This window comes from Hemiscyllium ocellatum, chromosome 1, assembly GCF_020745735.1.
Source record: "Hemiscyllium ocellatum isolate sHemOce1 chromosome 1, sHemOce1.pat.X.cur, whole genome shotgun sequence".
NCBI classification, from domain to species: Eukaryota; Metazoa; Chordata; class Chondrichthyes; order Orectolobiformes; family Hemiscylliidae; genus Hemiscyllium; species Hemiscyllium ocellatum.
In genome coordinates, this window is record NC_083401.1 from 103,410,109 (window position 1) to 103,482,197 (window position 72,089).

Sequence of the window (72,089 nt, forward strand, 5' to 3'; positions counted from 1 at the left end):
TCAAGGGATCCCAGCATAGGAATTAGGGCATATCCCAATACCAGTCCAGATTGTGCTTGGGGCAGTCAATCAGGAAGGACCCTCAACTCATAAGGGGTGAGGACTGGAATAACAGGCAGCACACCATCTTGACTTTGCCCCCATTTTGCTCCTTGGATGAGGCAAACATACAGATTAATATGAGTAGCACAGAAACTGCTTTTGATGCAGATGTGTAGGTTTCCAAAGTTATGAAGAGTCAGCACAGAGGGTGTGTGGGGTTAGTGGTGTTGGAGAATGAGGTTAGAGTGAGTAAGAAGTGTGTTGCATCCATTAGAAGGTGGTATAGCATGAACTTTGGTGGGAGGTGTGCCCAGCAGCCAAGTTAAGAATAAGTGACAGGTTTTCGAGAGAAGAGGGGGCACTGACACTTTTGGAGTGCAGAAAGAGATTAATCTGCTTCCTACATTGCTGGGCATTCCTTCAGATTGGCTGAGACTACTCTAAACAGGGTGACAATCTCAGATCAAGGTGGCATGTTTTGATGTCTGTTGATTCTAAAGGAAGAGAAAAAAAACTGCCTCTGCACCAATCTTTCCAGCAAAACATCCAGGACAATATTACAAAGTAGGAGGTTGGTTTCCACATCTGCCGCGTCTAAGAAAATGTGTCAGAAACATCACAGGATCCTCACCGACATTGCTGATCTCGGTGCACAATGGTCTCAAACAGGTACTGCACCAGAGATGCTTGGCATTTTCACGATCTCCATTTAGTAACAAGTTACTTTGGAAACAGTGCGTGGCAAGATGGGGTGGAGTTCAGAGATGATGCTCACTATAAGAGCTGAAATGCCAATTAATGTGATGAATCTGGTAAGATACTGTGCAAAACCTTACTCTGCCTCATGGCTAGAATCACTTAACCAAATTCAGTACAACTTGTACTTAGTCAAAAAAAAGGCTTAAGATTCAGCCCGAAGTCTTGTAAATAACTGAATTCAGCTGATGAAGGCCTATAGCTGTAGGAAACTGAAGGTACCTAAACAAAGCAATACAAAAAGACATTTAAACAATAGCAGCTTTCAAAGCTGATTTATGCTCAAAATTTGCAAAGTAGCCAAACTATCACGAATGTTTAAAAAATCCTATTATATTGGGTACATTATAATTTGCGATCTAATATCTAATAACTGGTAATGTTGCATCAAATTTAGTCAGTACAATTTCAGTCAGGAAGTTTTCGATAATTAAACTACTCTGATAAAAGATGAGAAAATTGACATGACTATAAGGGTAATTGCAAAAGTAATATTTGTATTGCAGAAAATAATACAGCTACTTTACTGTCAAACTTTATTAGGTGCAGTAACTTCCAGTCAATAAAATCTCCTACAGTTCCAGAGCATGAACAAAAAGTACAGTATCAATTGTTCTTGCATTTGTAAGGGTGAAAATTGTTCCATAAGTATTTGGTTTGCGAAGTAGGAAACTTTGAACATTATATTTTATAAAAAGTTTATTTTTTAAATTTACTAGCTAATTTAGCTCGACTTTCATTATTGTGAACATTCTGTACCAATACAGATTTTGAGAAGAAAGATGAAAATTTTTACAACCATAAAGGAATTATTTCAGTGCAATTAATAGGACAAAGTTACATGCATTAAAGATAATATTCATTCATTCCAATATTGAAACTCTGATATATTAATGTCAGACCATTTTAGAAAGATAATGTGAAATGTTTTGCCTAACAGTTCAGAATACATTTTGAGAGCCTGGAAGTGTACAATACACAATTTATATTACATATTTTATTCTGCAAAGACCCCAGCACAAATTATAGTTCATACCCTAGTCATATTTACTTCAGAGTATTATCATAATCAGACTCCAAACTCGTGTCACCCCAAAAACATTTTGATAAGCCTAACTAATGGGTATACTGCTTGACTGGCAAACAGACATCCACGTACAGTGCATCCATTGTTAGTGCACTAGCGCTTGTTTTTACATATAGCACTTCAAGATGTGGAGAGCCTCTCATCTATAACTCAGACACTGTCAAATAGATAGCTCCTACTCTAGCCAGGTACCAGTACCTGAGGACATGCTCATACAAAATAAAGGTAGGGTACAAATAACAAAATCAATGACAATGAACATTTAACAGGTTCGCAAAAAGACCTTTATACCACTTTTCCTCTTCCATTATGTTGCTAAAAGTAAATATTGATTTGACCTTCATTAGCTAATCAAGTCTTTTTTGATTTAAAAAAAAACAATACTAACATTTTAGCTATTCAATATCTCAGCTGAAAATTTTAGCCAAGAAATTTAACTGAAACCATTTAGAACTGAACTTCAGTCTATAAGTTAAAATTTCATATGAAAAGGGTCTTATAAAAATACACAGACTTTTGGAATATATTTGGGATTGACAGCAACTAACATGGATACTGCTTGCTCAGCATGTTTATTCATCATTCAGAGGATTTGTTGTTCCAGCTCACTTTAATTTGCAGTCGGAGCCAATCGGCTTACAAAAGAAATACAGTTAAGACACATGTTTCGCAAAAATCCAGGGCAAGCAGGTTTCATGATTAAATGCTGTAATAGCATTTTCAGCTCCGAAAAGAGAGTCCTGCATATCAAACACAATTAAGAAAGTTAGTAATATCTTTAGAAGGAATATTTCTTATTATTCAGTATTATTTCTTAAATTTACAAAAATCAACAAAATTCACTTGCGAGCAAAGGTCCAGAAATGATTAGAGCGAGCTTCCTCAAATGTTCATATTTATTGCTCTGCTTGAACCTTTGACACTTAACAGGAAACAAAAAAACCACAGTACAATTGATGAACTCGCAGACTTGAGAGATACACTTTATCATTCGACAATAAAAACAAATGGGTAGGCAGATAGTTACACACAAAATCATGTAGGAAATGATACAATAGGCACAAGGAAAATAAGACAAATCCTCATTTTTTTCAAATTTCTTTTATAAGTTTTTATTCTTTTACAAAATTATAAAAATACAAGAAAAACAATTATAAAAATGTTAATAGGAAACTACCAACTACTCTACAGAACACACAAAGTACCACAAAACAAATCTTAAATTAGCTAACTTAAACTTACACTAAACTAAATTCAATTCAGTTCAATTCAATCCCACCACTCACCATGTCCCCACCAAGCCACCCATCCACAAGAGCATCAGTTGTAAAACCCGTATTTATCAAGCTTCCTCCCCCCCAGAGCTCCTGGACCGCCATGTCTTATAGAATGGCTCTGTGATCCGGCACACCACATTTGTGCGATAATCTTGGGCAATGTACTCCTTCACCAGTCTATGCCACCGCATGAGACACAGGCAAGCCGGGGTGGGGTGGGGGTGTGCTATGCTGAAATCCAATTCATTAGAACGTCCTTCCTTGCACAGTGTGTGAAAATGTTAAATTGTCTCTGCCGGTGCTCTCCAACAAGGGCAAATTCGGCAATTCCAAAAGATGGGATACTGGATTCACCTTAACCCGATTCCCAGAATCCCTTCCAACTCACTAACTATGGCATCAGAGTACTCACAGATCCTACCAGTGGAGTGCCACAAGGATAAGTGCTAGTTCCACTACTTTTTGTCATTTATATAAATGATTTGGATGTGAGTATAAGAGGTATAGTTACTAAGTTTGCTGATGACACCAAAATTGGAGAGTAGTGGACAGCAAAGAAGGTTACCTCAGATTACAATGGGATCTTGATCAGATGGGCCAATGGGCTGAGAAGTGGCAGATGGAGTTTAATTCAGATAAATGTGAGGTGCTGCATTTTGGGAAAACAAATCTCAACAGGACTTATACACTTAACAGTATGGTCCTAGGGAGTGTTGCTGAACAAAGAGACCTTGGAATGCAGGTTCATAGCTTCTTGAAAGTGGAGTCGCAGGTAAATAGGATAGTGTAGGCGGCATTTGGTATGCTTTCTTTTATGGGTCAGAGTATTGAGTATAGGCATTGGGAAGTCATGTTGTGGCTGTACAGGACATTGGTTAGGCCACTGTTGGAATATTGCGTGCAATTCTGGTCTCCTCCCTATCAGAAAGATGTTGTGAAACTTGAAAGGGTTCAGAAAAGACTTACAGGATGTTGCCAGGATTAGAGGATTTGAACTATAGGGAGATGTTGAACTGACTGGGGCTGTTTTCCCTGGAGTGTCGGAGGCTGAGGGGTGACCTTGCAGAGGTTTATAAAATCATGAGGGGCATGGATAGGATAAAGTCAGTACAAGATTTTCCAGTTTTTTCCCTGGGTGGTGGAGTCCAGAACCAGAGGGCATAGGTTAAGGGTGAGAGGGGGAAGATATAAGAGAGACCTATGGGACAACTTTTTCAAGCAGAGGGTGGTACGTGTGTGGAATGAACTGCCAGAGGAAGTGGTGGAGGCTAGTACAATTGCAACATTTAAGAGGCATCTGGATGGGTAAATGAACAGAAAGGGTTTGGAGGGATATGGGCCAGGTGCTGGCAGGTGGGACGAGATTGGGTTGGGATATCTGGTCGGCATCAACAAGTTAGACCAAACTGTCTGTTTCCATGCTGTACATCTCTATGACTATAACATGATCATAAACAAATGTGTAAGGGTGCCTGTGCCAATTTTACATTTAGAACATCCTGGAGACACTCCTTTCTTGATCTTTGCCACCCGTTCTGGAGTGAGATGGGCCCTGTGAAGAATCTTCAACTGCGCTTTTCCGCACATCGAAATTTTCCTCACATTCTCCCATATGTCCTCCCATGTCTCAGACAAAATATCTTCGCCTAGTTCCTGACTCCAGAGATTTTTTCCAAATCCTCCAGATCACCTCCTCTCTAGATGGTACAGGGTACTCATCGAGAGAGTGCCCACACACCGGAGCACTCTTCTCTTTATAGCAGAGCATGGTCTCTTTCTGTATGTAGTCCCTAATCTGGAGATAGTGGAAGATATAGCTCACACTTGTGACTTAATTGGTTGAAAGCATCAGGACCTCTCCCTCAAATAAAGCTTCACACATTAAAGCTGGAGTCCATTGACCCCAGCTGAAACACTGGGGCTCCAAGTGAAGGGGTGAACAGCGAGGTCATTGCAAACTTCCCTCGCCCTGCCAAATTATTCTCCACACTTTGACTGTGTTTAAGATAATCGGGCTTTTACAATACACAGCCATGGATTTTACCCTATCCGTAAACAATAAATTTACGAGGGGACACCTTACCCGAGAAGCCTCGATGTCAAGCCATATCGACCCTGGAACCTTATGCACCCAGTCATCCACATATGACAGCAGGGCACCTATTTGATATCACTTCAGATCCATCCCCTCTATACCCTGTGGGAGCTACAACTTAATAAATTGAATGAGAGGGTGTCTATGACACCAGATAAAGGACCCAAGCCAGCCATTTAGTCACTGCAACACCTGTCGAGCCAGCAACAGCTGGAGCATTCTCATAGGATATAGTTGCCGAAGAACACAGCCCTCCAACCAGTATAACTCCACATCAAATTTCCAAAATATGACATTGATATTTTTTGACTCATGAGTGACAGCACCAGTTCTCTCCCTAATGAACACAGTGGACTACAGAGCATTTTTCTTCCTCGCCAAATATCTACCTGGCCTATCCCTGCATTCAAATAACCTTTGCTTCGCAAAGGTGACCTCTCTCTTTGCCACCTGCCTGAGCACTGAATTCCGAGCAGCCCATGAGCTGTGACCCTCTGCAGTTTGACCAGAGACAATCGGTCATAATATGCCGACTCGGCCGCTTTTAGCTGGGCCTTGAGCATCTATTGCTGCTCCTCTCTCTGTCTTTTCCTGATTGCTGAATATGAGATAATCAAACCCCTTAAGTACGCCTTGGCAGTCTCCCAAGGCACTGACGGATTACTAGTCACACCCGAGTTGACATCCCAGAAGACGCCGAACCCCCTCTTGAAGTACACAATAAATTTACTGTTCTTTAAAAGAAATGGATCTATGCGCCAGTGTTGCATGTCTACTCCATTATCCTTAATCTTGACATCCAAGCACACTGCCACATGGTCCACAGGTTCTCAATCCTGCAAGACAACACCTAATCTAAACAGACCAGTGGAGGAAAGAACATATCAATTCTCATGTGGCATTTGTGCGGGATGGAGTAAAAGGTAAAATCCCTACCGTTAGGGTGGAGACATTTCCACACATCAACCAGCCCCAACTCCCCACACAAGTCCACTAGCTGTTTAGATTGCAGGGAAATATCTAAGAGACCCCTGGGCATCCTGTCTACCTCGGGGTCCATGAGACGGTTAAGGTCTCCTCCTATGATTATATGGCGCACCCCAAAAGCCATTTGTTTAGAAATTGCACCCTTGGACAATAGACATTCAGGATGCCATACTCTTCCCCATATGTTAAGGGCTTGAGAATGATGAACTGCCCATATTCATCCTTGATTTGTTTTACTATCTGGAATGGGAGGTCCCTTTGTATTAGTATGGCCACACCTCTACTTTTGGAGTTGAAAGAGGAGAAGATACCCTGCCAAATCCTCCCTGATGCAACTTCACATGTTCCCTGTCAGTTAAGTGTGTTTTCTGCAGCAGAGCGATGTCAACCATTTCCCTTCTAAGGTTTGAGAACATTTTCTTTCTTTTAGTCAGAGAGTGCTCCCTTTTATATTCCAGGTGCACTATCTAAATAAACCACTAGCTATGACCAGGGAGAAAGTGAGGACTGCAAATACTGGAGATCAGAGCTGAAAATGTGTTGCTGGAAAAGCGCAGCAGGTCAGGCAGCATTCAAGGAGCAGGAGAATCGACGGTTCGGGTATGAGCCCTTCTTCAGCCCTCCTGTCTCTCAATTTCTTCTTGATCTGAAAGGATTTCCTCTTCTTGATTATGTCTCCAGACAAGTGCTGAAAAAACATAATTTTGGACCCTTTGTACACCAGGGCCTGTGAATCTCTTCCCAGTCTTCTGCAGGCTACCATTATGAGCTGCTTATATTTACAGCCCTGGAGTTGCACAAGGACCAGGCAGGGGCGCTGATCCAATCAAGACCTACACATTGCGATCCAGTGGGCCCGCTCCGCTTCCCCCCCACCCCACCCACACCACACACACACACACACACACACACACACACACAGAGCGACTTGACCTCCAGTCCCAGGAGCGGCGGGAGCCACTGCTCCAGGAAGGTAACTAGGCTCTCACCTTCCTTGCGCTCGGGGAGCCAGACAGTCCACAAGTTTTTCCTCCGACTTTGATTTTTTTGAGGTCATCGACCTGATCCAACAGGGCCCGAACCTGGTCTTCCAGTGTTCGTTCCGCCCCTCCACATTCTCTGCCTCGGTCTCCGAAACCTTGGTCCTTTGTTTGACTGCCTCAACACGTTGATCCAACGCTTGGATCTCCTGCTCATGCGTTTTTTGTTAAAGCATGGCAGAGATCGGTTCCAGTGCTGAGTCAATTCTCTCTCTGAGTTTAACAAACTCAGATTAGATTCTGTTGGTCCAATAGGTTCAAAGGAGGCACCGTGGGAGTCTGGGCTGTGGGCCCCTCCCATGCTGTAGGGGAGTGCCCTGCTGGCTGCAATCCTTTGGCTCCCTTTCCTTTATTAGACTTCATCATCCAACTTTAAAAGGTTCTTGGCACTTATGTTATTTTAATAGACTTTTCTTGTGAATGACTAGCAGGGAGGGGTGTGAGATGAAAACCCAACTCACTTGGGTTTTGATGTGAAGCCCCACCACATTAGACCTAATAGATCACTGCCATCTTGGATTCCCCCCGCCAAATCCTCCTCTTAGTCATATTCAAAAGTATAAACCAAGTTGGTCATTTCAAAGTAATTGATGTCAGTACAAAATTTTCAAGATACGAATGTTCTAAAATACATCAAATAAAATTAAAATAATTCAACCTTCAATTATAAAATGGATATATTATTCAAACTTCAGACACTAGCCAAATAATCATTACTCACTGAAACAATATAAATTTACGGAAAAAAGGAGGCCATTCTGCACTTTACACAGAGGCTAAAACAAGGACTGCAGAGGCTGGAGATCAGAGTCGAGAAGGTGGTGCTGGAAAAAGCACAGCAGGTCAGGCAGCATCTGAGGAGTAGGAGAATCGACATTTCGGGCATAAGCCCTTCATCAAAATGAAGGGCTTATGCCCAAAACATCAATTCTCCTGCTCCTCAGATGCTGCCTGACCTGCTGTGCTTTTCCAGCACCAGTCTCCAGTCTGCATATGATGTCTACATTGGCTAATGAACAGTATCCTACTCACTTCTACTTTCTAGTTCTTGGTTCATTGCCTTTTCAGACATACCATTTCATATACATATATATACACATTTTAATACATAAAAGGGTTTCTGCCTTTACCACTCTTGCACTCTTGAATTCCAATAACAACCTCTGGTCGAAAAAAAATTTCTCAAACCTGTTCTCGCTATTCTACCATTAATTTAAATCTGCGCCTTCAGTTCTTCACCTTTCTTAGTGGAGTTTTATTCTTCCTATCAACCTCACCTATGATTGGCAAATTTTACACACCGCAATTAAAATACTCTTAACCACCTCAATATGGGCTGAACATATCCTCTTTACCTAAAATTCTCCCATCCTGGCAATATTCAGCGAAAAACACCTCGGCTTGCACTAGTACAATCTTATCCTTCATGTTAATGCAGTCATCAGAACTGTGCACAGTACTCCAGTTGTCAATTGTTAAATTGTTGTAGACAACTCTAACATAACCTGCTCTTGTACTCCGCTGCAGCTAATAAACTAGAAAATAGTTAATATAGCACCCTTGTTTAAGGGAGGAAGGGAAGCAGAAGACAGGAAACTTTAAGAACTATATAAGCTGAAAGAACAACTCATTTTCTGCTTGATGACTCTGAAGTCTTCGGGACTCAATATCGAGTTAAATAACTTTAGGGCTTGAACTTCCCCATGTCCTTGCCCCTACCCTACTCATCAGGCCTTGTTATCATGTAATCTGCTATTACACACAATCCATTGTGAGCCACAAACAATTCCCATTCACCCTCCCAGCCAGATTGTTATCCATTCCTTTGTCTGCTCAACTGTTCTTCTCTTTCTTTGGGCTCTATCCACACCTATCGTTTACTCTATACCCCCTCCCCCTGCCCCATTTTCTGAATATAAACTGATATTTTCCTAACTACCATCAGTTCTGATGTGGAGGTGCCAATGATGGACTGGGGTGGACTAGGTCAGAAGTCACAGGGTACCAGGTTACAGTCCAACAGGTTCATTTGAAATCACAAGCTTTCAGAGCACTGCCCTTTCATCACTTCACCTGACAGAGGAACAGCACTCCGAAAGCTTGTGATTTCAAATGAACTTGATGAACTGTAACCTGCTGTCGTGTGACTTCTGACGCTGACCATCAATTCTGAGGAAGGGTCACGGGACCCAAAACATTAACTCTGATTTCCCTCCACAGATGCTGTCAGACCTGCTGAGCTTTGCCTGCTATTTCTGCTTTTGTTCAAGAAGGGGAGTAGAGACATCCCTGGTAACTATAGAGCAGTGAGCCTTACTTCGGTTGTGGGTGAAGTGTTGAAAAAGGTTATAAGAGGTAGGATATACAATCATCTAGAAAGGAATAGATTGATGAGGGATAGTCAACACGGTTTTGTGAAGGGTAGGTCATGTCTCACAAACCTTACTGAGTTCTCTGAGGCAGTGACCAAACAGATGGATGAGAGTAAAGCGGTTGACATGGTGTGTATGGATTTCAGTTGAGGCGTTTGATAAGGTATCCCAAAGTAGGCGAATGCACAAAATACAGAGGTATGATTGAGGGTGATCTAGCAGTTGGGATCAGAAATTGGCTGAAAGAAGACAAAGAGTGGTGTTTGATCGGAAATACTCTTTCTGGAGTTCAGTTGCTTATGGTGTTTGGCAAAGATCTGTTTTGGAGCCACTGCTGTTTGTCATTTTTATAAATGGTATGAATGAGGGCACAGAAGGATGGGTTAATAAATTTGCAGGTCGGTGAAGTTGTAGATAGTGCTGAAGGATGTTGCAGGTTACCTAGGGGCATAGATAAACTGCACAGCTGGGCTGAGAGGTGGCAAATAAGTTTCATGAGGAATAGTGTGAGGTGATTCATTTCGGAAGGAGCAACAGGAATAAAGTGTACTGAGCTAATGGTAAGGTACTTGGCAGTGTAGTGAGCAGAGAGATCTCAGTGTCCATGTACATGGACTTTTGAAAGTTGTTATCCAGGTTGATAGGGTTGTTAAGGAGGCACGTGGTGTGTTAGCTTGATTGAGTGATTGAGTTTCAGAGCCATGAGGTCATGTTGCAGCTGTACAAAACTCTGGTGTGGCCTCCTTTGGAATATTGCGTACAGTTCTGGTCACCGCACTGTAGGAAGGATTTGGAAGCATTGGAAAGGGTTCAGAGGAGATTTACCAGGATGTTGCCTGATATGGAGGGAAGGTCTTATGACTAAAGGTTGAGCATCTGGAGGCTGTTTTCATTAGAGAGAAGAAGGTTGAGAGGTGACTTAATTGAGACATATATGATAATCAGAGGGTTAGATAGGGAGGACAGTGAGACCCTTTTTCCTTGGATGGTGATGGCTAGCAAATGGGAACATAGATTTAAATTGAGGAGCGATAGATATAAGACCGATGTCAGAGGTTGTTTCTTTATTCAGAGAGAAGTAGGGACACTGAACACCCCGTCTGCAACAGTAGTAGACTCGACGACGTTAAGGGCATTTAAATGGCCATTGAATAAACATATGGATGAAAATGGAATAGGCAAGTTCAATAGGCTTCAGACTGGTTTCACAGGTCAGCACAACATCAAAGGCCAAAAGGGCCTGTACTGTGCTGTAATATTCTATGTTCTAAAACTATAAACTGGTTAGGCTCACCTCAGTTGTGGGTGAGATTTTAAGAGTCCATTACGAAAGATGACATTGTGGAATACTTGATTATGAATGGCAAAACAGGGCTGATTCAGCAACAGCTTTGTCAAGGGGAGGTCATGCTTGACTAATAAATTTCACAGATTCACTACCCTCTGGCTGAAGAAATCATTCCTCATCTCAGTTCTAAAGGATTGCCTCTTCACTATAAGGCTCTGACCCATGGACCTACTCTCTTCTACTAGTGGAAAAATCTTCTCTACATCCATTCTACCTCAGTACAGGCCCCTCAGTATTCTGTAAGTTTTAATCAGATCTTCCTCATCTTTCTAAATTCCATCAAGTACAGACCCTGAGTGCTCAACTGCTCCTCATATGACAAACCTTTCAATTGTTGGATCATTCTTGTGAGGCCCTTCCTCCAAGGGCAGCATATCCATCCTTAGACACACGGCTCAAAAACGTGTCACAATACTCTGAAGGTGGTCTAACCAGAGCCTTGTACAGCCTCAGCAGTACATCTCTGCTCTTAGCATTCATTTTAAGAGAACTAGAATGTATCATTGCAATTACCTTCCTAACTGCCAACTGAATTCTCAAGTCCCTTTGCTTCAGATTTCTCAAGTCTTTCTCTGTTTAGAAAGTAGAGACTTAGTCTATTCTTCCTGTTAAAGTACATTTTTCCTGTTAAACCTCACACTTTCCCACATTGTCTTCATCTATGATTTTTTTGCCCTTTCCTCATAATCCTTGAATCCTTTGCTGATTAGAAATCTGTCCATGACAGCAGCCTCGAATATACTGAACAAACCAACCTCTACAGGCTGTCTGCAGTAAAGAATTCCACAGATTCCACTATCATTAGAAGGAAGAAATTCCTCATCTGCGTCCTAACTGGGCAACCACTTGTTCTGAGATAATGTCTTTTGTCTTGACTCTTCCACAAAGGGAAAGCAATCTTTCCACATTTACCCAAACAAGTCCCCTGAGAATCCTTCAACTTCAAGGAGAACACCTCTCATTCTTCTAAACTGTAATGAGTACAGGACCAACCTACTCAACTCTTTCTTTTAAGAAAATCCCTCCATATGCAGGATCATCCTACTAAACCTTCCCTAGATTGCCTCAAAGTATTTCTTTGCTTAGACATTAGATTATATTCTCTACAAGTTAGATTCCCTACAGTAAAAAATGAGGTCTGCAGATGCTGGAGATCACAGCTGCAAATGTGCTGCTGGTCAAAGCACAGCAGGCCAGGCAGCATCTCAGGAATAGATATGCTGCCTGGCCTGCTGTGCTTTGACCAGATTCCCTACAGTGCAGATCAAAGCCATTTGGCCGAACAAGAAGAGGCACAAAGCTGTTTGCAGTATTCTAAGTCTAACTAATGCCTCGTATTGCTTTAGCAAAACTATTTTTATACTCCATTCCATTAAATAAAGACATCACTCAATTTGCTCTTCCTGTCACTTGCTGAAATTGATCCAATCTCTAAAATAACAAATACACTTACCGACAGTAGGGATTTCTGTGAGAGGAATATCGCAGTACAAGAAATCGGTAGTAAATGAAAGGCTGCAGCAAGCTTCCAGTCCCACTATTGAAGTAGAAGGATACAAAATGATTACTTGATACTTATTTCACTATTGGTAAGCATCTATGCAAATAACTAGATTGATCAAATAGGAAATGTACTTTTAAATTACACTTGTGGAGCTCGGAGTATTTAAATAGATCTACTAAGATTACCTTAAAAGCATGAAGACGGTGGCTGGCATCAGAAAAATTTCATTGCAGGCAATGAACTTCAAAATGTTCTGCTGATTAGCTGAAATTTTATCCAAGATTGACCTCAGAAAGGCCAAACTGGTTGGACCCAGAATCTAAAAGTAAAGAAACAGAATAATGAAAGAATACAAATTGCCTGTTCAATTACTGGTGACTGCAGACAGATATTACGTCAGCTATTACAAGGGGAGTCAGCTATTACGAGGGGGCATAGCTTTAAATTAAGGGGTGGTAGGTATAGGACAGATGTTAGGGGTAGGTTCTTTACTCAGCGAGTCGCGAGTTCATGGAATGCCCTGCCAGTAGCAGTGGTGGACTCTCCCTCTTTATGGGCATTTAAATGGGCATTGGATAGACAAATGGAGGATAGTGGGCTAGTGTAGGTTAGGTGGGCTTGGATCGGCGCAACATCGAGGGCCAAAGGGCCTGTACTGCGCTGTATTTTTCTATGTTCTATATATTCTATATGTGAAAACAGATTCATGTAACATGAAATAGCTGTATCCATAGGACTCAAAAACAGAGCAAAGATTGCTCACAATCTGAAATAATGCCCATAAGCAGCCTTTATAAATTTGCAACATCAGCTAAATACTATGGAAGCTGGAGATCTGAAGTAAACAGAAAATGGGAATACCCAATAGATCTGACATGATTTGAGGAGATATGAACAGTCTCAATGTTTCAGGTGAAGAATGGATGGAGTCTTTTAAAAAGTAACCACAATTCTGTAAGCCTGGAGTCAAATGTAGGCTTAACACCAGGATAGTAAATTTCTCCTCTCACAGGCCCCTAAAAAAACAAACCCTCAAGAAATACACACCTTTCAATTTAAACTTTTAAAAAGGAATCTCTGATAAATGTCAATCTACTGCTGCTTCCCTATCTCAAAGGAATGCAGCCCCAGAAATCCAGGGAACCACACCTCTCACTCTACAATTAGTTTTTCCAAATCACAAAACAGTTACTGTCAAGTTTTAGATGAATTCAAAGGGATGAAATAGAATCATACAGTCCTACAGCATGGAGACAGGCCATTTGGCCCAAACTAGTCCATGCCAGCCAAAATGTCCATTCACACAAAGCCCATTTCCCTGCACTTAACCCATATCCCTCTAATCCTTTTCTATTCATGTATTTGCCCAAATGCCTTTTAAATGTTGTTAATGTACTTGCCTCAACCACTTCCACTGATAGCTCATTCCATGTGTGTTGAACCCTCTGTGTAAAAACGTTGCTCCTCAGGTTCCCTTTATTCTTTCCTCTCTAGTCCTCAATTCCCCAACCCTGGGAAAAAAGACTAAATGGATTCACCCTATCCATCCTCTCATGATCGTATACACCTCTATAAGGTCCACCCTCACTTTCTTACGCTCTAATGAAAAAGTCCTAGTGTGTCCAACTCTCCCTGTAACTCAGACTATTGAGGCCAGACAATATCCTTGTAAAATTTCTTCTGCACTCTTTCCATCTTAAGATCATCTTTCCTATGGCAAGGTGACCAAAATTGAACACAATATTCAAAGTGCAGCCTCACCAATGTCCTGTATAACTACAACAGAACTTCCCAACTTTGATACTCAATGCCCTGAGTGATGAGGCCACTATGTCAAAAGCCTTCTTCACTGCCCTGTCTACCTGTGACCCCACTTTGAGGGAACTGTGAACGTGAACTCCAAGATCCATCTGTTCCACTACACTCCTTAAGGCCATACCATTCACTATAAAACTCTTACCTTGATTTGACTTTCCAAAATGCAAGACCGCACACTTATTTATATTAAACTCCATTTATTATTTCTCAGCCCACTTCCCCAATTGATTATGGTTGTGCTACAATTTCTGATAACCTTCCTCACTGTCCGCGATACCGTCTATTTTAGTGTTGTCAGCAAAATTACTAAACAAGCCTTGTACAATCTCATCCAAATGAGATACATAGGTAACAAATGGCAATGGGTTCAGCACTGACCGAAGGCACTCCTCTCGTCAGAGGCCTGTAGTCTGACAAGCATCCTTCCATATTAAAGGTATGAAGGTGGATAAACCCTCCGCTTCCTACGATCAAGCCAATTGTGTAACCAATTTGTCAGCTCACCCTGGATTCCATGTTGTCTAACCTTCCAGAGGAGCCTACTGTGTGGAACCTTATCAAAAATCTTATTGAAATCCATATAGACTACTACAGCCCTGCCCTCGCCAATCTTCCGGGGCACTTTATCAAAGAACTCTAACAAATTTGGAAGGCATGATCTCCCACTCATAAAGCCATGTTGACAACTTCTAATTAAACACTATCTTTCCAAATGCATGTATATCTTACCCCTCACAATCTTCAAGCAACGTACCCACCAAAGATGATGGGCTTACTGGTTTATAGTTCTCAGGCTTTTCTTTGCAGCCCTTCCTTGAATAAAGGCACATTTGCTACTCTTCAGTCTTCTGGGACCTCACCTGTAGCTCATGATGATGCAAAAATATCAGCCAGGGCCCCTGCAATTTCTTCTCTAATCTCTTGCAGTGTTCCTGGATATACAGAGGAACCATGATTATCCATCATTCTATTGTCCAAATATCGGATTATCCAGCAAGATTGCAAGGTCCCAATGCTTGGCTAAACGATGTTATCCGGTATTCTATTACCCAAAATTTGATTAACCAAACAAAACACTATCTGCCTGTGTCCTCCGGATAATTGAGCTCCTCTGTACCTGGTCAGGGCCAGGAGATTTATCCACATTCACACATCCAACACCTTCTCTATTGTGATATGTGGACTGTCCCCAAGATATCACCAATAACTTCCCCAAGTTCCCAAGTCTTCATGTTTTCCCCAGGGTAAACACAGAGGAGAACTATTCATTGAGAATCTCGCTCATCTCCTGCAGTTCTAAACATTCATGTCCACTTTGGTGCTTGAGGGACCCTATTCTCTCTTTAGTTAATTATTTTTCCTTTAACATACTTAAAGTACCTCTTTGGATTCACCCTTATCTTCTCAGCCAAAGCCATCTCATGCCCCCTTTTTGCCCTCCCGATTTCCTTCTTCTCTAAACTCCTGTATTCCCTGTATACCGCCAGAGATTCCCTTGATCCCAGCTGCCCGGGCCTCGCCTCCATTTTTTCTGGTCAAAGCCTCGCTATCCTGTCATCCAGGGTTCCCTATTCATGTCAATGTTGGCCTTCATCCTCTCAGGAACATATAGACCTTGAACACTAGCTATCTCATTTTAAAGGCCTCCCACTTGCCAGAGGTCCCTTTGCCTGCAAACCAATTACTCCAATCCTCCCGATGCAAGCTCCTGTCTAATTCTAAAATTCACCTTGCCCCAATTTAGAACTTGAACCTGTAAACTAGTTTTATCCTTCTCCAAAACTATTTTAAAATTAATAGAACTGTGGTCACTGGTCCCACTGTCACTTCCATCACTTGTCCTGCCTTATTTCCCAAGAGTAGGTCAAGTTTTGCCCCTTCCCACGTAGGAACCTCTATATACTGCTTGAGGAAACTTTCCTGAATGCATTTGACAAATTCCACCCCATCAAAGCCCTTAACACTCTGGCAGTCACAGTCTACGTTAGGAAAATTAAAATCCCCTACTATAACAACTGTGGGTCTGCAACTTTTCCTAGGTCCCACCACATTGAACAGAAGGAACAGCAACAGCAGAAGGTCAAGGCCCATGCTGCATAGGGAGATCAATGGCAAGCAAAGGTCAGTGTTGCACAGAGAGAGTGGTGGCAAGCCCAGGCTACAAACAGACAGCGGCGGCAGGCCCAGATTTTACAGAGGTTCAACCCACACCAGCCATTCCTAGGAAAGGGAGTAGTTTTCAATATATGCAGATCGGGCAGCATGTAAGTTCAGTGGTTGGCACTGCTCCCTCAGAGTGCTAGGGACCCAGATTTGATTCTAGCCTTGGGTAACTGGCTATTTTCACATTCTTCCTGTGTTTGCTAGCTTTTCCTCCCACAGTCCAAAGATGTACAGGTTAGGTGGATGGGACGTGCTAAATTACTCAGTGTCCAGGAATATGCAGGCTCGGTGGATTAGCCATGGGAAATGCAGGGTAGGGGAGTGGGTCTGGGTGGAATGCTCTTCAGAGGATCGATGGGGACTGGATGGCCCAAATGACCTGCTTCTCCACTGTAGGGATTCTATTATTCGATTAAAAGGATCGGGAGCAGAAAACTGCATGCAATGGAAATTTAACAGGGCAAGGCAATTGAAGGTGTGTTGAAATAGGGAAACATGTTGAGAACTCCAAGACATGTCACAACTAACAAATGATATTTGCCAAATATATGCCACATGGGACTAACAGCAAAAACTGGAACAAAATGACCCAGCATAAAAATCAACAAAAAAAAAGTGAAATGTTTTATATTTTGAAGTGAATTGCTGGGGTGTCCAGCAATTGAATGAAGTGACCTCAAGAACATTTTCACTCACTGTACCTCACCAACAATATGTTCTCCTTGGCCAATACTGAAGTATGTCTGGTGAGTATGGAATAAAGGTTCAAACAAATCCTGACCATTAGTGCATGTGCCAGTCTTATTCTGCATGTAAGCTGCATTCACTTTGCAGAAAATGGTATAACGCTGTAACTGACGCAAGCGATAAATATTCTGTGAAATTAGATCCCTATTATCATTGCTGGGTGAGAACAAAAACATCACCTTAGTCAGTAATGCCACCTTAAATCACAAACATGCCATCATTCGTGTAGAAAGCAAGGTATGGAAATTGGGTGCTTTAGAAGACAACAACATTATAATAAGTCATGCATATATCTCAGAGATATAAGTGCTGCAGATCAAACTTTTTTGAGAAGAAAGTATGCTCCCAACATAAATCATATACCAAGTGCAAACACTGGTATAATAGTTGGGAAAAGCATTTCTCAAGCAGCCTGATCTATGTAGCATCCCTCTTCCTCCAAACAGCTCAGATAGGAGATTGTAATCTATAAATCCACTGATGTCAGTATTGGCATTGGAAGAAAAAGTTACATTAATTAGGACCTAAACAAGAAGAAGAAAGCAATTAATAGCTGAAAACAGACCAAGTGTCTTTCCATAATCCTAATAATAAAATCTAGTCACAGTCAAATTTTTGCATGCAACAAGTGGGTTCCAAGTATAATGAGGTACTGCAGTGGATCAGTATTTCAGGTAAGAAGCTACCTAGATCTATGTTTACAATTTCTTAGACTTTTTCCTTTTCCTTGTCTGCTCGGTGTCCCACAATAGCCAATAGACATAAATTATGTTCCACGTTGCAATATAGCTTTGTGAAAGGAAAACTGTATGAAGCAACATTCATAGTACACAGAAATAGACCAGTTAGATGTTGTGTACTTGGATTTACAAAAGACACTTGATAAGATGCCAAAAGATTGTTGCACAAGATAAAAAGACATGGCGTGGTGTAAGACATTATGACAGATAAAGGTTTGGTTAGCTAACAGGAAGCAGAGAATTGGCATAAGTGTCTTTTTTCAGGTTGGCAAGCTATAACTGGTTGACTGGCATAGGGATCAGTGTTAGATCCTCACCTATTTACAATCAATGAGTAAAAAATGAGGTCTGCAGATGCTGGAGATCACAGCTGCAAATGTGTTGCTGGTCAAAGCACAGCAGGCCAGGCAGCATCTCAGGAATAGAGAATTTGACGTTTCGAGCATAAGCCCTTCATCAGGAATGAGAGAGAGTAGCCAAGCAGGCTAAGATAAAAGGTAGGGAGGAGGGACTTGGGGGAGGGGCGATGGAGGTGGGATAGGTGGAAGGAGGTCAAGGTGAGGGTGATAGGCCGGAGTGGGGTGGGGGCGGAGAGGTCAGGAAGAGGATTGCAGGTTAGGAGGGCGGTGCTGAGTTGAGGGAACCGACTGAGACAAGGTGGGCGGAGGGGAAATGAGGAAACTGGAGAAATCTGAATTCATACCTTGTGGTTGGAGGGTTCCCAGGCGGAAGATGAGGCGCTCCTCCTCCAGCCGTCGTGTTGTTATGTTCTGCCGGTGGAGGAGTCCAAGGACCTGCATGTCCTCGGTGGAGTGGGAGGGAGAGTTAAAGTGTTGAGCCACGGGGTGATTGGGTTGGTTGGTCCGGGCGGCCCGGAGGTGTTCTCTGAAGCGTTCCGCAAGTAAGCGGCCTGTCTCCCCAATATAGAGGAGGCCACATCGGGTGCAGCGGATGCAATAGATGATGCGTGTGGAGGTACAGGTGAACTTGTGGCGGATATGGAAGGATCCCTTGGGGCCTTGGAGGGAAGTGAGTGTGGAGGTGTGGGCGCAAGTTTTACATTTCCTGCGGTTGCAGGGGAAGGTGCCGGGGGTGGAGGTTGGGTTGGTGGGGGGTGTGGATCTGACGAGGGAGTCACGAAGGGAGTGGTCCTTGCGGAATGCTGATAGGGGAGGGGAGGGAAATATATGCTGATAGGGGAGGGGAGGGAAATATATGCTGATAGGGGAGGGGTCTCAGTCGGTTCCCTCAACTCAGCACCGCCCTCCTAACCTGCAATCCTCTTCCTGACCTCTCCGCCCCCACCCCACTCCGGCCTATCACCCTCACCTTGACCTCCTTCCACCTATCCCACCTCCATCGCCCCTCCCCCAAGTCCCTCCTCCCTACCTTTTATCTTAGCCTGCTTGGCTACTCTCTCTCATTCCTGATGAAGGGCTTATGCTCGAAACGTCAAATTCTCTATTCCTGAGATGCTGCCTGGCCTGCTGTGCTTTGACCAGCAACACATTTGCAGCTATTTACAATCAATGTCAGTCAAATCATTGAGGGATGCGAATGGTACCCAAACAACAAAGACGGGTAGAAAACGAAACCAAAAGAGAAAATGCTGCAAAATCTCAGCAGGTCTGGCAGCATCTGTATGGAGAGACTCAAAATGTCAGCTCTTTTCTAACTGACTCAAAGCTAAAAAAGGGAGAAATAGGGAGGTATTTATACTAGGCTGAGAGAAGGGGAGTCATGGCTCCAGAAGCAAAAAGTAGCAATAAAGAGGTGATAATGACAGTGCATAGAGAGATTATAAGGAGATTAGGAGCTATGAATTACCAAGGCTGAAGCCAGAACTATGTGACAAAATATATGGGGTATGGGTGAAGCAGAGGCAAAATGGAAAACAGGGAAGAAGGGTAGCGGGGGAAGAGGAGAGGAAAAAGGTGATGAAAGAGTGGGGAGCAAGAGAAAGAGAGACAATCAAGAAATAAGAGGTACAGAACAGTGAAAACAATGATAAATAAAATAAATGAAATAAAATTACAAAGCAGAATGATCATGGGAGCACAACACACAATCCTGTTCCCATGCCCACATGTCTGTCCTTGGCCTGCTGCAATGTTCCAGTGAAGCTCAATGCAAACTAGAGGAACAGCATCTCACCTTCCAACTAGGCATGTTAGAGCCTGCCGGTTTCAACAATGAATTCAACAACTGCAGACCCCTGTTTCCGTAGTTCCCATCTTGACCCCTCTGTTTCCATTCTGCTTCGCAATTTTATTTCATTTATTTTATTTATTTTTTAATATATTTTTTTCACTGTTCTGTACCTCTTATTTCTTGATTGTCTCTCTTTCTCTCGCTCCCCACTCTCTCATTACCTTTTTCCTCTCCTCTTCCCCCTTTGCTACCCTTCTCCCGTTTTGCATTTTGCCTCTGCTTCACCCATCCCCCCCATATTTTGTCACATAGCACTGGCTTCAGCCTTGGTCATTCACAGCTCCTAATCTCCCTATAATCTCTCTACACATTGTCATTATCACCTCTTTATGGTTACCTTTGCTTCTGGAGCCATGACTCCCCTTCTCAGCCCAATATAAATACCTCCTTATTTCTCCCTTTTGTTTTAGCTTTGACAAAGGGTCAGTTAGACTCAAGACATCAGCTCTTTTCTCTCCTCACAGATGCTGCCAGACCTGCTGAGATTTTCCAGCATTTTCTCTTTTGGTTTCAAGTTCCAGCATCCGCAGTAATTTGCTTTTATCCAGGTAGAAAATGAGTTGTCAATTGGAGCTAAGAATCAGGCAAGAGAAAAAAGAGAGATAAAGTAAATGGGCGGGGGTGTGAGCAAAATGAGGTAGATGGATTATTACATTGGTAAATGTGAGCTCACTTTGGTAGAAGCTTTGTGACACTTGTACAGGGTGTTGGTGATACCACATGGTCCTTCTAGAAAAGGGGCAAAACTTGACTACCTCTTGAGAAATAAGGCAGGGCAAGTAATGGAACTGTTAGTGGGGGAGCACTTTGGGACCAGTGACCATATCTCATTAGTTTTAAAATAACTACGGAAAAGGTTAGGTCTGGTTCACAAGTTAAAAGTTCTAAATTTGGGCAAGGCCAAAATTGATGGCCTTACTCAGGAACTTTCAAAAGTTGATTGGGGGTAGCTGTTTGCAGGCAAAGGGACGTCTGGTAAGTGGAAGACTTTCAAAAGTGAGTTAATAAGGGTTCACGGCTAGCATGTTCCTATTAGAGTGAAGAGTAAGGCTAGCAGGAGTAGGGAACCCTAGTTATTGAGGCCCTGGTCAAGAAAAAGGAGGCAAATAACATTTATAGGCAGCTAGGCTCAAGTGAACTTTTTGAGGGTTATAGAGGATATCATATATTATCTCCAATCGCATTAATCCTAATTAATTTGCCAGAAAGCCTATAACAATTATAATTGGAATATAGCTTGGAGAAAGACTGCATCCTTGCCTTATTTGCAGGAGGATGCGTTCTTGTGTGCGCGTGTATGAGACGGGGCTCGCTCTCTCCATCAATGGCACTCTCAAAATGTAAAATGATGCAATTCTTCACCAGTTGTACTAATATTCAAGGCTAATTGCCAGTTATGGGGAGCTAATAGCATTGCTAATTAAAAGCAGTATATTCTACATGCAAACAAAGCCTCAAAAGCAAATTAAAATTGAAATTTGTTTAGTTCAATACAGTATCTACTGGAGAACAAATACTGCACAACACAAGTTTCACAATGTGATTTTCTAAATATAAATATCAATCTTTAATCTGTGGAGGTGGTTTTATGCAAATTTATCTCTTCTTCGGAAAAACTGGAATGGTATTTTAATGATGCACTTTGCCAATAATGCGTATGTATGTGTTACTTCTCTTTTAAAGGCTGGCAACTAAAATTTTCACATTAGTAATTTTAAAATTCTATCACCTTTGACTGCTACATCCTGTAATGTGGGTCACTCCTTAACAAAAGTAAGGAAACTAAGCCTGCCAGATTTTTTGACTGGGGCGGTATGTAATGATGCCATAGAATATCTCTACATTTATTTTCATCTGAAGAAAACTGCCAAAATAACTCTTTAAATTGAGCTGTTGAAACTTGTAATTTGAAAAGCAGTACACCAATAAAATGACAAATTTTAGGCTATCACAACGTGCAAGCCAGAATATCTTTCAAAAATACCAATACTCACGTCAATAATTTTCTTTGTGTAGGCTGTAGCATGCAGCAGAGAAAATAAGAAAACTGGAAAAATACTCACTGAAGTAGATAGTTAAGAAAGATACTATTCACTGTAGCATCAAAACAGTGAAGTGAAATTAATATTATGAACTTAAGTTAGAAATTATCGTGAAACTGTAAGTATTCTGTATTCCAAATCTTCACTATGATGAAGGCGAATTTGCACCTTTTTAGAACTTTCTGATACTTTTATGGAATCCTGAAGCATTTCAGAATTGGAGAACTACTTCTCTAAAACACTTTTATTAATCGGTGTAACAACAATCAGTTTCCATGTAAGATCCTATGTATAGCAAATTAAGTGAATAAATGAAAAAAATGTTAGAAGCTACTATTAAGAAAACCATAGCAGGGCAATTGAATAAATTAAAGGCAATCAGACATGATTGAGAAATGGAAATGTTTGGCTAATCAACAGGAGTTTAAGGAGGTATATGTGAGAATAATGAGGTAAACAGTGGACACACTGTCCTTAGATTTCTAGAAGGCATTTGACAATTGTCAGATCAAAAGTTTTTTGAGAAAATAAAAGCTTATGGATAAGGGGTAGCATTGACTGGCTAACAGTAAACAGAAAGTAAACATTAATGGGTAATTTTTCAAGTTGACAAGAGGTATGCCTCAAGGATCAGTTCTGGCACCTCAACTGGTTACAACATATAGAAATGACTGATGAAAGGACAGAAGGTATGGTTGCCAAATTTTCTGATGATACGATGTCAGATTGGGAAGTAATTTATGAAGAAATCATAGGAAGTTGCAGAGAGATCTAGCTAGGTTAAGGGAGGGGGAAACGATCTGGTAAATGGAGTACATAAAGTCAAAAAGTATGAGTATTCAATTTTAGCAGGAATTTAAAAAAAAACCTAATGATGAAAGATTACATTCTCTGGGCTGCAGAAGGATCTGGATATCCTAGTGCACAAATCAAAGATTACCATATAGGTATGCAAGTATTTAGGAAAGCTAATAGAATAATAAACAAACCTAATCATTAACACAGGTAGGGAAATTATGCTTCACGTATGGATGGCGCTAGTAAAACCATATTTGAAATACTGTGCAGAGCGTTGGTCACCATATTTAAGAATATGTCAGACAGGCTCTTGTGGTGCAGACAGACGAGAGTTCAAGTTCTAAGTGCTCCAGAGATTTGTAATAACAGCTCTGGACAGGTTGATTAGCAAAATACCCAAAATGTGTCAGAAGTGTTTACCAGACTAATACCTGGTTATGATGGGCTGCACATGAAAAAAGGTTGCTTAGATTAGGCTGGGGTTAACAAAATTAAGAGACTTGATTGAAACAAACAAGCTACTGAGGGGTCTTTATATGGTAGACGTGGAAGGGTCTTCTGAGAGAATCTGGAACATGGAGTCGCTCATTAAAACAAATGAGACAAATTTTGTTTCTCTCAGGATGTTTTCAGCTTTTTTAAAAGTGTTTTTAAGGTGGTGGAACTCAAGTCCTTGAATACTTTTAAGCCAGAGATAGATAGATTCTGGTGAAGCAAGGAGTACAAGGTTAATCAAGATATGTATGTATAGGGTCTTGATATTACAATGAGCTTTGTCATTATAGAATGGCCGAATAGCTTAAGGGACTGAATGGCCTTTCCTCTGCTCCTTGATCAAAATTTTGGATCATCATACAGTATTTCCTATAGATTAACATATAAAGTAGCCGTACTTTAGGATTACCTTATAAACAAGCACAAATGCATAAGTATACACAAAAAAGTACTCTAAAAGAAGCTTGTTAAATTATTCAATGTGTGCAAGCATAATCAGAAACAATCTTGAACTTTTTTTATGCATTTAGAAAAATATTTTTATACGACTGTTAATTCCACTACAAAGCAGTCAACATTTAAAGGATACTGGTAACTGGATAAGAATTGACAAAGATCAATGAAAAAAGAAGATAATGACAGCTATCTTCAAGCAGGGCTTGGCTCAGAAATGCACGACTCAACTGGAAGTGAGGTAAACGTTGGTGTAATCGAAGTGCACTGGTAAGGGCATTTGCCAACAGGGCACGTTGGTAAAAGTTGGCAGCTTCATATAACCTGTGGAAACAAAGGAGCAGATTTAGGTAATTAACATTTACATTATTTTTTAAAAGAAAGCACCCAAGACTTGTTAACTTCATATTTCATTTCTTAAACGCAGTGATTTATCATATGCATAATTCTACAGGCAAACAGACGGATAGAAATTGTGCACAGGCAATAAGTAGCAGGTCTAAATAAAGATTAGGAATCAGTGCAGACTTGGCAGACAACAGGGTTTGTTCTGGTGTTGTACTGTATTGTATTATAAAAGTGATCAGTTTTTAAATATAGGTTCATAGATTCATAGGTTCATAGGCAACCTTCATTCTTGTACCTCCTTACAGAAGCCGAGCTTGATGTAGAGACCACATTAGCTGGGAATAATTCCACTCTCATCAAAATTCCACAAAAGATAACTTTATTTCAAGAATAATTGAATAATACTCAAGTATAGTAACATCTACAGATTCTTTACTGCCCTTAACTCAAGGATGCTGATGCCAATTTGAGGGCCTGTATCACCAAACCAACAAAGATGAGCAAACTCATTAGAAACCAATAATTTAATCATAAATGCTCAAGTCTTTGTGGCTCCAAACCATATTATGCAAGACAGCTCAGGGCTTTCTTTCCTAAAATTTAGATTTTACTAAAAAATAAATATCCAATCCACATGTATGCTGCTTTATATTACAAATTATATGTTCTGAACTAGTAAAATTAACACCCAAAGCAAAAGATTGATATTTTGTGGTCCACACTCCAATGGTCTGAGGTAGAGGCATTCAGAGGTAGACAAACAGCAACAGAAATTACTTATCACACAAATTACAAATCGCCATTGTATACAGGTCATTCTGCTATAATGTCTGTTTGTCAATGCAAATTCGCTGTAATGTGATTGATGAAGTGAGGATGTTGTTTCTAAAGCGCAAAGTTTTCTACAATGTGGAGTTGCACAACGCAACCATTGTGTTATAGAAGAACTGACCGTGCAAGAGAACCCCCAAAATTACACCTGCCAACAACTTTAACTAGGAAAGTGTTTGGGGTGGCATCTTAGTCTCCAAAATGTGATGAGTCCCTTGGAGGATTACAGAACCACAAGTGGTAGCCATATCCAAACATTACCATTGCATTCATTATTATTGTATGTACCTTGAAACTGAATGCTGACACGTGATCCAACTGTAGTATGTAGATTCTTTTCCCATCCCACACTACTGGATTTTATCTATTATTTGTGACTATGAATAACAGCTGGACTACTAATTGAACTTAAGTCTGCATATGGAATTAAGGGGGTAAAATATTAATTCTGAATGATAGCTTAGATGTTAACCAGAGTTTGTCACTTGCTTAAAGTATAAGTTTTATTCATAATAAACAAATGATTTTGAGTTCATCAAAGAAGCCTGACGATATTTATCTTATTTTGATAATAGAACAAAAACAAGCTAGTTGACTATTTTGGTAGCTGAATCAACATTTTATGATGCAAGGTGTGACACATATCAATATTTTAATATTTATTTCACTTTGGATTTAAGCTGGTGCCATGTGGACACTGTTCTGTGTGTCTGAAGGGATTTAATGATTAACTAGTAACAATTTCTGCGGAGGCTTTTTTTAAAAACAAAACTATGATAGAATATTCTTGGAAGTGAATGTGAATTTGATTTCAATGCCAAAGATTTTATTTGTGAACTAAAAACAGTTGTGCATTTGACCTTCTGTTTAAAAGGTCAGAGATTGGCTCTTATTTCTTTTTGACTGGGGAGAAAACACCTTTGAAAACAGCTTTGAGTTTCAGATTGGCTTTTGGCTGAAATGCAGAAAATTATGAGGGCCATAGATAGTGTAGACGAGAAGAATTTTTTTCCTTTGGTAGCTCAATGACTGAGGCATAGATTTAATGTAAGGAACAGGAAATTTACAGGAGAAGTGAAGTAATTTTTTTCCACTAAAATCTGGAACTCCAGGGGGACAGATACAGAAATCTTCAACATTTAAGTACTATTTTGACGTGCATTTGCGATGCCAAGATATACAGGATTATGAGGAAGAGCTGGAAAATGGGATTATAATAGATGCCTGCTTTTTGACTGGCGTAGACTTGATGTGAAGAGCTTTTTCTCTGCTGTAGACCTCTATGAGTCTATGAAATGTATGCCTATGAAAAGCATCTGTAGTTGCTGAAATACCCATATAAAGCATTTTTGCTGGAATCTGGATAAAACAACATTAAGTCAGTATGACAGCAGTAGTACAGCGCTAGCAGTTGAACTACGAAGGTCAAGATTCTAATCTGTCATTGTAATACATGTAATGTTTTTAGTGTGGTAAAACATCCAAAAAAGGTGCTTCACAGGAGCATTAACAATACTCATAGGTTACAATCAGACTTTGGTCAAGATTCTTCAATTTGTTATGGCTCTGGATAGGATACTCCAAATTGTTAAGCTCTCACGTTCGGTATCGATGTGTGTCTATCAAATTAACTGACTCCACTCCCTGAATTAGTTCCAAGACGGTCAATTTAAAAAGGATCCACTTCCTTTTGGATAACTTTCTCCCAGATCCAAATGAAATTTTTTTCAAAACAACAAGTAGCCAAACTTCTTCAATCCACAAAAAAAGACCCAGTTTAATAATTATAAAACACAGGAAAAAATACAGGAACACAAAACACAAACACAGGAAAATCCAAAAGGACAATGTTTAAAGGACACCATATGGATCAGATTCTACATTTTACACACAGAGCTGAAAAAGGTGATGTTGTGCCTGTTTTTGGATGACGGCAGTAGTGCAGCGCTAGCAGTTGAACTACCAAGGTCAAGAATCTAGTCTGTGATTGTAATACATGTAATGCTTGTAGTGTGGTAAAAACATCCAAAGGTGCTGCACAGGAGCGTTAACAATACTTCATAGCATGCCAGATAAAGCGATATTAGGGTAGATAATCAAAACCCTGCTCTAGGAGACATCTTTTAAGGCATGTTTTAAATTAGAAGAGAGTCTTGGATAAGGGATTTCAAAGCTGAGTGTCTTTGGCATCTATTGATGGGACAATAAAGGTTAGTGGTGCACTAAAGGCTAGAGTGTGAATGGTGAAGAGACCTTGAAAATCTAAAGGGACGAGGGAAAGGCCACAGAGGGATTTGTCAAGAAACATGAGTGTTTCAAAAATTCAAGGTGCTGCTAAACTAGAAAACAAGTCAGAGTTTTGCTTATGTTCAGGTTTATGTCTTAAAAGGTAGAACACTGGCAGTTAGAGCACTGAAATGGTTGGTTCTGGAGATAACAGCCCAAATGAGGTTTTCAGAAGCAGAAGCAAAGGTGGAAATGGGCAATCTTGCTCATGGGCCAGATATGCAAAATCATTTTAAGCTCAAGCTAGACTGTAGTCTGATCAAATCTCTATCAATTGCCAGGGATTAGTGGTTAGGAAACAGTGGCGGCACAGAAAACAACAGTTTTGTTTTTCAACTATTTAATGCTGTGAAATTTCTCAACCTATCTTAAATGTCCTGGGCAATTTTATAGAGATGGGCAGAGTATGATCTTGGAATTCAGTTCAGGGTCAAAGACAAATAGGAATCTAAAAAGATAAAAGTTCAAAAATATATGGAACAGACTCTGAATTATTCACAAAGAGCAGATAAGATGTTCTTGGATGATATCAGTAATGTAGTATTGTCAGTTGAATGATGAACTGAGATTCTTAGTTTTGAAAAGACCATCAACAGCAATATTTCACCAGATATGAATTTTTTTAAATCTGACATAATCACTGTCTAAGTGCTCAATTGGCAACAGTGAGAGGTTTGTTTCAAGGCAATAGCACAACCAGAAGTTGAGATGAATCACCTCAATCCCAAAAATGTACTCCTGCTTAATATAAAATGCATTGAAAACATACAAATCTAGAGATGCATAACAGGGTTTTTAAATTTTCTTTAGGGAAACCTTGTTTTTGCCTTCAGTGTTAATAGTAACTCAACATGTAATAAAATATACATACCCCATGAAAGGAAATATAAAGAGGATGGAACAGTACACTGTGAAGAGTCGAGAAAGCCACATTGCAGCCTCTAATTTGTTAGCCATCATGAATTGCTGAAACACACAACACAGATACATAAATGAATTATGGACCATCAATAGTATCTTCACAATGCCAAAATTTTGGTGATATTTATTTACCCAAATGAACAACAAAAACTTATTAATACAAGACAGCATACAGGTGGTCAAGACTCATAAACCAATCGCTATCACCTGAAAACAGCTCTGAATTAGTATCTAAGCAGCTCAATGATGACTACTCTCAGAATTAAGAAAATATTCACAGCTGTCAAAATCAAACTTCAACTTGTTTCAACTACCGCCTACAAATTTGGATCAAATCATATTCCTACTCAGAACTGCAGAAAAAGTTGTAACTTCAGACGAAACAGTTTCTACAGACGAGCAACATACACAAACCCTGGAGAAATTTAGCAGGTTCAGCATGTGTGGAGAGACAAACAGAGTTAATCTTTCGAGTCTTCTATGAGTCTTCTTTGGAGGTTCTGTATTGGCTTAAGATTTCCAGCATCTGTAATATTTTGCCTAACCGTACAAATTAGCCATATTATTCATTACAATATGAAGTGTTGCAAATCCCAAATAGTAAAAATAAGCGAAAAAGGTTCAATGTCACCTGTAAAGGCAACAAATATTTAATATTTCAGGCTTCTATTTAATCAGGACTGATCCATATAATAATCTCCTTATAAATAAAAAGATAGGTTAAGATTTACTCAGATACCAGCCTTTTCTGCAAGGAACAACTTAAATTTACGTAACAGCTTTAGTGAAATTACAAAAATCTGACATGTATCGCCTTGAATTCAGAAGCTGAAGGGCTGATTTGATCCAAGTTTTTAAACACATTATATATATGCCACCATAGTCCAAACAGACTGGAGGCTGCTCCCTCATTAGATAGAAGACTGACTGGCGGTTGTTTGATATAAGGGACACCTGGGGTGAAGCAAAATCTTGAGAAGGAGAGTCTGTTATGGTAACCCATGCCAATGCACAAATCAAACAAGTGCTGTTGGCATCACTTTGCATTAAAAAAAACACAACCATCCAGTCCAACTGAGCTAACTGGCCCCAATTATTTATCTTATCTATACCTCTGTAGACAGACTTTTTTTTAAAAAGGAATCCAGGTGCACAGGACAAAGTCCAAATATTGGAGCCAGAACTTCAGGAGTGAAGTTAGGGAATAATTCTTTGCTTAAAAACTACTCAAATCTTGAATTTGTTCAGCATTTGATAGATTTTTACTAGTCAAAGAAATGAGAAGTACATGGAACAAAAACAGATATATGGAGCTATGTCACAGATCTGTCATAATTTATGAGCTTGTTGTTTCTTGTTTTAGAAATCAAACATGAACATGAATGGAATCTAGTTCTACTCCATCCTGACATAAGAAATTATCTGAGTAACTCTATCAACAGTACATAGGAACAGTTACAAATCATACACACAAAAAAATCAGCTTTGAAAGCACACAACTATCCCTTGACAAATTAGTTCAGCCAAACAAACAGCTACATAAGACAACTTTCGCAAGATCTAATGGAAATTAAAACTTTCTACATTATTCAGTTGAAATTAGTTTCAGGTTACAAATGCAAAGCATCCATAAGCTACAATTTTTTTTTAACCTTAAAAGTGAAATTCCATGATGGGGAGTGGGATTAACTGGACTGCTCTTCAGAAAACTGGCAATGGACTCAAATGGATCAAATGGCCACCTCCTATGCCATAATGACTCCAGTACTGATTTGTCTAGTGCTATATTTTAGGATTGCCAACAGACTTTGACCATATTATTTTCAGTACAACTCTTTGACTGGAATTCTTGCTAAAATAGCACAATGTTAAATCATACTCAAATAGCTAGAAAGGCAAATAGCAAAAATAGCCGACAGGCAGCAGATACATGGTAATACGACAATCTGCATGTGCCCTCCAAGCTACTCATCATCTTCAGTTGAAAATATATCACTGTTCATCAGTCAAAATCCATGAAGACATTGGCGTTCAACCTTCAGCACAGAACTGCAGTGGTTCAAGGAGGCAGCTTATCATTACCTTCTCAAACCTAACTCCGTATGGACAATAAATGCTGGTCAGCCAGCGATGCCCAAGTGCCACAAGTGAAATTTTAAAAACTGCTGTCCTTGTCCTTATAGATGACAGCGGTCATGGGTTCAGAGTGTGCTGTCTAAAGATCTTTGGTGAATTTCTGCAATGCACATTGTAGATAGTACACACTACTGCAATTGAGTGTTGGTATGAAGGGAGCGAATGTTTGCTGGTATAGTATCAATCACGCCAGCTACTTCAACATGAATTATGTTGAACGTCTATGAATTTTATTGGAGCTGAATTCACTCAGACAAGTGACAGTCTCCATCATACTCCTGATTTTGCAAAGTTTGTCCACCATCTACATGCACAGTCAGGTGGTGAGTTACTCACCACAATATTCCTAGCCTCTAATCTGCTCTTGTAGCTACTGTTTTTAAAGAGTTGCGTCAGTTCATTTTCTGGTCAACGATATGTGGAAAGTGGGGGATTCAATGATGGCAACACCACTGACTGTCAAAAAGCAGTGCTTAACTTGTCTCTTATTGGAAGTGGTCATTGCCTGGCATTTGTGTGTAATGAATGTTATTTGTGACTTGTCAGCCCAAGCCTGGCCAAGGTCTAGGTCTTGCTGCATTTGGACACGGACTACTTCAGCATGAGAGAGAAAGTCAGCTAGTTCCTAATGTAGGTAGGGAGCACAGAAAAATTCTCACTTGTATACCTGCTGAAATAATCAAAATGTGGTGTTTCCCAAAGAACAGAAGAAATGCTGGTTACATTTTGAAAAGTTAAAAACTCACAATTAACCACTGTGAAGTTCAAAGCGAAAGGTCACATTCGTTCTGCAAGTATGTTAAAATCTTCCTAAATTTCTTCTCTATGTTTACTACCTATCAATTTTGGTGTCATCTGCAAAGTTTCAAAGTTTGATTCTTATATCCAAATCTGCGAACGGTGAACAGTGAGTGGTCCCAGTTCTGATGCTTCTGAAACACCATTCTCACGCCAATCTGGACAAGAATAGCAAACACAACTAAAATATCTGCCTAATCAGAAAGGCAAAATGCAATTGTTTGAACCGAAGAAAAAAATTTCCACGGATTTAAATAATGTGCTAGTGAATTATCTTAATTTCAGAGTGGAAGACACTCCTACAGAGAGAGTGCCTTACAATACTGAAAAAAGTTTCTTCTTATTTTCAAATGAGCCGCATACTGAAACTAGACAATTGATCACGATCATAACCCAGTTACCATGTCCATCCTCAATGTGGACTTTAAGGATGCGAATATAAATATGTGGAAATCAGAATGTGATTTGGATTCTCATTAGTTATATAATTCCTTCACTCAGCTCAATTTGGTGTACTTGCAAAAAAAATGTCTGGCATAGGTACTTGAACATGTAAGCGAAAATTCAAATTTAAATTGCATGTGAAATGTTCATACTTGAGTTGGAGGATTTTCCAATGACAGGGACGTTCTGAAAAAAGTGTGATTGAAAAACTATTAAAGTAAATGCAGATCCAATCACAAGAATTGCAGATCCTACAGAGAGATTTCATACAATATGCAAAAACGATGCCTGCGGCATTGTGTACAGGTAGTTCAGACCTGTATTGGTTTAAATTGATTAATCTGCATTTGGGTTAGAAATATGATGAGATTACTCACTCATTAGTCTTTTGGGTGAGGAATTAGATGTAATTAGTAACGAATTCATCAAATGAAGTGCCTGAATAAATTAATTAGTTAAATAAATGTTGACTTGCGGGAAAGTAATAAACTAAAAGAGAAGCAGAAATCAAATCTCCCAAAGGAATGAATTGCCAAAATTTTTTCTATCAATAAATTTAAATATGGATTTAAAGTAATGGGAAGTAGAAAAGAAGGAAATCAAATGGGGAATTGAGTGAAATCAATTAACTAAAATTACTGCTTTCAGATGGGGTGAGGAATTCACTGAACTTCTGTGAATTAACATTTTCGCTGGAGTGAGAATTTGAATGAAATAAAGCATTTATTAAATGAAATGACATTTGCTGCTTTGCCTGAGGTAAATTTTAACAGTAAAAAAGTTCAGGTCCATGAATTAAAGTAAATCAAATAAATTGGAGCAATGAAACAGGTTGGAAATAAAAGATCTCTCATAGAAGAGCAGAAACTTATGAACAAATTCAGAATTAAATAAAATCAGGAGCGGGGAAGAACAGTGAACTGAGTTAGAGTAGGAATGAGGGCTCGAGACACTTGCTACCCACAACTTTCTTGTGGAGAACCACAATGATAAACTGGTTCTAATGAAAATGTGGGTCAGAGATGGCAATGAAGCCTCTTCACCTTTTTTTTCAAACCACTCGTCTCAGCTGAACCATTGTCAAGGCAATATTATCCTCATCAAATTTATCAGATCTAACCCTCCCCTTACCTTCTCACACCACTTCATTTTGTTACATTGTAATCCTCATACTTTCCCCCATCCCAAACTCAGAGCTAATGCTTTCTCAACCAATCTCTGTATTCAGCAATGTCAAACCACAGTTTCAATTTACTTTGCTTTCTTGCAATTTTGTTGGCCCTCCTATTTTTTCCTTGATCCCCCGCATCCATATAAAACTCTCAATCATAACCACATGTCCAAGTTTACAATTTCATGTTAAATTTCTAATCCAAATGATCTCAGTAGCATACATAGTTATCTTCTACTATGTCCTTGCATCTTTCAGTCAAAGCATCCTAATCCTTTTCCAACTTCACTCCCTTTGTCAACTACAGAAGATTCTGCACTGGTCATTTACAATGACATTTGCAAAAAGCCAATTGCTTAGACTCTGGCATTCCACTTGTCACCCTGCTCACCTATTCCCTCACATTCAGTTTTGATGGTCTTGTTTCAGTAAACTTTTGCCTTCTTCTACCATAGTTTTTCTGCCTTGTTGGACACCAGCTCTGCTGAAGCCCAACAGGCAGACCTGAACATTTGACATTGCTGACTTAGCCATTTGTCATCGGACTGACCAGATCAACTTGTGCAATACAAATGCTCCACAATGGGTCTCGTGGCCAGGTAAGACACTTCTTTGCCCACCACTGCTCGAATGAAAGTCACCACTCTTCTGTGCTCTCTCACCTCCACCAATGCTCCCTCTTCAGGCCCGCCTCACCAATGCAGCCACTGCAGATGCCACTGGGTCTGTACTGGGCCAAACCTGCCTTCGCCTCCATGAAACTGCGCTGAATGCAAACGCTGTCAGAAACCCAAATTCACCTCCGCTGCAGCAGCACTGAGTCAGTACTAGAACCATCATGTGAATGCAGAAGCTTCCAGAACCCAATCTCACCTCTGACACTGCTACCAGGAGTCCATGCTGGACTTGCTCTTTCAAGATAATGGTGGTGGAGCTAGGGAGTTGCATCTCAGGCTAGAGTACTCCCATTGGCTCTCTTTTTCTTCTTTTCATTTTTGCTTTTTCCTTCTTTCCCCACTTTGTTTTTAGAGAATGGAGAGTGATGGGTGATGGAAGAGGCATCTGACGAAAATGGCAGCAATGCGAGGACAAGCTGGACATGGCTGTACTGCATACCAGGGTCTCCTGTCAAGCAAAGAGCAGGTTCTGGGCTAAAGCCCTGGCCTGGACCCATAGGTTGGGCCACGACTAGGTCCGTAGCTAGGCCCAGGCGTGTGAAGAAGCGGAAGCGTGGACAAAAGGGACAGACAGTGGATTGGTGACAGTGTCTAGAGGAGCATCAGGTGGGAACAGAAGGCTTCTCCTTGCCCAGCAATGAGATGGCTTCCAGCAACCTGGCATGATGGTCTTCTTTGGCAGAGATTTCCAGTTGGGCACGGCATTCTCGCTCTGGAATAGCAGTCTTATCCTGCTGCGTCTAGGGGGATTCCGTTATTCCTTAATTAGCTTTCCCTAAGCTCAGGTGCCATTAACTGAAACTGATGAGCACATTGTCTTAATCTTACTTTTGTTTATTAAGAATGACTTCTGTTAGTAATGTAGGCATCGTGGTATGTTGACTAATAAAACTTTTCACTGCATTTTTCATGTGAAAGTGCACTTGTCAATAAATTTCTATTCTATTTGCTTGCTGCCACCAATGCTGCAATAAGATCAGAAACAGGATCAATAAGGGCTTTAGGTAAACTAGTAAACCAATTATTGGAATTGTATTTCTGGCTTGGCTTTTGCAGGTGAAGTACACAGTCGGCAGCAAGGCCAATGTTCACTGGAAATGGTGCGTACACATAACCAAATAATGATATGTGCAGACTGACAGCTTTGGGAGATGTAATTAATGCCTACAACTTCAAGCATGATTTCTGCATTGCATGTAAAATTAAAGTCCATTTGTGCTGATGATAAACACAAAACTTCAGATCACATTTGCACCACTACTGAAATCTCTAAGGTGTCCTGTTAAAAAAAAGTGGACCAAGAAGTGGGATAGTTACGTGAAATACAGGGAAAGTGTTATATGAAAATGTATGTCATTTTGAAAACCCTTACCGATCATTTATGAGGAACTGGTCAGAGTGTTCTCCATCAAGAGGGTTGCACAGGCATTTATGGTGCAGTTAATGGCCTAGACATCAATGTTGTAAGTGATCAATTAAATTAACTAATTTCTCAAGGTAAAGGTATGCTAGGTACAATGAATGATAACACTATAGAACTTAAGGAATGCCAACACACTATAAAATTATTGTTTATTCCTATCCCATTTACACAACTGGACAAGCCACATGCAGTTTTGAGTCCAGAGATAATGGAACAGTGAATTGTACTCTCAAAATTTCAAGTAGAGGAAAACTGTATCATAGTATCATTAAAAGAGTATCATTATCATAATTTGTCCCATCACTGATTCAACAGTTTGCGTTCACCCTCAAATGCCCATACATTTATGAACAATGGAATTGGTTAACAGTAGAAGGAGAAATCTACGACCTTTGATGTGACCGATTCATCTAAAGCAATGGTTATGTCATAATGACAAAAATATGAGGTCCATATTGCCTAAAAAGGGAACATCTAGAAGAATTACTTCAGACTTTGAGGAAGGTGCATCGGTTACATTTTAAAGCTTGGCAGAATAGTCAGAGAATTAAGACAGATATTAAAAACATTCTTGGTGGATGATGTTTGAAATTGGAACTAATGCACACACAGATGCATGGGTTCATATTATTTCATATCTTGTTGTAGCCTTGTCAAGGCATGTTAATTTTAAAGTGGCAATGAGTGAAGCATAATGCATGCTCACTACTCCATTTGTTTTGGTCATGTTTATTTCTTTGTGCATGTTTAATATGCTTATGATTTATTTACCAATCATAGTGGGCGGCACGGTGGCACAGTGGTTAGCACTGCTGCCTCACAGCGCCTGTAGACCCGGGTTCAATTCCCGACTCAGGCGACTGACTGTGTGGAGTTTGCACGTTCTCCCCGTGTCTGCGTGGGTTTCCTCCGGGTGCTCCGGTTTCCTCCCACAGTCCAAAGATGTGCGGGTCAGGTGAATTGGCCATGATAAATTGCCCGTAGTGTTAGGTAAGGGGTAAATGTAGGGGTATGGGTGGGTTGCGCTTCGGCGGGTCGGTGTGGACTTGTTGGGCCGAAGGGCCTGTTTCCACACTGTAAGTCTAATCAATTATTCTGTACTTCATTGATTATTAGTTTGCATGTATTTGTACTGCATAATGAAATGGTACATTTAAAATTGGACATGGTGCAATTCAACTTGGTTATGAACCGATGCGGTAGGAAATGGCCATTTAGTAATGTTTGTTCCGATTAAAAATAACAAACAAGGAGGAAGGGTTGTGATGTTATAGATTTCATAACTGTTCATGGACCGAATGAATCAACAAAAGTTAAATTATTACATCCAGTATTAACTCCCCCTGGAATAAACTGTTAAGGAACAAAGACAAGCTGTTACACAGAGTCTCAATCAATTTGTCATGTCTAGGCAAGATTACATAAACTGCTTTGACACATGCTTGATAAACTGGATGCTTTATTGCCACAAGGACAACTGATTGCCCTGAAAAAGACTTTAAGGAGTTAACTACAGGAAAGCCATGACTTGGAAGAGTCTTTGAACAAATAAATTACTTTTGGTAAGGAAAATAGCTGCAGTCTTACAGTAACTCGGATGAAGGACTCTAAAGAAGTTATCAATATATCACCTCAGAGACAGAAGGACAAAAATCTGTATAAGAATCCAACACCAGAACAATTCAACAGCAGAACTTCAAAGAACAACACACAGAGGGTCCTAACCCTGAAAAGTTTCAGAGACAGATCATTGTTGGTTGATGTGCTGGTCAGATTCCACCATTAATTCGGTAATAGCTAAATTGAATCACAAGTTTATACTTGCTTACTTGAGGGGTCTTTTTTTTTCGCTACATGATTGTTTCAAGCTTGATTGTCTGTGAGATTTCTTAATAAGTAGCTGAATTAAAGGTAACTTGTGACAATTTACTTACATCACCATAACTTACAGGAAAATAACTGCAGTTTCTTTTTTAATATTCTGGTTGTAATGCAGAGTGAAAATCAAATGGCCTCCATTAATTTAAAAAAAGGAAACTATTACTAGATATAGTTTAGATGGCTTAAGTAAGGGAAAATGAGAAGATAAAACTTAGCAGATGGAAAGCATTTAGTTTGCTCAAATTACAGCACAGAAAAGGATTTATAAAACATCAAACAATTTACCAAATTATGGCTGTAATAATAATCAGTCACCAACTGAGAGCATTTTGCTGTACTCACCAAGATACCGCCCTGAGGGCCATTTCGAGTTGCATCAGCCATAGTTGAATAGTGCTGGAAGAAAAGTAAAATTTTCATTAGATGCAACATAAACTCTGAAATAAAAAACACTTTAACAGGCCATTCATCTCATTGTCATCTGTAGGAAAACAGAAACACAAAATGGTTATAGCATTTTCCTACACAACTGCCAAAGCACTCGTATTTCAAGAAAAAACTGTACATAATTATCTGATCTTCAGATATGGACTGTTTACTCTGATAGGTAAGCTTTTTGTAAGTAAGAACATTTAATTCAAATTATTGAATCATTGTAACTAACACAGTAAAATCTTAATTTGGCATTTAAAATTTGAAACAAGGATCTAAAGTTAGGCATGATACATTAGAGCTGAAAATGTGTTGCTGGTCAAAGCACAGCAGGCCAGGCAGCATCTCAGGAATAGAGAATTCGACGTTTCGAGCATAAGCCCTTCATCAGGAATGAGAGAGAGTAGCCAAGCAGGCTAAGATAAAAGGTAGGGAGGCCCCCTGTTGCAAATTTAATGCGGCTCAATAGTATAAGCAGATGTTTCTGTTACTTGATTTCACCTTACTGTTTAGGGGAGGAGTTGAGGAGTACTCACCATTTCACAACTTTGTTTGAAATTCAAAATAATTTGTTCCCTAGGGAAATGAAGCTACAGTGTTTACAGTTCAAAATGAAAGCTGCTCTTTGTTTTATTCCTTAGTGGTTGACAAGCAAGTTACAATGTGCCAACTGAATACTCCTAAAGGAATTCCCCTGGTCATGTACTATTCATAGCATACAGTTTAATGGAACAAAATAGATTTTACAGTTTAACCACTAAAAGGGAAAATTGTGTCAGAGCATCGGGATAATGACTTTTCAAATTTTTTTTTCAAAGGTGCTTAGCTATATCTTAAATAAAGTTTAGTCAATCATGCTTCACGAAATCCATGCCACTTGCTCCTGCCAAATCTCTTTTACATATGATGCACTGGAAATTCTATAAACGCAACTTAACCCACATTATTGACTGTTTCTCCACAAATTTCAAAATAAGATTGGAATTATTTGATTTTGTATTGTGGAGATGGCACTATATTTGTTTATCTGTAGGCACCAGTCTTTCTTTGTAAAAAAATTCAATACACTGTCACTAAAGTAAGGTCCAGTTTGATCTGTTTTCCTTTCATTGTGAAATGAATATTGCAGAGCGCACTGTGAAAGTATGCTTTTAAAAAAACTTTAAACACTACACTTTCATGTAAATAGTATGTACACTCCCGAATGTGATCAATGTCTACAGGAAAATAACATACTCCACAGATAAAAGTGACAAACAGCATCACACATGGCAATAATTATACTGGGCATCAATTTCAAAAAAAAACTTCTGATGAGCACACTTCTGAGCATTTCATCATTCCTCAATCATGTCTCATTTCTTAATGCTGTCTTCCACTTGAGCTGAAAAGTAACACGTACAGCATTGAGGATGTACAACATAGTGCAAACCTATAAGTGTCCATTCTAGACCTCCCTCTCACCCAGCTTCCACCTCTTACTCTATTACCAAGGAAATACCAAATAAAATTATTTAAAAGAAGAGAATACAAAAGTAGGGAAGTGCTGTTGCAACTATACATGGTATGAGTGAAACCACATCTGGAGTACGCTCTCCCTCCGTCTGTGTGGGTTTCCTCTGGCGGTCCGGTTTCGTCCCACAGTCCAAAGATGTGCAGGTTAGGTGCATTGGTCATGCTAAATTGCCCCAAAGAGTCCAGGATGTTTCAGCTAGGTTAATGCATTAGCCATGGTTAATACAGGGTTTAGGGGATAGGGTGGGACAATGGGTTTGGGTCTGGGCCTGTGCAGACTTGATGGGCCAAATGCCACATCAGCACTGTATGATTCTATACTGCTATAATTTTGGTCCCATTATTTGAAGAGGGACCAAAAGGCAATCCAAATAGGGTTCACAAGATTGCTTCAAAAGATGAGGGGTCTGCCTTATGATGAGAGACTAAGCAATTTTGAGATATACCCTGTGGAATTGAGAAGAGTAAGACATCAATTTCAGGTATACAAGATGCTAAAGGGATTGACAAAGTTGTTGCAGAAAGGCTGTCTCCCCTTATGTAGCAATCTAGAATGAGAGGTCATAGTTTTAGATTAGATTCCCTACAGTATGGAAACAGGCCCTTCGGCCCAACTGACCCTTCGAACAGCAACCCACCCTGTGCATTTAACACTATAGGCAATTTAGCATGGTCAATTCATCTGACCAGCACATCTTTGGATTGTGGGAGGAAACTGGAGTACCTGGAGGGGACAAGGGGAGAATGTCTGTGTGAAATTTGCACAGTCTCCCGAGGTGGGAATCTAACTGGGTCCCTGGCACTGTGAGGCAGCAGTGCTAACCACTGAGCCACTGTGCCGCCCAGTGGTTAGGTTAAAATGTTCAAAATTTAAAAGTGTGAGGAGAAATTGCTTATCTCTAAGGGTCCTGAATCTGTGGAATTCATTATCCCCAAATGCAGTGGATTGCCAGGACATTGTGTAAATTTAAAGAAGAGATCAACAAATGTTTAATTAGTAATGGAGAACAAGCAGGAAAGTGGAATTGAGGCCAAGGTGAATCAGCCATGATTTATCAAATGGCAGAGCAGTTTCAAGGGGCAAAATTGCCTAATTCTGCTCCTATTTTTTATGTTCCAAGTCAGATATAAAATTCAGCAGGGTACAGCTCAGCACAGTGTCCCAAATTAGTATTTTTCTTGCTTCTTTTGATACTTATTCTTATTACCTCATATTACCCAGTACAAACTAAGTGTCACATTAAGCAATAGAATTGTTCGGTTATGTCAAGGCTTGGGTTGATTATTATCGTGTTGAGGTCCACTCCAAGCCAAATACCATCCTGATTTGGAACTGTACTGCCATTCCTTCACAGTCACAGAGTCATAATCTCAAAACTCCCTTCCTAAAGCATTACTAGTGTACCTCCCCAAAATTACTGCAACTTGCCACCACCTTCTTGAGGGATTTGCAATAAATACTGAAACCAATATCCCATGAAAAAACAGAGAACATTGCAATATTACTGAACAATTTTACTTTTGCTATTCTCTTCAAATTATTTTCCATCTCGGTTAAATATGAAAAAGTACATCAGATGTAATAAATTTCACTTCTGAGAAATGGAGTTAACTGATGGATGAAATTTCATAATTCAGAAATAATAGGTCAAATCAAGCAACTTTTCTCACAATGCAAAATGATTTAGCTCAAGATGTCATTTGGATGTGCAATTTTATCCACATCTTTGCATGAGAATTTAGTTTATTCATGAGGTGTAAAATTTTCCAAAGTGCGTTCTGTTTAAAATTTCACAATCAATTATATTAATGCCAACTAAGGTCGAGAACCAAGGCATTGTCATAATCACGGCACAAAACTGAGGGCCTCTTAAGAGGCTAACTCTTCATCCATCATACTGTGCTTACAGCATAAAACAGCTATTTTGCCCATCATGGCTGTTCTGCGTGTGCAAAAGCAACTCAACTAGTCCATGTTATTCTCTTCAGGCCCTGGCATTTTTTCCCCCTGTTTCTACATGTTTATCTTTTTGAAAGCCAATTAAGATGTGTCCCTAACCAGCCAAAACATTCCACATCCTAAATTATTACATCACTAACTTTTACCTCGTAACATTTAAAATTCTCCTGCAGATCACTTGAACTGATTTATCAGCCCGAGAGCTTTCTGTATTCACTCTGCCCATGATCCTGAAGGAAAATCTATATGCCGGCTCCTCCAGGACAGGCCCAATCTACCTTGTCCTGAGATGACAGCCACTCCTTGCAGATCACAAAACTCCTCAGGGATTGCTGCCCTCCCTCCGTCACCCTCAGGGATCACGGTCCCCCTCCCCATCCCACACAGAAATCACTTCCAAAGCCTCCCCCACAGGGATCACGGCATTTCCCTCCCCCATCACGCTCAGGGATCACAACCCCGACCCCCTCAGGCATCACGGCCCCTTACCCCGTATCACCCTCGAGGCTCACAGGAGGTGTCCCCTCCCCCGAATCACCCTCAGGGATCACGGATTCTCCCCCTCCCCCTCCCATCACTGTCAGGGATCACGAGCCCCCATCCCGGTCAGGGATCACGGGCCCTTCCGATGATCCCGGACCGGCCTATCCCTGTCCCTGCCCCCGCCCCCACTCCGCCACCCGGGCTCTAGAATGTTCCATACAATGACGCGGCGTTACTCCCAGCAACACACCCGCTCCCACCTGTAAGTCTCCGGGCCGCAGACGGTAAGTGTCTGATGGGTGAGGACCGAGGGTCCAAGGCCAACAAGATGAAGAAAATCCGGCTACGGGCACACGGACACGGTCGCTCTCACCGCCCGTAGACCCCGGCTTCCAGTTTACAAGCGGCTTTAGTCCAAATCTCGCGAGCCTCACTAAATCCGCGCATGCGCTCCTGGTGTGCCGGGGGGTGGTGAACTTTGTGCGCAGGCGCTCCTGGTGTGCGAGGGTGGTGAACCTTGTGCGCAGGCGCTCCTGGTGTGCCGGGGGGGGTGGTGAACTTTGTGCGCAGGCGCTCCTGGTGTGCGAGGGTGGTGAACCTTGTGCGCAGGCGCTCCTGGTGTGCGAGGGTGGTGAACCTTGTGCGCAGGCGCTCCTGGTGTGTGAGGGTGGTGAACCTTGTGCGCAGCCGTAGTGACGACCGCTGCTCTGTCTCTGGAGGAGAGCGCTCCTGGAGAGATGCTGGTGTGTGGGTGTCCTATTCCCAGCGTTGAACAACGGTGCACAGCTGGGAAAGTTTTCAACAAAAAAGTAAAACACCGGCTAGGTTTGAAGAAATACAACATTTAGATTGGCATGGAAAGGAATGTGACAGTTGTTTCAGGGGTGAGGTTGGGGAGTTGAAATCAAGGGATATGTTACGGCCAAGTAATGAGCGTTAGAATAACACTCAAAACCAAACATTGCTTGAGAAATTCAGCAGGCCTGACAGCATCTGTGAAGAGCGAATGAGTCCTCGTCCTTCTTCAGGTCTGATAGGAGCTAGGGGGAAAATACCCAGCAAGCTAAGCTGATGGCAGGTGTTTCTGGAAAGGAGTGAGCAAGAAGCTGTCGAGGGAGCCCAGAGAGAGCGAAAAAGAGTCAGCAATGGGATAGTCGATGGTAAGTTGAGAGTTGATAATAAATTGTTCATATCCAAAAGAAAGCGAATCATATACAGATGCTGTAGGTTGATGTGCAAAATTATTTCAGGCCGTGTTTAGTGATTTTTTCCAAGTTCTGTGAAGAAGTGCCGAATAGGCTGGCACTTTTTTCTTTGACGTATACAAGACTGGCTCTAATTTATAGAGGTTTATGTTGTGTGATTTTTAACTTTGTACGCCCCAGTCCCTCACCGGCATCTCCAAATCATATATTAAGAGGGGCATAGATAAAGTGAATAGCCAGGGTAGGGGAGTCCAAAACTAGAGTGCATAGGTTTAAGGTGAGAGGAGAGGATTTAAAAGGGATCTGAACAAAGAGATTTTGGGGAGCAGGTTCATCGTTCCTTGAAAGTGGAGTAACAGGTAGATAAGATAGTGAAGGAGGCAAGGATGCCCTGAGGCATGGTACATTGGGAAAACCGAGCAAAGGCTACGACAACAGATGAATGGGCACTGCACAACAATCAACAGACAGGAGTGTTCCCTCCCAGTTGGGGAGTACTTCAGCGATCCAGGACATTTGACCTCGGACCTTCGGGTGACCATCCTCCAAGGCGGATTTCTGAACAGGCAGCAGCAAAAAGTGGCCGACCAGAGGCTGATAGCTAAGTTCCATATCCATAGGGAGGGTCTCAACCGGGACCTTGGTCCATGTCACAGTACAGGTGACCACCTTTACACTATACACACACAGACACTCCTGCATACACACGGACACACGTATACATAAACACACACACCCACATTCGCACATGCAACCTCTCACAGACTTAGACATTCTACACTCACATACACACACACATATACACTCTCTCGCGCACTCACAACCCCCCATCCCAGACAGACACACACACACACACACACACACACCAAAACACAAAAACCCACATGCACACATATACGTTTTGTGAGGTGAATTTCTACTTGCAGAGTTACAGTGTACTTTGCTCAAAAACTGCATGAATTCATGTAAGACTCTGTAAACTCACTTTTTAGATTAGAATCAATCTAAACATTATGGCACAGACAGAGAACACAGGGGGCTAACAGCTTCAACATATCATCTGGCTAACACCAATTGTTACAGTTAACCTGAGAATGTAACTGTTAAAAAAAATTTTGTGATTTGCATATGAAATTAATGAAACTATCATGATATTCGAACAGATGAAAGACTCAACAAACAATCAAGATATTTTTTCAATGTATAATTTCAGTTACATCACACTGTAAACTTTTGCTATAAATTATGTGTCTTACAATTGTGTCCTTCACAACCACCTAATGAAGGAGCGGTGCTTCGAAAACTAGTGCTTCTAATTAAACCTTTTGGACTATAACCTGGTGTTGTGTGATTTTTAATTTTGTACACCCCAGTCCAACACCTGCATCTCCAAATAGTGAAGAAGGCTAGCGAGTTTTGAGAAGATTTGTAGCTCAGGTTGAGGTTCTGGATGCAGGTTTGCTCGCTGAGCTAGAGGGTTCCTTCCTTCCAGCTGAGCGAACAAACCTACATCCAGTGAAGAAGGTATTTGGTATGCTTGCCTTTATTGGTGTAGGAGTTGGGAGGTCATGTTGCAGCTGTATAGGGCATTGGTTAGGCAACTATTGGAATACTATGTACAGTTCTGATCTTTGTGAAGGATGCTGTGAAACTTGAAAGAATTCAGAAATGATTTACAAGGATGGTGCCAGAGATGGAGGGTTTGAACTATTCAGAGAAGCTGAATAGAATGTGACTGTTTTCCCCCTGGGCGGGGGTGGGGGGGAATCTGAGGCTGAGGGGTGACCTTACAGAGGTTTGTAAATCATGAGGGGCATGGATAGCATAAATGGACACTATCTCTTGCCCAGTGTAGGGGAGTCTAAAACTAAGGGCATAGATTTAAGGTGAGAGGGGAAATATTTAAAAGGGACCCAAGGGGCAACTTTTTTACGCAGAGGGTGATGCATGTATGGAATGAGCTGCTGGAGAAAGTGGTGGAGACAGGTATAATTACAACATTTAAAAGGCATCTGAATGGGTATATGAATGGGAAAGATTTAGAGAGATATGGACCAAATGCTGGAATATGGAACTAGATTTATTTAAGATATCTGGTCGACATGGACAAGTTGGATTGAAGGGTCTGTTTCAGTGTTGTATATCTCTTATGACCTTACGAGCAACCTTTTCACACAGAGGGTGATGCGTATATGGAATGAACTGCCGGAGGAAAGGATAGAGGCCAGTACAGTTTCAACAATTAAAAGAAATTTGGACAGGTACTTGGATAGGAAAGGGATCTGGACCATATGCAGGCAAATGGGACTAGTTCAGTTTAGGATACCTGCTCAGCATGGACGAGTTGGGCTGAAGGGTCTGTTTCCATGCTGGATGGCAGTTAGCGGTGAGGGTCTCAGCCCAGTGTGGGGGAGAGCAATCCCTGGTGGGGAATGCAGGCTCTAATGAGGAAAGCCTGCAGTTATAGAAGAACTGTTGTAGTCATAGATTCATACAGCATGGAAACAGACTGTTTGCTCCAACGCGTCCATGCTGACCAGCTATCCTAAATTAATCTAATCCCATATGCCAGCATTTGGCCCAAGTGCCTTTAAATGCCTCCTATTCATGTACTCATACAGACGCCCACAATATTGAACTTTTAACTGCATTTCTTTATTTTCCTACTTTATACTAAGAAGAACTGTAATGTAGAACTTTTGATTTTTTTCTTTACTTTTCAATTTTGTAGCCAGGTACCTTTGTATGGTGCTGGGAATGGCAACATTGTATACTTTTCACTGGACTACTGTAGCTCTGTACTTGAGTTCATGTGAAAATAAACCTAATTCTAATTCTGTGACTCTAAATGGTTTAAAATCTTGAGGGACAATCTATCTCTTTCTCTAAAATCAGCAGCTGTTGCCTATGGTGTATTGCTGGTCTTATGCAGGGAGGAAATATTTGCAAAATGGCTGGGAGAGTGGGAACTACTTCCTGTTACTGTTTGACACTGGAAAGTCAGTGTTTTTTTAATACAAAGGATTAGCTTGCTACAAATGACCTCCATTCACAAATAAGCCTGTTACTAAAGGCCAACATCAGGTGAGGAGCTTTCGCTTCAGATCCAGCTAAAAATGATTATATTGAAAAGACAGTGGTGGTCAGTTCTCAATTGCTGATGAAGGACTTATGCCCAAAACGTCAACTGTCCTGTTCCTCGGATGCTGCCTGACCTGCTGTGCTTTTCCAGTTCCACACTTTTTGACTCCAGTTCTCAATTGCGATACATGTCCACCTGTAAACAGATAATATCTTAATATCTATGAAGAGTTGAGGGATGGGCCGTTCACAAACATTTGAATTGATTGCCTTTGTGGGTAATTTCCAGACAGCAAAGTTATGCATAGATTTGGCTATTTTAGGAATTGCTGTTTGGGTCAGTTAAAAATACTTTGTCAGGTCATTTTGAAACTTATCCTGTGGCAACACTAAGTAGAATCAACTTTAATATAAAACATAAGAAGTTGGAGCGGCAGTAGGTAATTCAGCCCCTCGAGCCTGCTCTGCCATTCAGTGCAATCATGACTGATTCTTATCTTGAACTCAGCTCCACTCTCCTGCCAGCTCTGCATAACCCTTAAACCTATTGTTAATTATAAGTCTACCTCTTGTCAAATTTACTTAATACCCTGGCATCCACCATTCCCTGAGGCTGTGAAAGTCTCACGATCCTTTCAGAGAACTAATTTATCTTCATTTCTGTTTTAAATATGGAGACCCTTATCCTAAAACTATAAGACAGTAGTCATAGGAGCAGAAATTAGGCCTTACAGCCCATTGAGTCTGCTCCACCATTCAATCATGGTTGATACGTTTCTCAACCCCATTCTCTTGCTTTCTCCCTGTAACCCTTGATCCCTTTGATACCCAAGAACCTATCTATCTCAGTCTTGAGTATGACTTGGCTTCCACCGCCTTCTCTGGCAATGAATTCCATAGATTTTTCACTGACTGAAAATGTTTCTCCTTGTCTCTTTTCTGAAAGGTCTTCCCTTTACTCTAAGACTGTGCCCTCAGGTCCTAGTCTCTCCCACCAATGGAGACATCTTCCCAACATCTACCCTGTCCAGGCCATTCAGTATTTTGTAAGTTTCAATTAGATTCCCCACTCATCCTTCTACTCTCTGTTGAGTGTTGACCCTGAGTCCTCAAACGTTCCTCAGATGTTAAGCTTTTCATTCCTGGGACCATTCCTGTGAACATGCTGCAGGGCCAGTACATCCTTCCTGAGATATTGGGCCCAAAACTGCACACAGTACTCTAAGTGTGATCTGACCAGATAGTCATATAACCTCAGAAGTACATTCCTGCTTTTATATTCAAGTCGTCTCAAAAATGTTGTTATTGCGTTTGCCTTCCAAACTACTGACTCAACCTGCAAGTTTACCTTGAGAGAATTCTGCACTAGAATTCCCAAGTCTCTTTGCACTTCAGACTTCTGAATTCTCTACCCATTTGGAAAATAGTCCATACCTCTTCTTCCTTCCAAATTGCATGACCTCACACTTTCCCATGTTGTACTCCATCTGCCAATTCTTTGCTCTAGCCTGTCTAAACCCTTCTGCACTCTTCCCACCTCCTCAATGCTACCTGTCCCTCTACCTATCTTTGTATCATCTGCAAACTTAGCCAGAATGCCTTCAGTTTCTTCATCTAGATCGTTAATGTGTAAAATGAAAAGTTGTGGTCCCAACACTGAGCCTTGAGGAATACCACTTGTCATCGGCTGACATCTTGAGAAGGACCCTTTCTGCCAGACAGCCATGCTTCTATCCATGCTAGCACCTTGCCTCTGACACAATGGGCCTCCTGTGCAGCACCTTGTCAAAGGCCTTCTTGAAGTCCAGGTAGATAACATTCATTGGATCTCCTTGGTCTAACCTGCTCATTATTTCCTCAAAGAATTCTAATAGATTTGACAGCCATGACCTCCCCTTGATGAAACCCTACTTAACTTGCCCTGTTTTACCATACCACTTCCAAGTATTTAGAAATCTCATTCCTCACATTGGATTCCAGAATCTTACCCACGAGCAAGCTTAGGTTAATTGGTCTGTAATTTTCCATCTTTTGCCTTACTCTCTTTTTAAACAGGGTGTCACATTAGTGAATTTCTATTCCCCTGGGACCCTCCCTGATTCTAGCAATTCCTGAAAGATCAGACCAATGCCTCCACTATCTCTTCAGTTATCTCCCTTAGAACTCTGGGGTGTAGTCCATCTGGTCCAGGTTATTTATCCACCTTCAGACTATTCAGCTTTTCTAGCTTCTTGCTGATGGCCACCATACTCAGCTCTGCCCCCTCTCTCTTGAATCTTTGAGATATTACTAGTGTCTTCCGCTGTGAAGACTGAAGCAAAGTAATATTCAGTTCCTCAGCCATTTCCTTATTCCCCACAATTATCTCTCCAGTGTAATTTTCCAGTGGTCCAATGTCCACTTTTGCCCTTTGTATATCCACAGAAACTCTTACGGTCTTCCTTTATATAACTAGCTAGCTTATCCTCATATTTACTCTTCTCCCTCCTCATGGTTTTTTGTTGCCCTCTGTTGGTCTTTGTAAGCTTCCTAATCCTCTTGTTTCCCACTGCCCTTTGCCATATTATATGTTTTCTCTTTTGTTTTAATCTTACCCCTCACTAGCCTAGTCATCCATCATTGCCTCATCCTCCCTGTACTCTGCTTCATTTTCCTCGGAATGATGTCTCCTGAATTTCTCCCGGAAACTCCTTGCTGTTCCATTGTCTTTCCTGGTAGGCATCTCTCCCAATCCATTCTACCCAGCTCCTTCCTCATGCCTCTGTAGTTGCCTTTATTCAGCTGTAATACTGTTACCTCTGATCCTATCTTCTCCTTCTCAAATTACAGAGTAAATTCAATCATATTATGATCACTGCCTGCTCGGGGTTCCTTCACCTTAAGCTTCCTTACCATGTCTCTCTTATTGAAAAACACTAAATCCAGTATTGCCTGTTCTCTAGTGGGCTCCACCACAAGCTGTTCCAAAAAGCCAATTTGGAAACATTCCACGAATTCCTTTCCTTGCAATCCACTACCAACCTGATTTTCCCAGTCCACCTGCATATTGAAATCTCCCATGATCACTGTAACTTTGCCTTTCCTACATATCTTTTCTATTGCCTGGTGTAACTTGTGTCCCAGCTTCTGATTACTATTTGGAGGCCTTCACATGATTCCACCTGTGTTTTTTTTTACCTTTGTGATTCCTCAATTCTGTCTACACAGATTCTACACCATCTGAACCTATTTTGTTTTTTAATGTTGATTTAATTTCATTTCTTACTAATAAGGCAACTCCACCCCCTCTGCCCGCCTGCCCACCTTTACAATAAGATGTATATCTTTGAATATTCAACTCCTGATCCTGATCCCTTTGCAGCTAGGTAACATCATCAGTGAGGCTCTAGTGAAGAGCTGGTGTTATGTCCCGCTTTTTATTTATGTATCTTGGTTCTTTAAGGCTGGTGATTTTAAAAAAAACAGAAATTATATCACCTGCTTTAAGAAACCAAGTCACAAAAATAGAAAGTGGGACAGAACATCAGTGCTTCACCGGAGGCTCATTGATGATGTTACCTAGTGTGGTGAAAACATCTGAAAACAATCCTTCCACCTCAGTGAGCAAACTTACAACCAGAGTGCTGTCCAATTTGTGTCTGTGCTGGAGATTTTTATAACCTTTCCTGAATTTTGCCCTCATACCTCCTCCTTTAATACAGGGTTTCTTATTTCCCCTATAATTGAACCCCCCATCCATTTAGTTGAAAGCCCTAACAATGCGATTCGCTAGGTCTCTAGTCCCTGCACAGTTCAGATTAAGACTGTCCCATTAGAACAGATCCTTTCTTACCCACTACTTCTTCAAATGTCTGATGAATTCAAACCCATTTTTTGGTTAGATTAGATTAGATTACTTACAGTGTGGAAACAGGCCCTTCGGCCCAACAAGTCCACACCGACCCGCCGAAGCGAAACCCACCCATACCCCTACATTTACCCCTTACCTAACACTACGGGCAATTTAGCATGGCCAATTCACCTGACCCGCACATCTTTGGACTGTGGGAGGAAACCGGAGCACCCGGAGGAAACCCACGCAGACACGGGGAGAACGTGCAAACTCCACACAGTCAGTCGCCTGAGGCGGGAATTGAACCCAGGTCCCTGGCGCTGTGAGGCAGCAGTGCTAACCACTGTGCCACCGTGCCGCCCCTTAATTTCTCCCACACCAATCTTTGAGCCACATATTTACCTGCTTATTCTTACTGACTCTGTGCCAATTAGCTCATGGCTCAGGTAGTAATCCAGAGATTATTACCTTTTTGGTTCTGCATTTTAGTTTAACTCCTAGCTTTTTATACTCCCTTAGCAGAACCTCTGCCCTAGTTTTATCCATGTTGTTGGTACCTACATGGATCATGACCACTGGATCTTTACCGTCCCACTCCAAGTTCCTCTGCAGCCCAGATAAGACATTCTGACCTCAGCACCAGGCAGGCAACACAACCTTCATTCAGGACTCTCAATTCTGGTCACAGAGAATAGGTCTATGCCTCTAACTTTACTATGCCCAATTATAATAACATTTCTCTTCTCTTCCCACACTTGAATGGCTCCCTGTGCCACAATGCTGTGGTCCGTCAGCACATCCTCCCTGCAGTCGTTATTCCTGTCCACACAGGGCTCAAAACTCTTGAACCTGTTGGATGTGGACACGGGCTGAGGCTCCTGCATCTCCATCTCCTTGATCCATCTGCCTGCCTCACTCACAGCCACACCTAACTGTTCCTGACCACTGGCTGAATTAGGGTCAGTTAGTCTAAGGGGTGTGACTGTCTCCTGAAATACAGCAACCAGGTAACTCTCCCCCTCCCTGATGTGTCGCAATGTTTGAAGCTCAGACTCCAGCTCATCGACTCTGAGCCAGAGTTCTTCCAGCAACCGCATTTACTACAGACATGGTCACTAGGAACCACAATGAAGTCCACCAACTCCCACATCATGCAGAAACAGCACATCACCTGACCCTCCATCCTTATTTTATTTTCTGTGACGTTTCATTCTTGATGCCCCATAAGAGGAAATAGCCCCTCTACATCTACTTTTCAATCCCATTTAACATCTCATACATCTCCATTCGATCTCCTAAACTATCCAATCTCTTCATAAGACAAGCCCCATATCTCTGGAATTAATTTAGTGAACCTCTTCTGGACTGCTTGCAATGTGACTACATTGCTTTTCGAGGAGAAACTCTGTGCAAAATTCAAGATGCTCTATTCCAAACACAATAAATTCCATTAACCTTCTTTATCACCTGCTGCACCTGTATCCAAGTCACCTCAAATCCTAGCTGAAATGATTTGGCAGAATGTATGGTACATCCTACCTATTCATTGATCATTGAGTGTTGGGCAATTGAGCAAGATCTTTGTGTTGATTGTTGCAATTTTGTGCAGTACCAATGGAAAAACTATTACCATCCTCAGTATAATTTACACTCAGAAAGCAACAGTGAACAACCTTGCCCAGCACTAATTGTCTAACCACTCTTAAGAATATTCTTCTTCAAAGACAGAAGAAAGCTGAAAACAAATTGTTAGATCAGGTGGAGAATCACCAATACTGCATGCTGGACAGAGTGTACAAGTTAGAAATGCAAATACAAGTACTTTGATACCAGCAAAGCTTTTGAAAATATGCAACCAGCCAGGAGAGTATAAAGTCATTCCTAATCGTGATACTTCACTGATAAGGAACAGAAGCCAACACACACCAACATACGGCACACCAATTATGCTCCAAACAAAGTCAGGAAGAACACTGTACATATCTCATTAACATGGTTGAATTTTTTGAAGAAGTAATGAAGAGGATTGATGAGGGCAGAATGGTGGATGTGATCTGTAAGGTTGGATACTGTTCCTCAAGGAAGACTGGTTAGCAAGGTTGGATCACTCAGAATACAGGGAGAACTAACCAATTGGATACAAAACTGGCTCGAAGATAGAAGACAGAGGTGGCGGATGAGGGTTCCTTGTCAGACTGGAGATTGGTGACCAATGGTGTGCCACAAGGATCGGTGCTGGGTCCATTGCTTTTTGTTATTTGTATAATTGATTTGGAAGTGAACTGAGAGGGTATGGTTAGTATGGGCTGAGGAGTGGCAAATTTAATTGAGGAGTTTAATTTAGATAAGTGTGAGGTGCTGCATTTTGGAAAGGCAATCAAGGCAGGACTTATGAAGGGTAAGGTCCTAGGGAGTGTTGCTGAACAAAGATATGTTGGAATGCAGGTTCATAGTTCGTTGAAAGTGGAGTTATAGGTAGATAAGATAGTGAAGAAGGCACTTGGTATGCTTACCTTTATTGGGCAGTGAATTGAGTATAGGAGTTGGGAGGTCGTGTTGCAGCTGTATAGGACATTGGTTCAGCCTCTATTGGAATACTGTGTGCAATTCTGGTTTTCCTCATGTAGTGAAACTTGAAAGAATTCAGAAAAGATTTACAAGAATTGTGCCAGGGTTGGAGGGTTTAATCTACAGAGATAGGCTGAATAGGCTGTGGCTATTTTCCTTGGAGTGTCGGATGCTGAGGGGTGACTTTATAGAGGTCTATAAAATCATGAAGGGCAAGGATATGGCCAATAGACGAGATCTTTATCAAGGTGGGAAAGTCCGAAGCTAGAGGGCGTAGATTTAGGGTGAGAGGGGAGATATTTAAAAGGGGCCTAAGGGGCAACTTTTTCACACAGAGGGTGGTGTGTGTATGGAATAAGTTGCCTGAGGAAGTGGTGGAGGCTGGTACAATTGCAACATTTAAAAGCATCTGATTGGGGTGCGTGAATTGGAAGGGTTGAGGGATATGGGCCAAATGCTGGCAAATGGGACTAGATCCTGGTAAATCTTTTCTGAACCCTCCCTAGATTAATCATTTCCTTTGTAAAACAGGGTGATCAGAACTGCACACAGTACTGAGGCAGAAGAGGGCTCACCAATTCCTGTACAACCTCAACATGATGCCCAAACGCCTATACTCAAAAGTCTGAGCAATAAAGGCAAGTGTGCTAAATGCTTTCTTAATCACCCTGTCTATATGTGACCCAATAACGTACCTGAACCCTTAGGTCTCTCTCCAACACTACACAAAACCCTACTTTTAATTGTATAAGTCCACCCTTGTTTATTTTACCAAAATGTAATATCTCACATTTATCTAAAGTATTTCTGTCTGCCGTTCCTTAGCCCTTTGACCCAATTAGTCAAGTTCTGTTTGTAATCTTAGACAACCTTCTTCACGATTTGGAGATGCTGGTGTTGGACTGGGGTGTACAAAGTTAAAAATCACACAACACCAGGTTATAGTCCAACAGGTTTAATTGGAAGCACAATAACTTTCGGAGCGCAGCTCCTTCATCAGATGATTGTGGAGGGCACAAATCTAAGGCACAGAATTTATAGCAAAAATTTACAGCGTGATGTAACTGAAATTATTCATTGAAAAATACATTGATTGTCTATTGTTTTTCATCTGTTCGAATACCAGGATGGTTTCACTTCTTTCATATGCAAATCACAAAATCTTTTTTATATAAAAAGTTGCATTCTCAGTTTAGCTGTAACAATGGGTCTTAGCTAGACAATATGTTGAAGATGTTAGACCTCTGTGTTCTCTGTCTATGCCATGATGTTTAGATTGATTCTAATCTAAAAAGTGAGATAACAGAGTTTTACATGAATTCATGCAGTTTTTGAGCAAAATACAATGTAACTCTGCAAGTATAAATTCACCCCACAAAATATATGTGTGCATGTGGGTCTTTGTCTGTGTGTGTCTATCTGTCTGGGTTGGAGGTTGTGAGTGTGAGAGGGAGTGTATATGTATGTGTAGTGAGTGTAGAGTGTCTTAAGTCTGTGAGGGCGTGCATGTGTGAGTGTGGGAGTGTGTGTGCGTGTCTGGGGTAGGGGGGTTGTGAGTGTCTGTGAGAGAGAGTGTATATGTGTGTGCATAAGTGTAGAGTGGTCTAAGTCTCTGAGAGGATGCCTGTGTGAGTGTGGGAGTATGTGTGTGTCTGTAAGAATGTGTGTGAGTGCCTGTGTGTGTGTCAGTGTATATGTGTGTATGTGCGTATATAAGAGTGCCTGTGAGTGTGTGTGTGTGTGTGTGTGTGTATATAGTGTAATGGTGATCACCTGTAATGTGACACGAACCCAAGGTCCCGATTGAGGCCCTCCCTACGGGTATGGAACTTAGCTATCAGCCTTTGCTCGGCCACTTTTCTCTGCTACCTGTCCTGAAGTCCTCCTTGGAGGATGGTCACCCAAAGGTCTGAGGTCGAAGGTCCTGGATCGCTGAAGCGTTCCCCAACTGGGAGAGAACACTCCTGTCTGTTGATTGTTGTGCGGTGTCCATTCATCTATTGTTGTAGCCTTTGCTCAATTTCCCCAAAGTACCATGCCTCCGGGCATCCTTGCCTGCAACGTATAAGATAGACAACGCTGGCTGAGTCATATGTGTACCTGCCACGTATAAGGTGGGAGGTGTCCCCACGTATAATGGTGGTATCCATGTCCACACTCTGACACATCTTGCAGCACCATATGACAGGGTTATATGGAGTTGTCTTGAGAGCCAGGCAGCTTGCTACGAACAATAATTTGTTTGAGGTTTGGCGGTTGTTTAAAGGCAAGCAGTGGAGGTGTGAGGATACCATCATTACACGTGGGGACACCTCCCACCTTGTACGTAGCAGGTACTCATGTGATTCAGCCAACGTTGTCTACCTTATATGTTGCAGGCAAGGATGCCCTGAGGCATGGTACATTGGGGAAACCAAGCAAAGTCTACGAGAACAGATGAATGGGCACTGCACAACAATCAACAGACAGGTGTGTTGAGGAACACAGTTAGGGAACACTTCAGTGGTCCAGCACATTCAACCTCGGACCTTCGGGTGACTATCCTCCAAGGTGGACTTCGGGACAGGCAGCAGCAAAAAGTGGCCGAGCAGACACTGATAGCTAAGTTCCATACTCATAGGGAGGGCCTCAACCAGGACCTTGGGTTCATGTAACATTACAGGTGATCGCCGTTGCACTCCTACACACACACACACACACACACACACACACACACACACACACACACACACACACACACACACACACGTTCCTATATACACAGACACACATATGCACAAGCATCCTCAGAGACTTAGACCACTCTACACTCATGCACACACATATACACTCTCTCTCACAGACACTCACAAACCTCCACCCCAGACACGCACACACACTCACACATGCACCCCCTCACAGACTTAAGACACTCTACACTTACTACACACACATATACACTCCCTCTCACACTCACAACCCCCAACCCAGACAGACACATACATAGACAGACAAAGACCCACATGCTCACATATATTTTGTGGGGTGAATTTATACTTGCAGAGCTGCATTGTTCTTTGCTCAAAAACTTCATAAATTCATGTAAAACTCTGTTATCTCACTTTTTGGATTAGAATCAATCTAAACATCATGGCATAGGCCGAAAACACAGGGGGCTAACACCTTCAACATATTGTCTAGCTAACACCCATTGTTACAACTAAACTGAGAATGCAACTTTTTAAAAAAAGGTTTTGTGATTTACACATGAAAGAAATGAAACCATCATGGTATTCGAACAGATAAAGGACTCAACAGACAATCAATGTATTTTTCAATGTATAATTTCAGTTACATCACACTGTAAATTTTTGCTATAAATTCTGTGCCTTAGATTTGTGCCCTCCACAATCACCTGATGAAGGAGCGGCACTCAGAAAGCTAGTGCTTCCAATTAAACCTGTTGGACTATAACCTGGTGTTGTGTGATTTTTAACCTTCTTCACTGTTTACTGTGCCACCAATTTTGGTGACATCTGTAAACTTACTAACCAGGCCTTCTATATTCTCATCTAAATCACTCATGTAGATGGTAAACAAATGCAGTCCGAGCATCCATACCTGTGGAACACCACTGGAAACAGGCCTCCAGACCAAAAAACAACTCTCCACCACCACTCTGTCTCCTTTGTATGCAATTGGCAAGCGCACCCTCAATCTCATGTGATCTAAGTTTACTAATCAGAACTTTATGAAAGTCCAAGTAAACAATGTCTACTGGTCTGCCCTCATCAATCTTCTTGGTTACTTCCTTGAAAAACCCTAATCAAGTTTTTAAAACTCAATTTCCTCATAGAAAACCATGTTGACTATCCCTAATCATTCCTTGCATCTCCAATTGCCTATAAATCCTCTCTTTCAGAATTACCTCCAACAACTTACCCACCATTGAAATCAAACACAGAGGTCTATAGTTCCCAGACTTCTCCTTACATCCCTCCTTAAACAAAGGCATAACATTAGCTACTCTCCAGTCATCTGACACCTCACCCATAGTTATAGGTGAACAAATATTTCTACAAAGTGCCCTACTATTTCCTCCCTAATTTCCACAACGTCCCTGGATAAACTAGATCAGCTCCTGAAGATTTATCCATCTTTATATTTTCTAAGGCCTCCTGCACTTACTCTTCTGTAATGTGAACTCTTTTCAAAACATCAATATTTAAAACACCAATGTAAAAACATCAATGTAATTTTAAAGAAGTTCTGGGATTTATGCATCAAAGAACAGAAACGAGCATATCCCATTATAAAATATGAAAGTTTTAGTGTAAGATTGCTTAGTTTCACATTTCCATGACACCGGACTCCTTGAGCTATAAATTCTTTGAGCATGATCTTAACCTCCACAACCACCTAATGAAGGAGCAGCACTCCAAAAGCTAGTGCTTCCAAATAAATGTTGGACTTTGACCTGGTGTTGTGTGATTTTTAACTTTGTCTACCCTAGTCCAACATCGGCACTTCCAAGTCATATTTATTTCCCTGAGTTTTCTAGCCTCCATTTTATTCTCCACAGCAAAAATTGGTGCAAAATATTCATTTAATACCTCTTCATCTCTCTCATCTCCTGAGGTTCAACACAAAAATGACCTCTTTGGTCTTTAAGAAGGCCTACTCTCTGTCTAGTTGCTTTCTTGCTGTAAATGTAGAATCTCTTTGGATTATCCTTAACCCTAAATAACAAGGCTATCTCATTTTGGTCCTTCTTGTACATCTTCAAACAGAGCCTAAGTTTAAGATCTCTGTTACAGGAATGAAGTAACATTCATAAAATTATCTCAACTTCAGCTACAAATTAGGATGGGATGGTGGCTGAATGGTTAGCACTGCTGCCTCACAGTGCCAGGGACCCAAGTTCAATTCCAGCCTTGGGCGACTGTCTGTGTGGCGTTTGCACATTCCAAACAGTCCACAGTCCAAAGATGTGCTGGCCAGGTGAATTGGCCACATTAAATTGCCCATAGTGTTAGGTGCATTAGTCAGGGGTAAATGTAGGGAAAGAGTCTGGATGGGTCACTCTTTGGTGGGTTGGTATGGACTTGTTGGGCTGAAGGGCCTGTTTCCACTCTGTAGGGAGTCTAGTCTAATCTTGGAGTAACATGAATATTTGGTACCAACACTTTTGTAAAACATTGCAGATTTAATTATTGATTTTTTGACAATTGAATATAAATAAATGTTAGTCAAGTCCAATGTTGTTAGTGTTCTTTGAATCATCTTAATACATCAAGTTCATACTGAAGAAGGGAGCAGTGATTCTGATCATTATTAACATGCTGTGAAATAAATTTTATATCACATTAGAGTGATGATATTTTTTTCCAAAAGATTCATTGAATTATCTGGATCTGGTACAACATAACCAGACTTTCCCTAATTAAACACAAATAGATTCCAATTAAAGTTGACCAACTAACTAATTTATTAAGTGGCAGTGCCATAAATGAGCCACATACGAATGAGTTGCATATATTTGCTGGCAACAGTGGTCCAGATCTTGTGATCAATGTCAATGCTGTACACATTGCCTGTACCTGTGAATAATTCTACACTCGGACTTTTGAAATCTTTCCACCAGAACTTTGATTCTGGCTGCAAGAGTGATAAATGAGTGGATCTAACCTCATTTAGCTCATTTGTGCCACGTGATAGAGATTCGAGGAATAGGGAGAGAGAGCAGTTAAATGCGTGGCTACAGGGATGGTGCAGGAGGGAGGGATTCCAGTTTCTGGATAACTGGGGTTCTTTCTGGGGAAGGTGGGACCTCTATAAACAGAATGGTCTACACCTGAACCTGAGGGGCACCAGTATCCTTGAGGGGAGGTTTGCTCGTGCTCTTTCGGGGGGTTTAAACTAACTCTGCAGGGGCATGGGAACCTAGACTGTAGTTTTAGGATGCAGGACCTGGAGTGTAGGGAGGTTAGGAACCAGGCATCAATCTCGAAGGAGGCTGCCTGTAAACAGGAAGGTGACTTGAAGTGTGTATACTTCAATGCGAGAAGTATACGAAATAAGGTAGGTGAACTTGCAGCGTGGGTTGGTACTTGGGAGTTCGATGTTGTGGCTATTACAGAGACATGGGTAGAACAGGGACAGGATTGGTTGTTGCAGGTTCCAGGGTTTAAATGTTTTAGGAGGGTCAGAGGTGGGGGTAAAAGAGGGGGAGGTGTGGCATTGCTTATCAAAGATAGTATTACAGCGGTGGAAAGGACGATTGATGAAGACTCACCATCTGAGGTAGTTTGGGCTGAGCTTAGGAAAGGTGAGGTCACCCTGTTAGGAGTTTTCTATAGGCCTCCTAATAGTCCTAGAGACGTAGAAGAAAGGATTGCGAGAATGATTCAGGAGAAGAGTGAAAGTAATAGGGTGGTTGTTATGGGAGACTTTAACTTTCCAGATATTGACTGGGAAAGCTATAGCTCGAGTACGTTAGATGGGTCGGTGTTTGTCCAATGTGTGCAGGAGGGTTTCCTGACACAATATGTAGACAGGCCAACAAGTGGTGAGGCCATACTGGATTTGGTTCTGGGTAACGAACCAGGCCAGGTGTTAGAATTGGAGGTAGGTGAGCACTTTGGGGATAGTGACCACAATTCGGTGACTTTTACTCTAGTGATGGAGAGGGATAAGTGTGCACTGCAGGGCAAGAGTTATAGCTAGGGGCAGGGAAATTATGATGCGGTGAGGCATGACTTAGGATGCGTGGCTTGGAAAAGTAGGCTTCAAGGGAAGGGTGCAATCGATATGTGGATATTGTTCAAGGAACAACTACTGAGTGTCCTTGATAAGTATGTACCAGTCAGGCAGGGAGGAAAGAGTCGTGTGAGGGAGCAGTGGTTTAATAAGGAATTGGAATCCCTTGTTAAAGGGAAGAGGGCGGCCTATGTAAAGATGAGGCGTGAAGGTTCAATTGGGGCGATTGAGAGTTATAAGGTAGCCAGGAAGGATATAAAGAGAGAGCTAAGAGCAGCAAGGAGGGGACATGAAAAGTCCTTGGTTGATAGGATTAGGGAAAACCCAAAGGCTTTCTATAGGTATGTCAGGAATAAAAGGATGACTAGGGTAGGAATAGGTCCCGTCAAGGATAGTAGTGGGAAGTTGCGTGTGGAGGGTTCAGAGATTGGGGAGACACTGAATAAATACTTTTCATCAGTATTCGCTCAGGAACAGGACATTGTTACCGATGTGAATATTGAGTCACAATTAATTAGAATGCATGGCTTTGAGATATGTAGGGATGAGGTGTTGGCAATTCTGGAAAGGGTGAATGTAGATAGGTCCCCTGGGCCTGATGGCATTTATCCTAGGAATCTCTGGGAAGCAAGGGAGGAGGTTGCAGAGCCATTGGCCTTGATTTTTATGTCCTCGTTGTTTACAGGAATAGTGCCAGAAGACTGGAGGATAGCGAATGTGGTTCCCTTGTTCAAGAAGGGGAATAGGGATAACCCTAGTAACTATAGGCCAGTGATTCTCACTTCTGTTGTGGGCAAAGTCTTAGAGAGAATTGTAAGGGATAGGATTTATGAACATCTGGATAGGAATAATGTGATCAAGGATAGTCAGCATGGTTTTGTGAAGGGCAAGTCATGCCTCACAAACCTTATTGAATTCTTTGAGAAGGTGACTCAGGAGGTGGACGAGGGTAAAGCGGTAGATGTGGTGTATATGGATTTTAGTAAGGCGTTTGATAAGGTTCCCCATGGTAGGCTACTGCAAAAAATAAGGAGGTATGGCATTGAGGGGGAGTTGGAGGTTTGGATTAGGAATTAGCTGGCTGGAAGAAGACAGAGGGTAGTAGTTGATGGTAAAGGTTCATCTTGGAGTGCAGTTACCAGCGGTGTTCAGCAAGGATCTGTTTTGGGACCATTGCAGTTTGTCATTTTTATAAATGACCTGGAGGAGGGGCTAGAAGGTTGGGTGAGCAAGTTTGCGGATGATACGAAAGTCGGTGGAGTTGTTGACAGTGAGGAAGGATGTGGCAGGTTACAGCGGGATATAGATAAGCTGCAGAGCTGGGCAGAAAGGTGGCAAATGGAATTCAATGTTGCTAAGTGTGAAGTGATTCACTTTGGTAAGAGTAACAAGAAGATGGAGTACTGGGCTAATGGTCGGATACTTGGTAGTGTGGATGAGCAGAGGGATCTTGGTGTCCATGTACACAAATCTCTGAAAGTTGCCACCCAGGAAAGTAGTGCTGTGAAGAAGGCATATGGCGTACTGGCTTTAATTGGTAGAGGAATTGAATTCCGGAGTCCTGAGGTCATGTTGCAGTTGTATAAGACTGGAGTATTGTGTGCAGTTTTGGTCGCCATCCTATAGGAAGGATGTGGAGGCACTGGAACGGGTGCAGAGGAGGTTTACCAGGATGATGCCTGGTATGGTAGGAAGATCGTATGAGGAAAGGCTGAGGCTGTTTTCATTGAAGAAAAGAAGGTTTAGGGGTGACTTGATAGAGGTGTACAAGATGATTAGGGGTTTAGATAGGGTTGACCATGAGAACCTTTTTCCACTTATGGAGTCAGCTATTACGAGGGGGCATAGCTTTAAATTAAGGGGTGGTAGATATAGGACAGATGTTAGGGCTAAATTCTTTACTCAGCGAGTCGTGTGTTCATGGAATGCCCTGCCAGTAGCAGTGGTGGACTCTCCCTCTTTATGGGCATTTAAACGGGCATTGGATAGGCATATGGAGGAAAGTGGGCTAGTGTAGGTTAGGTGGGCTTGGATCGGCACAACATCGAGGGCTGAAGGGCCTGTACTGCGCTGTATTTTTCTATGTTCTATGTTCTAAGGTTGACAGGTCCAGGAGAAGATGGTGAAAAGAGGGCACGCTACCTTTTTATGATATAATGCTGTATTCTGGTGGGTTTTACAAAGTCTGAAGTCTCTGAGTCAGATAGTGAATGGCTGAAGGTGTGTGTCAGTGAATGGACTGGAGGGGAACGAGTGTGTGAGTGAGTCAGTGATTGAGCAGTTGTGTTGGGAAAGAGCTTGTGCAACATAGAGTAGGGTCATGTTTGAGGGGTAGACAGATTAAGAGAATATGGTGGGACAAATTTAGATTGGGTCAGATTGGAGAGAGAATCAGGTTGGGTAGGGTGTGGTGATTGGAGAGGTCTCTCATGATGCTAAGTTCAATTATGCTGTCAAATCACTGAGATACACCAGGTATTAACCAATGCAACATGCTCCAGGTATTTTTCAGGTAAGTCCCTTGGATCTGGGCTAAGTGTCAGGTACAGAATTCAGGCTCAGAGACATGCAGAGGATCACAAGCGGAGGAATTAGTCCATCAAAAGTTTAAAATTCCCAAACAATTTCAGTACATGTCTTTGTGCCAGGATGTCCATAAGGTCTGACACACATCTTCCAACTACAGTTTTAATTGATGCAGATTCTCAAAGGCTAGTGAGTTGAATATTTTCCAGATTTGTGGAATTAGCTTTGGAAGGAAGTAAATATGAGCATTTGGAAAGAGATGTGTCATCTACTGAACCTTCCTGTCTCCAAGTACTTATACTAAAGCTGACAAGAGGGCACATGTTTAAGCTGAGAGGGGTGAAATTTAAAAAGGGCCTAAGCAGTAACTTTTTCATCCAGAGGGTGGTAAGTGTATAGAATAAGCTGCCAGAGAGAGTGGTGGCGGCAGGTACAAATACAGCATTTAAAAGGCATCTGGGTGGGTATATGAATAGGAAGAGCTTAGAGGGATTTGGGCCAAATGCAGGCAAATGGAGTTAGATTAATTTAGGATGTCTAAATATCGTCAGCATGGATGAGTTAGGCTGAAGGGTCTGTTTCTGCGACTCTATTACTCGCAGGTTCAAAGTCAAACCATCTGGTGCATCAGGAATCCAGTGAAGCCTAATAACCTTTTCCAGGCCACAAGAGATTTTACCAATGGCACATGTGACCCTGCTAAGTAAGGAGCCCAAACAGTGATCAGAGCGAGTTTCCTCACCAAACTCCTGCTAACCCCAACCCTCCATCTGCCTTCCTTGATTCCATGGTCTACTCTTGATAGAGTTTGCGTATTTTCAGCTATTAAAACCTACTATGAACACGTTGTACTCTCCACTACTATGATTAGCACTTTCTTTCCTCTCTTCAATTCTGAACAAAATCATGTCAGACTCAAAATGTTAACTTTGGTTCTCTGTCCAGAGATGCTGCCGTTCAACTTTCCCAGCAATTTCTGTTTTCTGTTCACCAACTACAGTATGTTGCTTTTATTCAAACTTGTCATATGTTTATTTGATATTACTCTGGCCACTGATTAATGAAAGCATTAACCATTGTTTCAGTACATTAATATCAGTGTTAAAATACCTATTGAGCACATTAAATGCTGATCCAATCCATTGTTTCTTTGACCTTATTAAAGGGTTTGTCTTACTGTATTATAAGTAAGCATCACGAAAAGCACTGCTGCCTCACAGAGCCAAGGAACCGGGTTCAGTTCCAGCCTCGGGTGACTGTCTATGTGGAGACATCCTCTCCGTGTCTGCGTGGGTTTCCTCCAAGTGCTCTGGTTTCCTCCCACAGTCCAATGATGTGCAGTGTAAGTGAATTGGCCATGCTAAATTGCTCATAGTGTTCAGGGATGTGTAGCTTAGGTACATTAGTCAGGGGAAATGTAAAGTAATAGGGTAGGGGAATGGGAATGGGTGGGATACTCTTTGGAGGGTCGGTGTGGATCTTATGGGCCAAATGGTCTGTCCCCACACAATAGGGATTCGATAACTATATGAAAGATGACAATCTTAATTTAAAGAGAGTAGGCGACACAAAATAGGTTATTTCAAAAGAACAGGGATAGGGAGCTGAATGTTCTGCTCGTGGTTGGATCAAACTGACAGGCTCCAATCTGCGGCCTTCTGTTTAATTTTATTAATTATAAGCACATTTCACACTCCCTGTAAACATTATCTGGTTCAGTGCAGATGGTCTATCCCAAAAACTGTACAGTCAGAAACGGACCTTCATCATGTATGTTCAGTGTCGGTGTGTAGGGCTGAAGGATCTGTTTCTGTTCTGTACAACTCTATAAATATTATCTTTGTTGCAATGGTATGAGATTTGTTTGTCCCAGAATCAGAATTATAATTGGTTTAATGTATTGCTATCGTCACAAGTACCAAGATACAGGATTGTTTTCGTACTGTACAGGCAAATCATACCTTACATAAGTATATCAGGGTAATAGAACAGAATGCAGAATATCATGTTACAGCTACAGAGAAGATGCAGAGAAAGATCAAGTTTAATATGTGAGAGTTCCATTTAAAAGTCTGATAACAGCAGGGAAGAAGCTTTAATCTGTTGTTATTTGTTTTCAAATTTTTATATATTCTGCCCAATGGAAGAAGGTGAAAGAGAGAAGGAGGGTGGGAGGGGGTTTTGATTATGTTAGCTGCATTCCTGAGTCCGCAGGAAGCATAGACAGAGTCAACAGATGGAAGGCTGGTTTGCATGATGGACTGGGCTGTGGTCACAGCTGTCTGTAATTTCTTGCAGTCTTGGGGAGAGCAGTTGTCATACCACATTGTGATGCATCCAGATAGGATGTTTTCTGTAAGGCATTGATGAAAATTAGTGAGAATCATTACGGACATGCTGAATTTCCTTCGCTTTCTGTGGGAGTAGAGGCATTGGTATGCTTTCTTGACCATACCGTCAGTGTGGATGGACCAGGACAGATCAATGGTGATATTTACTTCCAGGAACTTGAAACTCTCAACCATCTCCACCTCATCATCATTGATACCTAAAAGAGCATGTCTTTCACTCTGTTTCCTGAAGTCAATGACCAACTTCTTCATTTTGATAATATTGATGGGGAGATTGTTGTCTGTACAGCATGTCACTAAGCTTTCCATCTCTTTCGTGTACTCTGTCTCATCATTGTTTAAGATCTGACCCACTGCGGTGGTGTCATCAATAAACTTGTAAGTGGAGTTAGGACAGAATTTGACAGCACAGTTGTGAATGTACAAGGACTAAAGTAAGGCGCTCAGTACGTAGCCTTGCAGGGTACTCGTGTTGAGGATTATTGTGAAGCAGGTGTTGTTGCTTATCCTTATTATTTGCGCTCTATGGGTCAGTAAGTGAAGGCGCCAGTGACGGGGGAGTGGGAGCAGAATCGTAGGCCTTGGAACTTGGAGATAAGTTTGGCTGGAATATGATGTTGAAGGTGGAACTAAAATCAATAAATAGGAATCTGATGTAAGTATCCTTGTTATCCAGATGTTCCAGGGATAAGTGTAGGGCCAGGAGATGGCATCTACTCTTGATCTGTTGCAACAAATTGTAGCAGACCAAGGCAATCTGGGAGGCTGGAGTTTATGTGTCCCATTACTAACCTCTCAAAGCACTTCACAATATGGATGTCAGAACCTCTGTGAGGTTTTCATTAAGACATGCTGCCTGATTTTCTTTGGCATGTGGATGATAGTGGTGTTCTTGAAGCAGGTGAGAACCTCCCATCATAGGAAGGAGAGGATAAAGATGTCTGCAAGTACTCCCACCAGCTGGTCTGTGTGGATCTGAGTGCACGGCTGGGGATTCCATCCAATTGCTTTCCATGAGTTCACTGTCAAGAAAGCCAATCTTGACGTCTGCAGCAGTGACAGTGGGTATAAGTGCACCCAAGGCCGTCAGGGGAGATGAATCATTTCACTGACCTTCTGTTCAAAATGAACACAGAATGCATTGAGTTCATCGGAGAGGGATGCATTGTTGCCAACAATTTTTCTTGACATTATTTTGTAGCCCATTATATCATGTAAGCCTTGCCAAGTGTGTTCTGGGTTAATCTGGGATTCTAGCTTAGTATGGTATTGTCTCTTGGCATCCCTAATGGTTTTACAGAGTTTGTACATAGATTTATAGGTGTATAGGTCAGGGTCACCCTACTTGAATGCCTCAGACCTGGAACTATAGCGAATGGTTCATCCATGGTTCCTGGGTGGGGAACACTTGATTTAACTTGTTTGGCGTGCAGTGTTCTACACACTTGTTGATGATGTCTGTGATGGTGGTGACATACTCATTTATATTGGCTAGTGAATTCTTGAATATGGATCAGTCCACTGACTCCAAGCACTTACGTAGGAGTTCATCCATTATCTCAGACCAGTATTGTACGACTTTATGCACGGGATCCTCAAGCTTCAGTTTCTGCTTGTCAGCCAGTGAAGGAGCACAGCATTATCATCTGATTTTCCAAGATATGGGTGGGGGTTGCACGGTGGGGGGTGAGGAATGAAGCAGTAGGTGTCTTTGATGGTTATATAGCAATGGTCAAGGGACAGGAGATGTGTTGATGGTATCTTGGTAGCACACAATTAAGGTTGGCCTGATTGAAGTCACTGGGTACAATGAACAAGGCCTTAGGGTGTTCCATCTCAAGGCCAGTTGCAGTGGTGCATATTTCATCAATTGCACTCTTCACTTCAGCATTGGGTGGGATGTAGGTTGCTGTTAGACTAGCAGAAATGAACTTCTCAGTCAGGTATTCGTAGTCGGCACTTTACTGTAGGATATTCCAGGTCTGGGGAGCAGTAACTCACCAGGGTTGTTACAACTGATCACCAAGAGATTTGATTAGAAAGCAGATCCCACCACCCTTTACCTTGCTTGAACACGCAATGCAGTCCATCCGGTGAATTGAAAGCAAACAATATTTAGAAAGAAGGTACTTGTATTTATTTTGTGGCTTACAAGTATTTAGAACATTCTAACTTTCCTCTCAGCAAAGTATTTTTGAAGTATTATCACTGTTTTAATTTCGGTAGACATGGCAGTCAATATGCACCCTCCAAATTTCCACAAATATCAGTGCAAAAAATGATCAACAACTAATTTATTAGTGCTAGTTGAGACAACACGACTTTCCAGGAGCTGGAATTGCTTTGGTCTGAGACTTAATAAAGTAATTAAACAATAATGGGCCAACTTTATTTCAATGCATTTCAGATTTGTCTCAAATATCAAATACAAGACACTGGTAATGCCATGTTTGAATACAACATTTGGGGTACTAGAATGCTGTCAATTTCCTGTCGAAAGGATATTGTTAAAGTGGAAAGGGCGCAAAAAGGATTTACAAGAATGTTACCGACACTGGAGGGTTTAAGTTATAAGGAAAGGCTAGATAGTTGGGACCTTTTTCCATAGAGCGTAGGAGGCTGAGGAATGGCCATGTAGAGGTTTATGAAATCATGAGGGGGATGGATAGGGTGAATACTCAAGGTCTTTTTCCTGGGTCCAAAACTAGAGGGCATAGGTTTATGGTCAGAGAGAAAAGATTTAAAAGGGATCTGAGGGGTATCTTTTTCACGCAGAGGGTGGTGCATGTATGGAACGAGCTGCCAGAGGGAGTGGTAGAGTTGAGTACAATAAAACATTTAAAACGCGTTAGACAGGTATATGGATAAGAAGAATTTAGAGGGGTATGTGCCAAATTTAGGCTATTGGTACTTTTCAGTTTAGGAAATCTGTTTGGCATGGACGAGTCGAGCTGAAGGGTCAGTTTCTGTGCTGTATGAGTCTGTGATTCTAAATACACATAATTAGGAGTACTTTCTAATCCACAATGTTAGCATTAGTATATAAAATTGAATTATTTGTTAACATGAAATCAAAACAGAAATTGCTGTAAAATCTGAACTGATCATTTGTGGAGAGAGAAACAGGATTAATCTTTCAGGTCAACTGCAAAAATTTAGTAGGTTTAAACAAGTGCAAAGGTAGAGAAAAGCAGTGGTCAATGCAGCTTTCAAGTTGTCAAATGCCTTCTGACACTCTTCTATCCATTGAAGGTTTCTGCATATCTTCAACGGGTCAGTCAGTGGAGCAACCATGTTGCTGAACTTTGATATGAATTTTCAGTAAAAACTACTCAGTCCCAGGAATCGTGGTGCTTGCCTCTTTGTTGATGGTATAGGAAATTCTCCAATAATCTTTGTTTTCACATGTCCAATAACATGGCCCAGGAATGTGACTTGGGCTTTTGCAAACTCATGCTTACCCATGTTTATCACCAAACCCACCTTCTGAAGTTGTCTACATACACCACACAATTGGGTCATTTTGAAATGACTTTATTGGTTAGTCTTTGAAATGTAGCTGGTGCATTCTTCATACCGAATGGAATATTTTAAACTGGTGCAGTCCATTTGGTGTCACAAAAGCTGACATTTTATTTGCTTTTTCAAATAAAGGTATCTGCCAATATCCCCTGAGTAAGTCTAAATTAGAAATATAAGTTGTGTAACCCATTTTTTCAATATAGTCTTCCAAACATGAAATAGGATATGAATCAGATTTTGTAACTGCATTTACTTTGTAATAGACTGCATATAATTGTTGGGTACAATCTGATTTTGGTACCATTGCTATGGGTGACCTGTATTCACTGCAGCTCACTTCAATTGTATTGTCTTTGAACATGCTTTCAATCTGTTTTTGAACTTGTGCCAATTTTAAAGGGTTGAGTCATGAAGGATGTTGCTTGATTGGAACATTTCCTATATCTTCATTATGAGAATTTCGAGTCGAAGAGTGTGGTGCTGGAAAAGCACAGCCAGTCAGGCAGCATCCAAGGAGCAGGAGAATTGATGTTTTGAGCATAGACCCTTCGTCATGAATTTCTCTCCTGCTCTTTGGATGCTGCCTGACTGGCTGTGCTTTTCCATCACCCCACTCTTCGACTCTGATCTCCAGCAGCTGCGTCCTCACTTTCTCCATCATGCGAATTTTGTTGATTCATTAGGTGCATCTCTAATTGCAAGTGCAAATGGAATTCCTTTATCCCAGTCTTCTGGATAGTCTTAACTATAAGCCCTCAACATGGTCTTTAAAGTTTGATGTCAACATTCTAATGCTCCCTGTAATTGTGGATGGTATGCGATGGATTTGAATTGTTTCATTGCTAAGCTATCCATATTCAGTTTATTTGTCATGGACCAGACCAAACCACCTCAAAAATATATTAAGAAGATATCCTAGACCCCAACTTTTCTTATTTTTAAAGGTAAGTATAAGGCATTGTGTTCCAAGTGCAATTCAATTAGTCAAACTACCAGGCTTGAAGCAAAATGTACTTTATTCTAACACTATAGTTAAAATATAAACAAAAGAACTATGAATTGGAATAAGTTAACTCTATTGGAAAGCTTAACAGGGTAATAAATTTTTAACCTACTAAACAGCAACTGTTTCAATATTGTGACATTCCATAAACACACTCTTGGCAAAGGCAAATTCAGTCAAATAGATTGTCCCATATTCAATTCTTCAGTCCAGGAGGAAAGAATATCAAGAGAAGACTCTGAGAGAGAAAGAAAGAGAACTCAACATGTGCAGTATCAGGGGAGGTGTATAGCAGAGAGAAATGTATAAGCAGCTTCCAAACCCCAGCAGCTACTGAAAGTTAAACTAAAATCTTGAATCTGTGGGAGCTTGACCCCAGTTCTTCATGCTGCTTCTGTTGTTCCAACTCTTAAAAAATATACCTCACAATCTGTTTACTTTATTGGCTCGGCACCTCTGTCTCAAGCTTGCTTCATTAAAAAAAGGGGGCAAAATATACCTTTTGAAGCCATAGTATCATCACAAGAGGGACAGCTGAAGAATAGTTTAGAATGTCTGAAATAGGTTAGACTTCATGAGGGTTTCAATGACTTCAGATTTCCAGCATCTTCCATCCAAAGCATTTTTTATTTACTTGCTAAGATTTTGTCAAAAGTCACACCCTAATATTTATCGATATATCTTGTTTCCAAAAGAAATTCTGTAGTTGGCGGTAGTGAAGTTGGAATCACCAAGACTTCTGGAACATTATGTCTTAAGAAGTAAGGTAAAAATGTTTTGATCATTATGACAACTGATTGGACAAGTGTATTCTAGAACAGTAATTTCTGAATACTGATCAACATTATACCAAATTAGTTAAAATCTGGAAATACAGGACTCAGTGTCATTGTGAATTTTAGTGGTCATCTTTGCCAAGTTCCATTTTCTAATATAGGTTTCTACAATATTGTCTTGCTAGAGAACTAAGATATTAAGTTACAAATAAAGGTATGAGAGCATTTGTCGTCAATTAAAGAAGTTGTGGTTGATTACTTACTGCAAAATATAAAGTCGGGCTTTTGGGCTCATTAGCCTGACTCAGGCAAAAACAAAAGAAAAATAAGAATAAAATTTTGCTTTTGAAATTGAAGAAACTAATCTTCCACTCTGTTTATTCAATAGTTCTACTAATTTTATTCTTGGTTCTCATGTAAGAATTGTTCCTTCCACAGTGTCTCCAATCCTCCCAAATGCACTGTGTTCACACTGCTTTATTTCCTAATAACATTTCAGCTCTATTCCCCTTTTTAGCTTGTATCCTGTCATTCAGAACTCATCCCCACTCCATTCCAGGCCCAGGCATGGCCAGTCTTTCTTCTTCTTTGGATGTTTTTATGTAGTGTCGAGCCTAGCCCTCTGTGTTGACTTGATGGGGGATTGCTGCCATACACTAACGCACTGGAAAGGTGTTTTGCTTGTAAATGCCATCAATTAAGCTAGTGTGGCCAGTTCACTCAGTTGGCAGGGTGGATGGCATGAACTGGATCCGTGAAAGCAAAGCATGGTTGGAATGAGTATAAAAGCAATTGGAAGATTTCAAACCAAATACCAGAGGGAAAAATGCAAGTTTTAATATAAATTGATGCAAAATCAAAAATAAATCAAATAATTGTAATACTACAAGTATATGCTTTAATGTTTTAAAGTATTTTTGTACTTGGGCAAAAATTGAAATCCCTGCTAATTTTGTTACATGGTAATATACGTTCCTATAGTTACTGATCTTCATTGCAGGTTCAGTGGTGTTCTTTTCCTGCAAGAAAAAGAGAATATTGACTCTTAGGAAATTAAATGTCGTACATCAGCACACCTGAAATTGTTACAATAGTTTGCCTTACAATATGGATGCAATAATCATTAAGTTTTCTGAAGCTATGTTTAAAAAGTGTATAAACATGTCAGTAAATTGATTTTGGCGGTGGGGATAGCCACCAACCTGGGGAGTTCAGAGAGTGCATGATTTTGGAGATTCATTAGCTCAATAATAACAATCTCACATATTAATCTACCTCTCTAGAAAGTCACTACCTGCAGAAGTTTTTTTTAAACTATTTGCCCTACTGTAAAACATTTTGAACTAAAAATCTCAAACTTTGGATCCAAACGCAATCTGACCTTTGTGGTCATGCGTTATGAATTTGAAGTTTGGATTGCCTCAGGAAGAAATGGAAACCAAGCAGCGAGATGTCTATCCACCATATTCCAATATGTCTCGTGACAGAGTGACTCAAAAGAGCTGGAGCAGCGTCGATTACAAATCAGAATGGACTGATCCAACATCCTAATCAAGAGAAGACAGGAGGGAAATAAATGAGACGAGAAATTAAGAGAAAACATTGTTTTTAATTGTACATTTAATCAGAGGCTATTTCAATTGTTTCAGATTGGGATTTCTGTGTAATGTTCAAGCAGCCATTATCTAATAGCTACTTGTCGCAAGTCATTGAAGTCCCACGTGATAGATCCGAACGATACCTAATGTATCTACTGCAGACTGAGATTGGCGAAAGAAACACTACGCGTTTAGACTTTGAAACGTGTGATGTATGGCAGGTATTTCACTCCACGAGGAAACATGTATTTTTTATGGAGAGAGAGATAATAGTAAGCAAACAGTCAGCAACAAATTACCAGAAGTTGATGGGGACCAGCGAGTATATTTTTCCGACCAGCGAGGCGGGTCGTACCATTTCGGGTACCCAATGTGAGCAGTTGGAGTCCTGTTAATAGCCACGGTCTTCAACCTGAGCTGAGTGGGATTTGGAATCACTTTTATATTGCAGTTTCACCATGTACAGGACAAAACAATTGTCATTGAATTTGGAAATAAAACCTGCTCATGATGAAAAAAATAAAACAGCCACGGCCTGACAATTCCTCGTTTGGGTTCTTGGGGCACTGAGCCAGGAGACCCGGTTGAAATCCCTACCTGCTCCATAGGAAAATATCTACAATTCCTTTGTTCAGCGCAGAGCCACCCAGTCTGCTGATGTCCATCACTGGGTTCGGAGTGACCAGCAACGGCTTCACCTTGGGAAGCGGCAAGCGCTGGGAAGCCTAAAGTTCACGTCAGAATAGTAAAAGAAAGTTGAAAGTTAGAGCAAACAACTGGAGCGTAACCTATTTCTACATGTGGGATGGATTTGTCGAGTACCCTGGAATAGGAGCGGCCAGCCCCATAGATTGACATAGACAAGAGTTAGGGCAAGTGATGCTTGTTGCAAATTAAATTCCCTTCCTCTAATAAGATGCAGAATGTATGTTCTTTTATAACAGAAGATTACAAGACCATTCAAACCATGATGAGTCTCTACGCTTAGAATAGTTGGTACCAGAATCGAGGGCGATTTCATGAGCAACGAATGACTTGCGTTTCACATTTACCTTGTTCACGCAATAGAGAAGGGTGATTTCGCTTAAATAACTTTAGCTGCGGTATATTTAATGGAACTATTACAAATCCGCAAAGTCCAGTGAATCTTAGCGATAATGCTGTGAATTCGTCTCGCAGCAAACAAGAGTTTGGAAAAGCAAGAATAAAATCCGCCGTATCGCTTCCGTCTCTCGAATTAGTTTTCCAGTGGGATTAGTGCGAACGCTTAGGCAAACGCTTGTTTCACGGTGTTTCTGGCGGGTGGCGATGCGATGGAATACCACACCGTTCCAGTACAACAGGTTCCTTTTGGGGCCGGGGGGCTATCACAGTGAAAACTGTATGATCCAGCTCAGGGTTTCTATGTTCTATATCCTTAGATAAGCATATTGATGATGCTAGGCTAGTGGAGGGAGATGGGTTTGGATTAGTTCATAGTTCCGATCAGAGTGGTGCTGGAAAAGCACAGCAGGTCAGGCAGCAACCGAGGAGCAAGAAAATTCTGATGAAGGGCTTTTGCCTGAAACGTCGATTTTCCTGCTCCTCGGTTGCTGACTGACTTGCTGT

At 41.1% G+C, this 72,089-nt stretch overlaps 1 protein-coding gene across 1 annotated transcript; it reads right to left on the bottom strand.

Moving 5' to 3' along the window:
• Nucleotides 1–1,328: 1,328 nt before the first annotated feature.
• Nucleotides 1,329–41,715, bottom strand: tmem33 (transmembrane protein 33). The gene is made up of 8 exons (XM_060831107.1): nucleotides 41,542–41,715; nucleotides 37,234–37,287; nucleotides 28,312–28,406; nucleotides 24,112–24,299; nucleotides 22,182–22,249; nucleotides 12,694–12,827; nucleotides 12,458–12,541; nucleotides 1,329–2,625 (listed from the first exon to the last, which is right to left on the bottom strand). The coding sequence occupies exons 2-8, from the start codon at nucleotides 37,273–37,275 to the stop codon at nucleotides 2,496–2,498; spliced, it is 741 nt and encodes a 246-aa protein (XP_060687090.1). The 5' UTR covers nucleotides 37,276–37,287; nucleotides 41,542–41,715; the 3' UTR covers nucleotides 1,329–2,495.
• Nucleotides 41,716–72,089: the final 30,374 nt, after the last annotated feature.

What these genes read in the sequence shown, in the direction of transcription:
- tmem33 (XM_060831107.1), bottom strand. Translation starts at nt 37,275, where the DNA reads ATGGCTGATGCAACTCGAAATGGCCCTCAGGGCGGTATCTTG. An exon ending in CAATTCTTATCCAGTTACCA is followed by an intron (nt 22,250 to 24,111) that starts GTATCCTTTAAA and finishes TATCTACTTCAG; the next exon opens with TGAGTATTTTTCCAGTTTTC. An exon ending in CACAGAAATCCCTACTGTCG is followed by an intron (nt 2,626 to 12,457) that starts GTAAGTGTATTT and finishes TTTGATATGCAG; the next exon opens with GACTCTCTTTTCGGAGCTGA.